Source organism: Astyanax mexicanus, chromosome 2, assembly GCF_023375975.1.
Source record: "Astyanax mexicanus isolate ESR-SI-001 chromosome 2, AstMex3_surface, whole genome shotgun sequence".
NCBI classification, from domain to species: Eukaryota; Metazoa; Chordata; class Actinopteri; order Characiformes; family Acestrorhamphidae; genus Astyanax; species Astyanax mexicanus.
In genome coordinates, this window is record NC_064409.1 from 13,572,886 (window position 1) to 13,644,974 (window position 72,089).

The following is a 72,089-nucleotide window of genomic DNA, read 5'->3' on the forward strand; positions in this document are numbered from 1 at the left end:
ATGAAAGAGTTTTTAAACACTGTGTCAACTCAGTGTTCATTCTAATAGATACTCCTTCCTTTCAGAAATAAAACTCTGAATCTGTTGCTGCACAGTTTGTGTCAACAGGTCATCCTTTAGTATGTCATCAGAAGTCACAAGACACTGTCCACAGAATGAGTCCACCATCCACATCCACCACCCAAATTATAGCTGCTTGTTGATGGTCTATCTTGTTGGGTCCTGACCACTGAAGAACAAGGTGAAACAGATACAGGACTACAGCCTTTAACTGTACAACTATGCGCCTTATTCACTCCATGCCCATGTTGAAACAATGGTGACGTTGGGGTACTAAGGTACTAACATCATATTAAAAAAATAATAATGCATGGCCACGCCTTATTAAGGAGTGGGAACAAGATTCTAAGGCTAAGGAACGAGATAATTAAGGTGTGGAAACGAGATCCTAATGCTTGGGAACGAGATAATTAAAGCATGGGAATGAGATGATTAAGGCATGGCCACAGCTTATTAAGGCATGGGAACGACTTAATTAAATCTAGCTGGAGAATAATAATAAAGCTTGCCCTTCTGTAAATGAATAGCCGTGAAGAAACTCTACAAATATTACATTAAAGCTCCTTTAATCCAAGGATAATCTTTAGTAAGAAAATGGAGAGTGAATTGATTTCTTTTTATTTTCATCTTGGAATGAATTTTGTCGATATTTTAAAGTCTCTTGCAGTGACAAAAGGTGTAAAAAACAACCCCTAAGAGCAACCCTTTTGTTAGCTGTAAATAGAGCTAAGATTGTCTGCCCAAACCCGACCTGACCCGAGGACCGACCCGAAATCTGGTCGGGCCGAGATTTCCCACCACATTCCTCGGGAATGAGATGTCTGAAATGTAGGCATCTGTTTTTTAATTATATTTTTATATTTAAATATAGCTCTGGTGTGATAATCACAATATTGTTAAGTAACCAATTATTATTTTTACGAAAACGAACGAAATAACGAAAACTGAAAGTGAAAAAAACATATTTGTTAACTGAATCAAATAAAAACGATAATTAAAAGAAAAAAACGTAACTAACTGGAACTGTATTGTGTGTTTATAAAACTAACTAAAACGAACTGAAATTACTGATAGAATACCCTTATTTTCGTGTTTAATTTATTTAAAAGCGCTGTTTTCACTCCTGGAGTTGTACAGCGGGCGGTGTTGTGCCGATTCTGTTCGCGAAGCGGAGTCGGATTCAGCAGGGAGTCGGATTCGGCACCACAGCGGCAGCGCACGGCACCTCGTGGTCGGTGGCGTTAATCTGGTTTAAAGCGCTCGCGCTAACCGCAAAATACGACAGAAAACACCACTGAGAAACTTCAGAATTATGTATGGGATTACAATATGAGCGAGAGGCAGATGAAAGAGAAGCAGGAGATACAGTAAGTGAGTACATTTACCTGTGAGTAGCTCATACACTAGAACACGCAAATCTATCTCTCTCTCTCTCTCTCTCTCTCGTTTCTTAGATTGATCTCACTGGTAAAATGTGTGAAAACTAATAAAAACTAGCAAGCCCACTCTAAAAACAAATTAAAACTTACTGAACTGTAGGAGAAAAAAAAACAAAATAAAATTAAACTATAATGAAAAATTTTATAATCACTAGTTCTGGGCGCACGTGAACGTCTCTGCGTTTGACTTGCAGAACTGTGTTTAGCTGTTCTTAAAAATCATTTTAATTAAATCATAGTTCTATGCTTCTATGTTACAGTGTTAATTAAAATAATTCTGATCATATTTCGCTCATTCAAACAGCCCAAAAACAGCCAGATTATGGGGCGGATCAGGTCGGGCTGGGGCTCATAATGACAGTTCATGGTTCAGGTTGGGTCGGCCTCGGGCAGAACGTGCACGGGCTCGGTTGGATTTTTTGGGCCTGATCTAAGCTCTAGCTGTAAAACATAAGGACCTTGTGGCCACGCCTTAATGGCTACGATTTAATTAACTAATTCCCATGCCTTAATTATCTTTTTCCCAAGCCTTAATTATCTAGTTCCCATGCATTAGGATCTCTTTCCCTTGCATTAGGATCTCATTGCTACACCTAAGCATCTCATTCACACAACTTAATAAGAATTGGCTACACATTTTTTTTTTTTACATGATTTCACCTAGGGGCGTAGATTTGGGAACATAACAGTGAGGCAGCATTGCTAATACCCAGCAGTGTACTGTTACTACCATCCCCCACAGCCTCGTTTTGGTAGATGATGTTGAAGCAGGTGAATAAAGCTTATAAAAAGTGTTCTATACAATGCTGAGTGAAGCCGAGAAGATAGATAGTGAGTTTAGAACCAATGAGATGGTCATGATACTGTGATTAGATTCATCGTAAACATTTCAAAACTTTTAGCCCACTTTCGGAATTCTGGTGAATTTTCTTCCTACCAACTCAGGCTCTGGTTACGACTGGGACTCCTACTAAACAGCTACAGAAGCAGATGATGGCGTCTCCTCACACCACCAGAGCCTTTCCATTCCAAATTCAGGACCTGATCCGAACTTGTTGGAACAGCTGTGAAATTCAGAGGTGTCACGACTTAGAGAGCCCATTATTCACAATAGGAGTGTCTGAGTCAAGTTGCCTGGCAGCGATGGCAGAATGCCACAGCACTCACAGTGGCACATGTTGAGAACAGCTGGTACGTGTGAGAAGCCCTTTCTTTAATTAAAGTGATTAAACCCAACTCCGCGTCTGTGCCGTTATCATTCCGTCTAATTTATAAATGCAGTGTCAGGGCACGCTAGACCTTCGTGGCCGCGCTCGCGTCTCTTCCGTCTTTGACACTCCAGAAATCCCAGAAAGTGCCTCTTCACAACTTTTTCCCTGATTAGAGTGGATTTTGTGCCATTTAGCTGGTGAGCGGGTTTGAGACGACTTTGCGGAGATCTTGCAGGGGTCAATCAGCCGGCGACTGAGAAGCTCTAATCATTCTCCTCCAATCAGATGAATAGGGGCTGATGGAAATGAGCACAGCTGAATTACTGCCTCTCAGTTGGGATTATGCATGTATGAATACAACTTTCCAAAAATATAACAATTATTAACACGCTGCATTTTCATACCCGGTCGTGACGTTAAGTAAACGTGTAAAAGTGCAACTCACGCCTGGCCTACTTTTACAGGATTTTTAAAATCCTAACCAATGTTTTAAACACCCTAACACCACCACCCCTCGCCCCAACCTACACACACTACTTGATCTGCACTGAATGAAACAGCACACATTTTAAAATGATACACACACTACTGTCCATACCATCCTCAAAGCCTCTGAATCTGTTTTTTTGTGAGTTTAGTATAACTGTATGTAAACAAACATGGCGGATAACACCGGAGCCATTGCTATGCTAGTTGTGCTGCTTTCCGCTCAGAACAAAAAACAAGTAAAATAAGAAAAGATATCAATGAAACCATGGCTGAAACACACGCTGAAGATAAATACACAGCATTTAAAAAAACAACAGCCCTTCTACAAAAGAGCCAATCAGCTTGCGGCTTGTGCTGGTGGGAAAGCCCCCAACACTTGCTGTGGAGATCTCAGCAGGCGCAGTAGCCATAACCATTAACAAACCAAAAAAAAAATCACATTTTTGAACCAAACGTTACAAAATGTAAATGAGGTTTTTTTAATCAGTTGTCAGATTTAATCTGTGACGAAAAATACTGTATGTGGTTCAAATGGAAATTAGACCTTTGGTTTAAGAGTATTTTGTTCAGCACAGGCGTCTGTTAGCTGATGGAGCTGGGTCGCTACACCTTCCTCTGCGCACTCTGGATAACTTGTGACTTTGCATCAGCTTCAGTTGGACAATAGGTGTTGGCTGACTTCACATTGGAATATTGGAGGAGGCATAGGCTAGTGTTCTCCCTCCTTGTGTTGGGGGTTGGATAATTGTCCTAATTGTGAAAATTGGAGATAAAATGGGATAAAATTAGAAATAAGAGGAAAAAAAAACACTTGTTTCAACTGTTTTACCTCTTAAGACGAAAAATGTAATATTTAATATCTGGCTGTATTTATGAATAATAATATGTTCAATATAGACACCCAATATGCTATTTTATAGCTTAGAATCTCTGTTTTTCATTTATCTAGCCGAATAGCTGTATCTCCTTTCAGAAAATAATTCAGAATATGAATTTTAATGCTTTATTAAACGCATATTATATTGGGCGCTCCATGACTTCCGTCATATCTGCTGACAGAGCAAAGCCTACTGGACACGAGGATATGTAAATGAGCCCTATCAGCCAATCAGGTGCCAAGTTCTGCTAGCTGAAATGGGGGGTGGGGCTTGTTACTCAAGACACAGAGAGATCAAGAGATATTCCTGAGGGCGGGGGAGCACTTTTAAAGAAATCAGGAGTAGAACATACAGAAACTACTTCTTTACTGCAAAATAAAGTATAAAATTAGTAGTTTTTATTCTTATGTCCTTTGGAGAAAGAAAAGACCATTAGAGGTTAAATTAAAGATCACAAATATATCTAACCAGTGAAAGGGAGCAGTTCATAATTTTATATGATGAATGTAAACACTCTTAATGGCAAAATGTAGAGCTGCCAAAACAATTCATCCATATAAATATTTTATTTTATAGATCTGAAAATAAAAAATGAAAATAGAAAATATGAAAAGCGCCTACAAATTTTCCTGGTTTTTACCATATTTTTGCCATTACATGTTCAATTGAATAAATAAAGTGTCTTAAATGAATTGTGTAAAGGCTTCTAAGTAATATTAATTCATAAAATTGCCTCTGAATTATTTAATAATAGAGTGAAAGGCCTTCAAATGTGAGTATGTAATTTCAGGCGGAAATTGGTAAAAATAGGCTTGGAGCTTAAGAGGTTAACACAGTTTAAATCCATGCTATGTATCTATATGTAGTTAAAGTCACATTTCCCACCTGAGTAAATATTAAACATGATTCATATTTACGATCCACATTTGATGTGGTCTCAACTGCTGTGTAAGATAATCAGAAGACTATAGGTTGGAACTCCACAAGATAATCTGGGAAGATCCTTGTGTACGATCACCTCAAAATCAGCTCGATTATCCTGTAGGGTGAGCCAGGCTTTAAAGATGAATGCCAACTTAAGGAAATGTAAACAGCAGGACTGCAGTACAGCAATATCAAGCTGAAGTTTAAACTGCAGGAGGAATAAAACAACATCACTGATATGACCTAATAGCACGAAACATAATAATCCACGCAGGAAAGTAAACAAAGTGCCTCCCGCAGCAAAATAACCATGCAGACAGCCTGCTGCATTATTATGCTGTATCATATAACTGTCTTAAGCAGGCCAGCTGATGCAAGGGCCTGCGAGAAGCATGAAAACTTTCATTATCGCTCCAATAAAAGGAGCGAGCGCTACGCAGAGTGCTCGGCGCGGAGACGGATTTGGCCGTGCTACAATGCTGTTGATTAGAGTGAAAAGCCTTGGATGCGAAATTTGCTTGAGCGCTTAATTCATCACAGCGGCACGACAATAAATTTTGCGCTTTTAACGGGGAGAAATGCAGCAATGCAGTCCATTCAGAGGGCCCTCCATCATCCTGTCCTAAACCTCTATTAAGGGGAGTGCACAGTGTTTCTGAACATATAAATCAATTCACTAATATCACTGTAGCACGCTCAGTGACCACGGCTCCAGGGTTGCTCTTTCAACCCTCGGGCGAGCATGCTCAGTCCCCGCTGGATGGCTTATTTTAGGACGCCACCAAACAGGGAGAGAGAGCGAGAGAGAGAGAGAGAGAGAGAGAGAGAGAGAGAGAGAGAGAGAGAGAGAGAGAGAAAGAAAAGCAATTTGAGCCAGAGCGTAAGTTTTATTACCAGGGCAGATGGAAATGGACAGTGTGGGGATTGACCAAAACTGCAGTGCCACCCTGTAATGATGTAATAACCTGCATATTTTGTAGCTACTGTATTTAGAAATTGGTGCAATGCTGGCCTTGCAGTTTTAAACTATGGGTCATTAAATTAGCTGAAACAAAAGGCCAGGGGGGACAGCAAATTCCAACAGTGAAAGAGCTAATGTCGACTCAAATGTGCTACTTTCTACATGTTACTTTTCTTTTTTGGGTGTTAGTTTTATCAAGTGTATTCATGATGTTTGGCTGTGCTAATGCATAAAGTTAGAAATATTATGCAGCAGTGTGCATTTGTCACTAATAGAAATAAAGAGCTCTTTATCAGGACAGTAAGTGATTATTTCCTGAGTGAGCACTAGTATTAGAATAAATAAAAATAGAAATAAATCTCCTTATGGAAATTTAGTTTTATTTATACAGTAGTTTTCATCATATCTACAGCTGGTTTTGTAAATCAGAGCTAAATGATGTTAAATCGGTAGTTAGGTGATTTTAGTAATCACGTTATCATTACAGAAGGTGAGATATACACATTATATCAAAAAGTGAAAAAAAGCATCTAATGCTTTATTTATATAAAAGTGAAAACAGCATTTACTGAGTGTTACCCTGCGTTCACACTAGAATGCGACGAGTCGCTCGTGTCGCCACACACTTGTCGCTTGTGGGCATGTCAATGCTCAACGTGCGTGTATCATGGTCCAGCTTCTGACTAGAAAAAAGGAACAAAAAATTATATTGCCCTAAAAAAAATATTAAATGTGAGTTTGTATTAAATATGTATTTGTTAACTAAATTAAGATCACTAACATGGTGAATGTTATGAATACTTGAATAAAGTGCATATATATATATATATATATATATATATATATATATATATATATATATATATATATATATATATATATATACTCCTGAGGTTGCTAAACTCTTGGCAGTTTTGAGGACCTCTGATGAGGACCTATTTGTGAAAGGTCCAAAGAAATGCTAGAAGCCAGTCAGGTTAGAATTTCGCTTCACTGCGTCATAGTTTATTTGCATAAAGTTGAGAAAATTTCAACTCCCTGTCGCTTGTCGCTCTGCCACTTTGTCGCTTGATGCTTCTCGCGTGTAGCTCCGACAAATCGCACCTGTCGCGTTGTCGCTTTCCAGTGTGAATGCAGGGTTACACAGAGAAATCCCACCCCTGTTTAAGTTGTGAGCTGTTATTTTGTGGAGTTAAACTTTGAGTGGGTTTAACCCTTTTACATTACTGTATGCATAAAAACTATTGTCCCCATCTTGCACTGTATTGGGCCTTATTCCAAAAAGCACTCAAATTTTTCATGTAACTGCTTTATTTAAAATGTTCCAAATTAATATCAAATAAATTTAAAATAGACAGTTTTCACAGCTTAGTTTTTATAAATGCACCACAGAGACTCATACTGAGGAGTGAATTGTATGCCTAGATTGTTAAACTGTAATAATATGTGCACATTAAATCAAACTATTATTTAAAACACTCTTAAACCTTATTTAAATACAGTAAGAGTTAAAATTATTATTTTCCATGTTATTGTTCCTTTAAACTGCAGCGATAAGAAGCACAGCTTATTGCTAAGGCATTATGAGGGACTTAGTCAACTCTCAGTTAAAGAAACAGATGATCACGTTCTCTTAAACATAATGACACTAATGACCCATAATGTTAAGGGTTGTGCTGTTATTGATTTCCTGGAATTAAATGGGATAAAATCCAATCGTCTCAAAATGAATATCTGAAGAGAATTATTCAAAAGCACATAAGGGATGTTAATATTGGGATAATGTGAATTAGGGCGAATGGATTGTTTATATAAAGAGGCCTCGGAAATGTTAATCTGGCAAACGGCTTGTCCAAAAAGCAGAGAACAGTCTCTCTAAATTTAATTAAAACATTTTATTGCTTTCCCATCAGTCTGAGAGGAGTGCTTTTAATTAGAGCGCCAAGCTTAAGTTACTCAGCCACTTAATTTTTAGTAATGCCATACTACTACACACTTATGAGTAATACTAATGTGACAGAGGGGGCACGTAGATAATGCACTCCCACCACAACCACCAACACACACTTCCCCCCCACACACACACACAGTCACTCATATGAGAAATTCTCGTCCTTTTCAGATCAGAGGCGGCGCTTGAAGGACGTTAAACTTACATCAACGGCTTTGGTTTGATTTCATGGGTAATAAATGAAGTGCGTGCAAGAAGAGATGTAAATATTAAGTGTTAGGGTGGGAGTAGAATATCTACAAAAGCGTTATATAACTAAATACTCGATAAATATATACACAAAATACTCGATAAACGTGTGAAATGTGCCTCATTTATGGTTTCTTCTGAAATCTGGGGTATTAAAATAAGTTTGTCCTGTTTTTGTTGGATTAACTGTGTCTACTGAGGCTTTTTTCTACTTTTTGGAGCATTCCTGTGAGGGTTTGATTGCATTCAGTGGCTAGAGTGTTAGAAAGATCAAGATGTTAGATGATCCCTAACTCTTTAACTAATCCTGAAAGTAATGGAAGGAGCACCATCATTCCAGAGACAACAGATGTTATTGAGAACTGATTTATACCCTTTAGAGCCCACACCTGGCAATGGGTACAATTTAAAGTAAGGGGTTTCCAACATATAGGGCCCTATCTTACACCCTGTGTGTCACAATCCTAATTTTCATGCCTTGTGTCTGAGATATTTAAATAGCAAAAACACTCAAGAATATACTGTATCTACTGTATCCAATTTGCGTGGCGGTCTGGAAGTGAGGTGTGTTTAGGTCAGTTTCTGGCATATTGCTATCTTGGCAATGGAAAACACAGGTGTGCCACTGGCTGAAAAAAAAAAGCTCAGACAACAGTCAACCATCAGGCGTACATTGCTATCTTGGCAACGCAGGCACGCTGTGTGTGCTCAATGTGCAGTTCCTTTTGCTGAGAAGTGCTGAGAAGCGCTGCACCATTAAAATAGCAATCCTCCGATGTCAAAGCGCACCTGGCTCTTAAAGGGAATGGCAAGTGACACGCTGATTGGTTTATTTCATGTTACATCTGAAACCCAACCATGATTACACAAAATGTAAACCTAGCAAAGACACACTGACATGCCCTAAATTAAGCTGTGTGGTGTGCTGTTGACTATAGATGCCTATAAATTGCTAAATAAGGCCCATAGTGTATGTAGCATGAATTTATTTTTAAGTGGTCATTTTTATACAACTACTTTATGTCCCAAGGATGTAAAAGAACGTTGCACTGACCTGTGGGATATGCGTATGGGATCAAATACATTTACTATTGCAGCCCTAACTAAAAGGTTTAAAACTATCTTCTTTAGAGAAAATGCTTCATAAATCTATAACCGCATCTTTTATTCACTTATTTCAGCTTATTACATTAGAGGAGGAATAGTATTGGGATTTTAATAGATTTCAGGCTAATGCACTGTACAGAACTGAGTTAGTCAGATCAGACTGCTGATTCTGAACACTGCAAATGACAGCCTGTAGCCCTCCTCTCCATTTTAAACCCAGGGCATGCATGCACATGAGCTCACCTGCAGCCCAGCAATAGATCAGCACAGCTGGCGCTGCCAGCACTGCAATTTCAAAGAAGTTACAGCTTATTGATTCCATATAGCTTTCTTTCTCCTGCACCTTTTGATGTAGACTTTTCTCTGAACTGGCACGCCGTCGGCTCTCCAAGCAGACTGTATAGAATTGCGTATAAAAGTTTAGGCAGCACGGGCCGAAACTTGTGTTACTGTCAATACCTAAGCATGTTAAGAATACTCAGTGATGTCCAGAAAGCATGAAGCTGAAGCTAAAACATTGATGTAGTTTTTTAAACAAGATTAATACATTTTAGTGCATCATATTTGGACTTAAACATCTTTTACATAAATGTAACTCAGGTTACACAGAGTTAAGCCATTCTTGTGATCAGGGTCCTGCCCACTTTGCAAGAGTTACGTAGTTTAGTGTTAGGGATCCTCCAGACTCTGCTCCCTTGATTTACAAATGAAATGTAAAATTTACTGATGATCAGTGATGGTTTGGAGAGACATGTCATCTGCTGCTGTTGGTCCACTGTGTTCTATCAGGTCTAAAGTCAGTGCAGATTTTCCCACAAAATCTTACAGCCCTTCATGCTTCCCTCTGCTGACAACTTTTATAAAGATGCAGATTTCATTTTCCAGCAGGACTTGGCACGCTGCCCACACTGCCAAAAGTACCAATTGGACTTAACTGGATATAATATTAAAATTTTCTGAGACATTGACTTTTGGGTTTTCATTGGCTGTAAGCCATAATTATTAACAAAAGAAATGCCTAAAATAGATCACTCTGTATGTAAAACATCTATATAATATTTTGAACTGAGTTGCACATTTTGAACTGAATTACAGTAACTCAAATACAATAACTTTTTGATGATATTCTATGTTTTGCTGTTGTCCAATTAATAACATGTGTCTCCAAAACAGCAACTTTACAGTAGAGAGATAAACCCTTCTTAACTTTCAATGGAAGTCAATAAAAAAAGAGTTTATTTCAAGTCTTTTTCGATAATTTCTAACGGTCCATTCATCTAGAAATTTTGACACAGTGTAAGGGACTGTTAAAAAATATATATTATGTATTTTGATATAGCTTTAAATCATAACCACGCAATATGCTTTCCGAAATAGATCTACCTTCCTGGTTATGAAATGAAGCAGAAAATAGGATCCATTTTTAGACACCAGATGAATCAAACCCAGGAAATTAGCAGTTGCTGCCTCTCTGAACATGGAGCACTTTTTTTTTCTCTCACACTTTCCGTAAAAAAACCACACCATCTAAATTAATTTTTTTTTCAGTACATTCTCTGCTGGAGGCGAGCGGTGGACACGTTAGAATTGCCTTCATTACATTATCAATGTTGGTAAAGAATATTCACAGCTCTCTTATGCAGCTCAATAGGGAGGTAAAACCCCTGAGAGGAACTTCCTTAATATAGCACAGAGATGCCCTGAAGTGCATCAGCATCTAAAAAGAAATTCCAGGAATATCTGTATACACAACAGCGCTGATGCAGCCAAAATAACGGCTCTTTAAATATTCAGCTGCCTTTGTTGGGAACATGCTGAAGCCATGCATAGTTAAGTGCGGCCGGCTCCCGCTCTTATATCCTGAAGGCCACGACGAGCGAAAGGTCATCACTTTTGATAGTCGCCACTGCCTCCCTCATGTAAATGTAATTAAATGAAGTTGGATGTAGAGCTGGTCATTAAAATAGCTCAACCTAAAGGAGCTGCTTAGCAACAGGGCCTGTGTGTGGTCAGTGCGAGATCATGCTGGAGAACAGGGGAGGTTCATGGAAGAAAAATGGCTCTGCCTGCTGAAATTAGGATACAAGGCCTCCTGCTATTTTAAAGCCTTTTCTCTTAAGCACACAGTGCTTTGTCTCTCTGATAGGGGGGGAGAAAATCCAATTAAAGTATTTGAGGAGACCTGTTTTATCTGCTAGTGTGTGCAGACTGAAATTGTCATGATAAATGATTATCTTCTATGTTCAAGGGTTGTAGAGTAGGGTGACCAAACGTCCGTATTTCCCGGGACATGTCCGTATTTCACGTCCTGTCCCAGGGATCCTGTTTTTTTTTTTTTTTTTTCAAAAAGTGAGGAAATGTCCTGTTTTTTTAAATTACCTTCATTGGACCATTACATTTACAGGCACTAGGGCACTGCGCACAGTGCTGCGTGTGACATAATCCCTCAGTCGTCAGTGAGAGCAGCTCTCTTCTTAAGGGGGGGTATGAAGCCTAAAGGGGGCGCCAAATCAAAACTTCACATAAATTTCCTCTCCGGAGAAACAGCTTGCTGTTTTACGGAGCGCACAAGCCCATTTGTATCATTTCTAACATATTTAGGGTGTTTTTTTACTCACTTTTTTACTCCCACAACTTTAATCCTTCACAGCTTCAAGAACATGTTTTATGCAAATTAGGTGTTGACATCATTTAGCCAGGTGTCCTGATTTACCCAAATAAAAATATGGTCACCCTTATGTTTTGGCCAAGAACCTCAAATGATCTTTCAATATTGGAATGTTTTTTTTTTATTTTTATTTTTTTTTATTTCATATATCTAAAAAATAAATGTGTATATAAATCATGTATGTATCAACGTATCTGTCTGTGGGCCACATTTGACCACAGTGCTGGACTGTACACTAGGGCAATATGGACCTAAAATAATACCATCATATTATATTCTAGTATATCTGCAATAAAAATATTCTTGGCAATATGAAAATACACTGACTTTTATTTTAGTATTTTAAGAATATACTCTCAAGATTATTTTTATTCAGGGTTCTTGCACCATTTTAAAAGTCCAATTTAATGATTTTTAAGACCTTTTTAGACCGCATTAAATATATTTAATACGCAAAAATGTAGTCACATTTTTTTTACTAGAAAATTATTCGTTGTATTGGAAATCAAAACTTAACATAGCTAACTCGTCCTCAGCGTTACTATGTTATCTAGGGTTAGCTAATGTTAGCTATCGCTTGGTTAACATTAGTTCTCTCACTGGTAACGTAGCTAACATACCGCTAATGATATTATGTTAGCTAGCTCTCTGCTAACCTCCCCAGCAAACATGCCCACACTGGGCCAATGAGGGCCCAATGTGGGCCAACACATCGGCCCCGTATGGGCAGCCCACATCGGGCCATTGGGGATTTGCACATCGGTGCGGTATCGGCCCCACGGCATCGGCCCCATATGGGCAGCCCACATCGGGCCATTGGGGATTTGCACATCGGTGCGGTATCGGCCCCACGCCATCGGCCCCATATGGGCAGCCCACATCGGGCCATTGGGGACTTGCACGTTGGTGCGGTATCGGCCCCACGCCATCGGCCCCATATGGGCAGCCCACATCGGGCCATTGGGGATTTGCACATCGGTGCGGTATCGGCCCCACGCCATCGGCCCCATATGGGCAGCCCAAATCGGACCATTGGGGATTTGCACGTCGGTGCAGTATCGCCCCCATATGGACAGCCCACTTAGGGCCAACGGAGATTTGCTCATCGGGACGGCACCAGCACCATGGCGTCGGCCCATTTCAGGCAGCCCACATTGGGCCAATGGAGATTTGCTCACCAGTATAGCGTCGGCCCCACGGCGTGGGCCCTTTTCAGGCAGCCCACATTTGGCCAGCGAAGATTTACTCCTCTATACAAAATCAACACCAAAGCATTGGCCCATTGGGCCAACAGAGATTTGCAGAGCTCTAACACACACACACACACACACACACACACACTGACTCATGCCCTCAGTGGAAAACCAATTGTGGCCCCAAATTTTTAGAACTGTGCAATATTGAACAGAGAACACTTTTCAAGGAAGAAAATTTAAAGCTGTGCTATTGGCACTTTGACATTTTTTGCAACTGGCTGTAAAACAATTAAATAAATAACACAATTTAAAGTGTATAGTAAATTAATTAATTTATTACAAAGTATCATGTATGAAATATAAACAACACACAACATTATTTAAGTAAATTACTTAATAATAAATCCCAAATTTATATTTTAGCATGTAGATAAACATGTACTGCATAAATATCTCCATTTGCAAAAACAGTATTTATAATAAACAGTATGATATAAATATCAAACATAATACAAAATAACAAAGAATTATACAACTTAAATTAATATATATATATATATATATATATATATATATATATATATATATATATATATATAAACATCAATAAAAACAGCAAATCATATTCTTGAATAAATACTGATACTATTATTGCTACTGGAACAAAGCCTCTGGGGTGGGTTTCCCGAAAACAGTCAACCTTAGCCAATAACAAATGACGTGAGTAAAGAACGAGCCAGTTCTGCGAGTGTTTCCCAAAGAGCTTCGCAACGTGAAAATTAACAAAGGAGGTTAAAGAACATCTTTGTTGACTCCTCCCCCGAAACAGCGCGCTCAATCGATTCACAAATATCGATTATTATGCAGTATTTATTCAGTATTACACCATAAAAATGTAAAAAAAGTGTTGTAATCATCAATATTATACATATTTTGAAATTTAAATTACAAAAGGATGTACTTTGGCATTAATAAAATACTCCTAAAGATACATATGACTAAATAAATAAGTCATATGTTTATATATAAATGTTTAATAAAAATTAAACTTTTTTTACTTTTTAAAACTATTATTGTTAATATATATATATATTATATTAATAGATATTGTACTAATATTATTAATAGTAATATTGATAATATTAATTTATTATTATTATAATTATAAATAATATAATAATACATATACGTATGTTCCGGTGTGTGTGTGTATATATATATATATATATATATATATATATATATATATATATACACACACACACACACACACACACACACACACACACACACACACACAGACACACACTCTGTAAAGCTCCAGCTCATCCTAAATCACCATCTCAGTTGGGTTTAGGTCAGGGGATTGTAAAGGCCATGCACCTTTTTGTTAACTTTTGTTAATTCCATATGCGTCAATTAATTATTTTCATAGTTTTAATATTAATCGACAATGTAAAAAAAAAAAAAACATTAAATGAGACGTGTCAACTGACTGGTATTTATATATTTGCGAGCTGACACACCCCAGAGTTTGCCCAGATGAACGGCCACAATGTTGGTTAGAAGCATCTAAATAAAGAATAATATTAAATATTACCTGCACATTCACCGATACCCTTTACAATACGTGTAGGTGTGATTAAAGACACCGCAGGCGTCCCCTGCACCGGACCTACAGTACCAGGGATTTTCCCAATAGCATGGAAATATATTGTATTGTGCTGTAATTCCCGGGCTGGTGGGAAGTGTATATAAGTGTGTATTCCACAGTAACAGCCTGATTACAGAATCCACGGACTTGGTGACTTTGCAGCTTTGCTTAGACCGTGAGCATCATCTACAGGAATCTGGATTTTAATAATTTATGGGTTTGATTGGTCAATTCCAGTATGCCCAGTCAGACTACAAGCCACAGACAAAGTTGGCATTATAATATAATATAATATAATATAATATAACTCATTCACTCACTGGCTGGAGTCTATACCAGCCGGGATCGGGCTGAATACACCCTGGACAGGCCGCCAATCCATCGCAGGGCAGACAGACACACAGACACATCCACTCACACCTAAGGGGCAATTTTTATCCGACATCCAATTAGCTTTGGACTGTGGGAGGAAACCGGAGCACCCGCAGACACGTCAAATAATATAATATAATATAATATAATATAATATAATATAATATAATATAATATAATATAATATATTAATTATTATAATAATTATATATATATATATATATATATATATATATATATATATATATATATATATATATATATAATTTGTTATAATTAATAGTAACAAAATATAATTGCTTCAACAAGGGAAATTATAATTTTTCTCCCTCAAAATTGGCGGTCCCTGGTGTTTAAGGTGCTGAACTGCAAGTAGAGATCCCTTAAAGAAGCTCTTAAGAATAACGACTGGGTGAGGGCACTCGAGCGAGTTTACGTAGTACTTTAGTTACGCACGGGTTTGGGAAACACTCTTTAATTAACGATCAATCTTAAGTACGAGTTAACAAAGTTCTTAGCGTTACGAAGCTTTCAGGAAACCCACCCCTGATCTCTATTATTAATTTTATTCCTCTTGCTTGTAGACTTGGAACCAAAATGTCATCCCAATCAAACCAGTAAAAAAAAATTCTAATTGAATATAACATTAGTTTTTGCATTAAGTTTTTTATCTCACAGCAATAATAATGAAGGAGAAAATAGACACATGTATTTTACATAAATAGAACAGATATAGTTAATCATAATATCAAAAATGAATATTGTTTATGCATTAATATAGCATAGATCATAAATTAACTATTTTTTTTAAGAGACTGCATGAGACGATGCTTCCGTCCACCTGAACGGTCCCGTGCATTCCAAAGCCAAACCTTTGCAACCTGCTCGATCTCTGCATCCTTTGGTGGTGGCATGATTGATCTTCTCACGGCCTCTTAAAATAATAATATAGAGATATGAGAATGCAGTCAGGTAAATACTACATCTGTTAGTGTCTTTTCATGTACAATGCTTAATTTTAGAGAAATTTGCAGACTGTATTTGATTACAGTGATTCTTATATAGTGATAGTTTGAATTTGAATTTGAATTTCTTCAGGCTATTCATGGTGAAACATAAATAGCCTTTACAGTCACTGTGTGTGACTGGTAGTTACATTCTATAAACATGTGAGGTGGCCGATATCAGGATATCAGGTTCACAAAAATACCAAAACTTTTTAAAATGATATCTTTCCCTTAGCTTAACTGGATATCTTTCCCTTAGCTTAACTGGCTATATTTCCGTTAGCTTAGCTGGATATCTTTCCCTTAGCTTAACTGGCTATATTTTCGTTAGCTTAGCTGGCTAGCTTTCCGTTAGCTTAACTGGCTATCTTTCCCTTAGCTTAACTGGCTATCTTTCCCTTAGCTTAAGTGGATATCTTTCCATTTTCCATTTCCCTTAATATTTCCCTTAGCAAGCCATTGTTCCCTTAGCTGGTTATTGTTGACATACTTGGATATAAAGTTAACTTACTTAACAGCAGTCTTTCTCCAAGAGCCGAGATAAGCTGCCAACTTGGGAGCCCCTTGTGTTATTTAAATGTGAGGTAAATTCTCATTCTAACTTAGCACAATGCTAACTTTTTTTAGCACAATGCTAACTTCGACATAGCTACCCTTATAATGCTACAATAACCTGAGAGTGGTAACTGCATTAGCACCACATTAGCATACATTAGCAAAAAATAGAAAAGCGGATAGTAGAACAGAAATTATAACTTACCTTTTAGTCACTTTGACAGACCAAAGTCACTCACTGACTTTGCCTTTAAGCTTGATCGTTGCTCTGTGGTAAAGGCACGTGCAGGGAGGGGGGGAGGGGGAGGGGGGTGGATTCGTCGGTCACATGATCCACATTGACATGCCCTCACTGCCCTGTCACGCCCACACGAATACACACAAATTAAATATCACATGCAAAAATAAAAAAATATGTAACTTTTATAACCTTGCTTGCTGGCTTACACAAAGTGTATAGTCAAGCACAAATACATTTATAATTTAATATTTTTATTTATTTATTATCAGCACTACCAATAATAAAGGTGAGATTATGAATCAGCACCATGGAGCAAATTCGTAGCTATCCAAAATATTAAATAAAAATATTTTTATAAATTTGACTTTGAGCACCTGCCCCTCCAAAGGTCTCTGCACAACTCTGCTGTGGTACCTTGATTTTTCTCCACTTTTGGTTTAGAAAATATTTCAGAGCTGATGCTACATTTCACACAGTGTTGCTCCTATCCACTAAGCTAGCTAATCTACCTAGCTCTCACAGACAAAAACAATAAAAAATATTCAGATACCCTTCATATGAACTTGTTATGACACAAACTTTCAGATTGTAAAATATTGAATGGTAAATTTGGGCTGACCCAGAGTAACCTAGCATAGGATTTGTGTGGGCATGCTCACATATGTGTGCGTGCTGCCCACATATAACCCACAATGCCTACAGTGTGTAAATGGTGCAGGCTGAATTTGGGCTGACCCACAGTGTCCCTGCATGACATTTGTGTGCACATGCCAAAGTGCAGGTTGCAGACATATAACCCATAACCGGCCCTTCAGGGTATGAAATGGTGCAGACTGAATTTGGGCTGACCACACTGGCTCTGCATGGGAATTGTATGGGCATGCTAAACTGTGCTTTGCCCACATATATCCTACACTGGCCCTTCAGGATGTAAAATGGTGCAGGCTGAATTTGGGCTGACCCACACTGGCTCTGCATGGGATTTGTGTAGGCATGCTAAAGTGTTTTGCCCACATATATCCTACACTGGCCCTTCAGGGTGTGAAATGGTGCAGTGCACTGGCTCTGCATGGGATTTGTGTGGGCATGCCAGAGTGTGGGTTGCCCACATTTAACCCACACTGGCCCTTCAGGGTGTAAAATGGTGCAGGCTGAATTTGGGCTGACCCACACTGGCTCTGCATGGGATTTGTGTGGGCATGCCAGAGTGCGGGTTGCCCACATATAACCCACACTGGCCCTTCAGGGTGTGAAATAGTGCAGGCTGAATTTGGGCTGACCCACACTGGCTCTGCATGGGATTTGTGTGGGCATGCCAGAGTGCGGGTTGCCCACATATAACCCACACTGGCCCTTCAGGGTGTGAAATAGTGCAGGCTGAATTTGGGCTGACCCACACTGGCTCTGCATGGGATTTGTGTGGGCATGCCAGAGTGCGGGTTGCCCACATATAACCCACACTGGCCCTTCAGGGTGTGAAATAGTGCAGGCTGAATTTGGGCTGACCCACACTGGCTCTGCATGGGATTTGTGTGGGCATGCCAGAGTGCGGGTTGCCCACATATAACCCACACTGGCCCTTCAGGGTGTGAAATGGTGCAGGCTGAATTTGGGCTGACCCACACTGGCTCTGCATGGGATTTGTGTGGGCATGCCAGAGTGCGGGTTGCCCACATATAACCCACACTGGCCCTTCAGGGTGTGAAATGGTGCAGGCTGAATGTGGGCTGACCCACACTGGCTCTGCATGGGATTTGTGTGGGCATGCCAGAGTGCGGGTTGCCCACATATAACCCACACTGGCCCTTCAGGGTGTGAAATGGTGCAGGCTGAATGTGGGCTGACCCACAGTGGGCCTGCCTGGGATTTGTGTGGGCATGCCAGAGTGCGGGTTGCCCACATATAACCCACACTGGCCCTTCAGGGTGTGAAATGGTGCAGGCTGAATGTGGGCTGACCCACAGTGGGCCTGCCTGGGATTTGTGTGGGCGCATCAAAGTGTTGGCTGTCCAAATAATTCCCACACTGGGCCTACAGGGGCATTAATGCACTGGACCAGTTCAGGCTAGCCCACAGCGGCCTTTTATAGGATTTGAGTGGGCCAGCCAATGAACAGGCTGCCCACAGAAAACCCATGTTGGGCCTGTTTGGAATTTTAATGGGCTAGCCCCTGCCCACAGTGCCCACACTTAGCCCACGAAGGGCCGATGTGTAGCTTTTTGCTGGGTCAGTTCTCTCCTCAGTAAGCTAGCTAACTCTCCGCCAATGTTATTATGTTAGCATTGCACTACGTCTGTGTGTGTGTGTGTGTGTGTATGTGATTGACAGGGCCTGACTCAGCAGTCGTCCCGGGACACAGAGGAGTGCTCTTTTATTACCTAATCCAGTTTGGGAGATGAAGCCAGCCCTATAATCTAATCTTCTCATAAATGATTTCTGCTGTATACATGAATCACTGACCTTAGCCAATAACGCTACACTTCCCAGCCTGGGCTAATGAAAGAGAAAACACTGGCTTTATTTCTTTATTTCTCACAGAGCTGGGCTGGGGTAGACTGGATGTGTGTGTGTGTGTGTGTTGGGGGGGGGGGGGGGAAGCTGCTTCTGGAGACTGAGCTCTGACTGCCGCTAATAAGAACGTGCAGTGACACTGCACTCAGCGTATGCATTCAGACTTACAGAATTTCTCTCAGTTGAGAAACAGAGCCTGGAGGCTGAGGAGCTTCGTTGACCAGTTGTCCTGAACTAATAAAATGCATCAAAGTGGCTCTTAAAAGCACTGGCTGGAAGACATGTTCAGATGGAAGCCTGAGCAGCAGCACGAGGCTTTAGTCTTAGTGCTAAAAGGAACAAAAAACTGAGGTTTGTTGCAGTACTGTTAAAAATAGGGACAGAATACTGGATTTGATAAGAATGTGTGTATCCTATTATCAGTTACAATTAACAAACAAACAAACAAGACTGGTGAAGGAGAACATGTTTTCTTTGCATTATTTGAGGTCTGAAAGCTCTGCATCTTTTTTGTTATTTCAGCCATTTCTCATTTTCTGCAAATACATGCTCTACAATGACAATATTTTTAATTGGAATCTGGGAGAAATGTTGTCCGTAGTTTATAGAATAAAACAACAATGTTCATTTTACTTATATAACAACATTTACCTATGAATAGCAAAATCAGAGAAACTGATTCAGAAACTGAAGTGAAGGGGTCTCTTAATTTTTTTCCAGGGCTGTAGTCTTCTATGCAAACCAGGCTTACACCAGTATCTGCTCAAACTCGACACACAATAAAGTGAAAGCCATGATCAGTAAACATGGATCTGGGCTAGGCTAAAAGCTAACACTGGCCAATGCTAGATTTTGCCTCGATTTTCCTCTTCATTGATCCTTCAAAAAACAAACAAATGGAACCAAACCAGTGCTAAAAATATAATGAAAAGGAACTGCCAGATTATTTTTTCACTAGTAAGATTCTAGAAAGCTAAATGAGAAGGAAGAAGAGGGGGACAAGCCTAAATGCTACTCACCCAAAATCTTCTTAGCTTGCTAACAGACTGGAATGCATGCTAACACTATAGGGTAAGACCATAGACTGTGTATAGCTGGACAGAGCATAGTCTCTCAAAAGTATAGCCACCACAGGTTGGGCGTTATTTAAATGAGTAGGCTGCTCTCCACAGTCTTTCTCCCTCCTCTGGTCTCTACTGCGCAGACTCGGGTATCAGGATCGCCAAAATGGTGGAAGACTTTGGCTTAATTTTCATTGAATGAATGGGAACGGCGACACGGCGTCCATCTTTTTTTTACAGTCTCTGGGTAAGACTAACAAAAAAATTACAGTACTTTTGGTACAGTGTTGCTACAAGAACTATGCTATAATATAGGGCTTCTGTGAGCTCTTTTGGTGCCATAAACCAGCCAACAAAAGCAGAGCTTTCTTTTTTATTTTTCACAAGCCCTCTATAAACTGAAAACCAGCACGTTTCTTTCTGAAGCAAAATAACAGGGTTGTAAAAAGGCTTGTAACGTCACACCTGAGCATAACTTGCTGAGAAATTGCTGCATTAATGCATTCTTTTGCACAATTAGCATGTCATTTTCAAAGGGCTAAAAAGGACAAGATTTTTAATAAATCAATCAATGAGTGTTAAAGACACAAAAGATATAAAATACATACACCATAGTATATATACACAGTTTAGTGTTAGAAATGAAGTACACATTGGACGACTTGAATAAAACATTTATTCAGGTCAAACAAGGATGAATAAGTTCGACAACGTGCCACAACCTGTACAAAGCTTGTCTATTTCTGTAAAATAAAAGAAAAAAAAGAAAAGAAAAACACTTCTTATGTAACGGCACTGTCCCAGAGAGATGGCCTGTACCCAGTGCTAAAGTGCACTCACTCATGCGGTATCCTCCAGAGGAACAGAGGGTCAGCCTGTGCTGGCCTCCTCTACTCACTGCACACCACGAACCAATCACATCTCTGTGGCAGCTACTGTTTTGCTAAATGTGTGTCATCCCCGAGGCAGAAATAGGCCTCATAAATGATCATTTTCAGTCACCTACCCTTCATACGAAACAAGGCACTTGGAACTCAATAAATTGCCACTTTACCTCTTTATACAGTCAAATGAACACACATATAGCCTCGGGCACTTAAAGCCAGGCGCTGAGGAGACTGACTACCTTTTGACATAGATATGATGATATTGGCATCACTAGGACTGATGGTTAACATTAGACTCAATGAACATGTTTTATTTGTAGATCCAAATTTCAATAAAAGGTTTAATATAAACATAACAAATTCCACCAACATACCATTAGTCATGGGACAGGAACTTGTACCATTTAAATAACGCTGCAATGTTGATTGTCTTTTCACATGGACTGTAATTCTAGCCAGACACTGCTGGTCACAATCATTACCACCCACTGCACTGTCCACAATTTCTAAAAATCAGCCCTCACTCAAAAACTACTACTACTACTATTGATAATAATATAATAACTTGTATTGCATTGCATTTTAAGAAAGCCATGCTAGCCAGTGTTTAACCTCACTCACAAGAGAGCACCTCACAACTCATACAGGTGTGGGCGCTCCAAAGCTGTCTCCAGCGGTAACACTCCATGAACCAATTTACATACTTCTATCCCATGACTTTTGGCATGTCAGTGTATTTTGTTCCCAAGAAGTGGAAACATTTAATGCCATGCATGTGTAATGACTAATGCAAATGAACTAAACTAAACTGCTTGAATTTTTGCACCAGTAAAGGCAAAAAAAACACACTCCAAAAGCAGTGTGTAAGACTGGTGGAGGAGAACATGCCAAGATGCATGAAAACTGTGATTAAAAACCAGGGTTATTCCACCAAATATTGATTTCTGAACTCTTTATAATGTAAACTTGTTTTCTTTGCATTATTTGAGGTCTGAAATCTTTTGAAATCTGCATCTTTTTTGTTATTGTTCATAGTTTGAAGAATAAAACAACATATACCTATTATTAACATATATAATTTAACATATACCTATAAATAGCAAAATCAGACAAGCTGATTCAGAAAGTGACCACTAAAGTGGTCTCTTTCATTTTTTCCAAGGCTGTATATAAACATATATTGCATAGAGGACATAATGTTTACTTTTCACAGTAATCGGTTGCTAAACTCGAGCATAAGATCTATGATCTTTAGTATATCGTTGTCTTAATGCAAACACATCGAATTATAACTTTACAGAAAAAAAGGGAAATAAAAAGTCAATGTAAATATTTTATTCCAAGTAATTTTGGTGCATTTCTATTGAACTATTAATTATTAAATTTATGATATGATTTAAAGAAGATCTGTCAGTTTCAAATTATGTCAAAAAAAGTAAAAAAAAAATTGGGATACAAGATGACAATGCATGACAAAAACAATTAGTACCTAAAAATCCCAAATATTGCAAAATATTGGCCATGGCAACAGTGAACATAGGCAGCCATTAGCAAAGGCCCAGAATTTGTCTAATAAGTTGACTTACTGTGTAAAAAAGCCACAGTGGATTACTTGGCTATGCAGAGACGGCAGAATTTGGCCATGAAGATCACAGTGACCTTCAGAATTCATGGCTCTCCACTGAGGCTCCAACTTCTAAGAACCCAAAGGCACAGCTAAATGATGAGCACTTAAACCACCAAAAAATAGGAGAAGGCACAGAAAGTAAGGCATATACCGTATTTTTCGCACAATAGGGCGCACCTCAAATCCTTTGATTTTCCTAAAAATCGTCAGTGCGTCTTATAATCTGGTGTGCTTTATGTATTCATTTTACCAGTCAGGTTGTAGGGAGCAGTAAAGCCACTCCGCTAAAGTGCAGCATTATAGTTTTAGTTCTATAGTTTAGTTCTCCAGCACAGAGACCCGAGACTGGAGCAGTATTAGAGAAGTATTAGCATTAGCTGCTAACCGCGCTAGCTCTTTTGCTGCTTAGAAAAGAGTATTATTGGCCTGTAGCCTGCTTCTAACCTCGGCTAGCACTGCTGGAGCATCATTAGCATTATCTGCTAACCGTGCTAAGTGCTAGTTAGCTCTTTCGTCATTCGGAGGTGAGTATATCGGACTGTAGCCTTCCCGTTTACTGTGTTAAAACAAGCTACGTCGGACGATCCGCTAGCTAATATTGCCATGGGGTTACCAGAGCACTCAGGGTTCCTCAGTGTAGGTCTGTCTGGCTAGCCTAAGTGGAAATCTGGAAATCTAAGCTTACTGTAGATAAACAGAAGCGCTTCACTCTCCCAAATGAAAAATCTGAAAAATCTGTGTAGATTAACATCAAACACTTGGTTGACTTAAAAAATAATGTGCCCTATAATCTGGTGCATGTTGTGTATGAAAATAGACAAGAAAATAAACATTTAAATAAACATAGTGTGCCTTATAGTGCGAAAAATACGGTATGCTAATAAAAAAATACAGCATATTACAGCATTTAAGTCTTTGCTTGTGTCTACGATCGCACCAGTTTGATTCCCTGTCCTGTGTCCAGGATGGTGGGAGGAAACCAGGCCAGTTTGAATCTCCTGAAGCAGCGTAGGCAGGCTCCGCACAGCCACAGCAAGTTCAGCCCACAGCACCAGTTGGCAACAGCCACCAGCGGGAAGGTGGCCCTGGGGAAATGGGTTTTCCAGTGCTTTTCTACGTCGTTGCCAGTGGGCAGGTGGAGCCTGTAGTCACTCCAGCACTTAGACACGCCGTACGTAGCAGCGATAAGCCGACCTCTCTCTGACCACTGCACGCTGCTGTCGGGATCGCAGTTATACTCCACCCACTCGGAGGTGAAATCTCCTAGACGAGGCCCGTCTTGGCTCTCGGCATCTCCCACTGGACTCATCTCTGCTCCCTGAACTGCTACATACAGGCCCTCCACCCTCCTCGCTGCCTTTACCCAAGGCACTGAGTGGTTCGTATCCAGAATCAAGATGAGTCGAGAGGAGAAGCCAACGTTCCGTTCTCTCCACAAATCAATGAGCTGCTCCAGACGCAGACAATCCCCACCTGAAAAAATTCAATGGTCAGACATCAGATTATAAAGCATTATAATCCTCCAGATAATATGATGCCTGTATGTGTATGTTTGTGTGGGAACTGGGAACCAGAAGGTTTTGTACACATGTTTTAAGTTGGTCCCACATATGGAGGGAGGTCAGTGATGGGCAAAAGTATTTGGGACCCATGTGAGATTAAGGCTGGCTGTAATGATGGGGCCCATTTGAGAAGCGCAACTGGGTCCAAGTAAAATTACATGTACAAAAATACATGTCCATGCCCACTTGAAACTCACTTAGCCCATGTTCCACCCATGTAAGACTATTTAATAAGTTACAGTCTACTTCAGCTCAGGAAGGGCTTGCTGATTAGCTGATAAGAGGGAACCAGGTTTGTTAAAAAAAATATTCAGGATATGATTTAGAACTACTGCATAAACCCAACTGTCCACCAAGGCTAGATGTTGTCTAAAATGTAAGTTGTGATGTTGTGACCAAAAAAAAAAAACAATACAAAAATAACAATGTTGTGATATAAAAGGCCCAAAAACATGCACATAAAATAACAACATTTAGTTGCTGTGAGTTACAATGAGTTTGTGCCCTAAATACCATATTGGACTAAACTAACACTGAGATATTTCATTCTTCTGCAATATATATTGCAATATTAAAATATATCTTCACCAGAGTTCTACAGATGTCAGTGATTTAACATCATGACATTAAATCATGCACTCAATGTATCAAAGACTGTTGTATTTAAATATAATTTCACTTTGGTAGATGAGTCGTCATAAAATTAAATCGTGCTAAATTACCTTTTGGGTTAAGTTGTGACATGATATATTTGGTTTAATTAGCCTTGTATGACCTTGGTAGGGCACTAAAAAATCTATCTATCTATCTATCTATCTATCTATCTATCTATCTATCTATCTATCTATCTATCTATCTATCTATCTATCTATCTATCTATCTATCTATCTATCTATCTATCTATCTATAACCTGTTGTGTGTCATGTCTTGCGATGTGATTACTGAGCTTGGGTAAATTGCAGTGATGATGCTCAAACAATATACTATACAGCACTAATCTATTACCCAATGTTAATGTAACATTGTGAAATCCTAACACTGTTAGAGGGTATGTTGTTTGTACTAAGTCATGGTCTTAAACAACGAAAAAAGACCAGCTGACTAACACTGGAGTTTGATGTTATCTTAATGTTGGTTTTTTTATATATATATATATGTGCTCAGATATTTCTTATATCATAATTATATTAGAACTGTGTAATGTACAGGGGTTGGACAATAAAACTGAAACACCTGGTTTTAGACCACAATAATTTATTGTGGTGACGGACAGTTCTGGTGGAAACAGGAGAGTTGAGGTGCACATTGAATTCTGCCGTGAATTGGGCAGCCGTGGTTTTATGTTTTTTGGATACAATCCAGGTTAGCAATCCATCCGTTTCAGACAGCTTCCTCTTACAGCATCCACAGTTAATCCTGTTGGATGTGGTCGGTCCTTCATGGTGGTATGCTGACATTACCCTGGATACCGTGGCTCTTGATACATCACACAAAGACTTGCTGATTTGGTCACAGATGCGCCAGCAAGACGTGCACCAACAATTTGCTCTCTTTTAATGTGTGCATTGCAATATTTTGAGTAAAACTGTGCTCTTACCCTGCTAATTGAACCTTCACACTCTGCTCTTACTGGTGCAATAATGTGTAATTAATGAAGATTGGCCACCAGGCTGGTCCAATTTAGCCATGAAACCTCCTACACTAAAATGACAGGTGTTTCAGTTTCATTGTCCAACCCCTGTATATTCTATAGGTTTGAAGTAATAAATCCTACAGTGTGTGCCTATCAACAGTGTGTATATCAGAGCTCCATATTTTTTAATCTGTTGTGTAGTGTATACCAGGCAGAGGCAGACGAGAACCAAAAAACAGGAAAAAAAAAAAATAATAATAATAATAAATAAGAAAAAGATTTTTTTTTCCCCTGATGTGTTCCCTTTAAAGTTCACTAAGTGTTCAGTCATATGCAATAATGACAATTAGTATGAATGGGGGAAAAAACAAAACACTGAATAGTCAAAAAGGAGGCGTCATTTACAGACACATCTGATGGTGGTAAATTTGGAGGAAACTGAGAGAAATTCTGAAGCAAAAAAAAAGAAAAGTGTAAGAAGTGTAAGTGAGAGACATGAAAGGAAACCCTGTGAAGAGCACACCTCCCCACTGTGAGTTTGCGAGTTTGTGTGTGCGTATGTGTGTGTGTCTGTGTGTCAGTGTCAGAGACAGACCCGGTTCCGCCTTCATGCCCCGGTCAGAACCAAGAAGCGGCGCGGCGCCGTTTCTCGTCTGGCCTGGTCTGATCAAACAGCGTGACACAGGCTGTGACACTGTGTATCCCTCATAAGGATTAATAGCACAGTGAGGTGCAGCACGCACACACAGGCAAGAAGATAAAGCGGACCGCCGCAGACACCCAGCCAAGATAAGGTATTTCTTCCACAGTTTGGAGAGCTTTCAGAACAATGAATAGTAAAAGGCCAGCCAAAACATAACAGGTCCTGCTAGAGCTTTCTGGTGAGGAAAGCACACAGCTATTAACAGAGTGGAATAGTACAGTAAGGTCTGATAAGACTGTACATTGTTTTTACAACAAGATATACAAGATTCTCTACAAGAACTGAGAACAGTGCAGTGTGAATTACTTTATCAAAAATCAGATGTGATCGTGAAACTTTTGATAAAGCATTTAATGTTTAGGTAGTCGTTTAAGAGAATCAGGTCAGAACGTGTTGCCCAGAGGGGAATACTGCAGCTGATGAGCTGAATTAAGACTAACACTAAGAAGCCTGGAATCCCCTGTAATATTTATGCTTCTTTCGGAATCACTCTTTATATTAAAGAATGCATCCACGCTCAATATCAGCAGATAATAAATAATAACAACCATTTGGAGGCGGGGATTGGAAAGGAGCATAATGCAAATCTGCTAAGCTTGAAAAAAGTTTATAAATGAGTACATCACCCCCCCCCCCCACCCATCTCCATACTTTCTGTAATTTTAGCGATAGTGATAAGCAATATTTATATTTTTCTTAAAAATGTTTTTTTTTTTGTAAGTCATATTGTATTACCCTGTTCTTTTTAAAGAATAATAATTGGTTACTATTTTTTTTTTAAATAGAAACTATATATTTAAATTCATTTTTTTTACTTTAAATTGGTATTTAAATGTAAATAATAGAATCGGTATTAGATTGGCAAATTTAAATCCTATTTATATTAGTGGTATCAATTACTTAAAATGTATTGTATTAAATCACCACAATATTCTGTAATTAGAGGGGACAGTAATAATAGTGTAGTGTGGTTTAAGTCTAGACTGGATCTTATTTTCATATATTTTATGTTTTATAACATCTTGAGGCAGTTTTGATTTTAATACTCTGAGAGTTTTAGTAGAAAAAAAAAACGCTTGGGTGAAATTGAAGCGCTCTGATTGGCTGAAAGCACTCATAAAAAAAAAGATTATATTGATCTCTGTGAAAACCAACTTGGTGATAACTTGACTAACCCCGGACTTGACTTGACACTGGCAAAATCTATAGAACATGAAATTTCAAAAGTGTACTAGGTTGTCAAAATACGTGCAAAATGTGTACATGTTGGAAGGTCTGAGATACGTAAAAAAAAAAACAAAAAAAAAAAAAACAGCCAATCAGAGGTTTTCTACTTCATACGACACCATGGCAACCAATATCTCACTATTTTTATTATCAATTGAGGCAGAGAACTAAGGCAACAAAAGTATTTTTTAATCAAATAGGGGGTGCAGTAGCCAGGTTTGGAGGAGCAAAAGCAATTTATCAAGTTTTTTTTTTTTTTTTTTGAGAAATCACCAAAGAACAGCAGCTAATTATTCTCTGGATTAATTTCCACGCATCAATCAGAACACAGGTAATATTTGCTTTAGGCTTTCTATGAAACTATTTTACATTTGTGAAGATCTTGCATATAAGCATCATATTACAATAAAGTCATCAAGGTAAAGCATTGTTTTCTAATATTATAAACATTGATGCCAAACATTGACAACGTATATGTTTTTTTTTTTGGAGACTCACCTATGAGGGCCCAGTCTCCAGTGGGCAGTGTGTGTCCACTGTAGTAGATGAGGTAGGTGTCATGGCGTGGGCCGTCGGCGGTGCGCAGTTCGAGGAAGGAGCGCAGCTTGGCCTGCAATGCTTCCAGACTCAGGCCGCTGGTGGAGTAGTCGCAGCCGAATGTCTGGATGAGGTGGTGCGAGAAGAGTCTCTGCACGGCGTTCAGTGTGGCTGTCGAGCGCAAGTTCATCTCCTGGACCTGCTCTGGGGGAAGCAGCACTGGCTGCCCATCAGCACTGCCCACAGAAAGAGAGGGGGAGAATGTGAATAGTGTGTTTTGGTCAATCTCAGCATCATGTTCTAACTTGGCATAAAAGTTCAACATCTAACTGTGGATATCCAAAATGTACATCAACATATCTGTTTAGTATTTGGCGTACAGTACAGGTACAGTACTGTGCAAATGTTTTAGGCACCTAAGCAATTTAGAAAAAAACACCACATAGGGGTGGGCGATATGGCCCTAAAATAATATCATGATATTTCATGGTATTATTGCGATAACGATCCTCTTGGCGATATGACAAAAAAAAAAAAAATACACCACTGCAACAAAACAAAACTTACATTTCATTATTGTATACGATATGATACAGCACACCCCTAACTGAGATATAAAAAAATACAAGAATTTTAGCAGATTTCTAACAGAAGTCGATGATCCAGAATGTCATGATACTAATAATGCACTCCAAATATCTTCATATATCCAGGATTAAAGTTAAATAAATGATACTGGACAGATATAATCTGTCTCTAGTAGATATTTAATTGTAAATGAGAAATGTGTGAATTTTTCTTTTGCTTAAACAGCAAAAAAGTAGGACCCTGCTGTGATAATTAGGGGTGAGTGTTATGGCACGATATTTCAGAGTATAATATCGTTCACGATATTCAAAAATGTTGGCAATATTATCGCGTACGATATGAAATGGCACACCCCTAGCACTGCATATGATTCAAACAGATGCAAATAAACATAAATACAGTAAAAAGCAACAAGATTTTATCATTTTTAGGTAAGTAGGTTGTATCCTGAGCCAAGATGTAGAACTGTTGAGTTTAGTTCCACATTTCTCCTGGATGCCCTCAGCCAGCATGTGTATATATGTTCAGTTCCATCAGCAGCTCACCTGATTTAACATCAGTAAGATTTGATTTGAGAAACCAAAAAGGTGTTGATATGATAAGAACTATAACTAACTCTACTAAACTTGGATAAGTAGAGATTAGGAGATGTGTTAAGGAAAACATTGATGTTAAAGCAATGCATTTTGTAAAATTGCTGTTTGTACTTATTGTAATGCGAGAGTTTAACTGAGCTAATAAACAAATACTGCCCATAGAAGAAGCTTTTATTCCCTTTTCCCCATTTTCTCCCAATTTGGTTATCCAATTGTCCCACTCTTTTGTGCGTCCCCATCACCAGTGGCACCTGCGACCCTAGGAGGATGCGGACAAGCACACGCCTCCTCCGACACGCGTGGATTCAGTCACCCCTTCTTTCTAAGTCTAAGTCTAAGTCTAAAGAAAGCACAGCGGCTAGGTTCTGATACATCCGCTCACAGATGCCTCCTTTAATCATGATGGGGAGAGAGCGCCATCTACCCACCCGGAGGGAGCAAGGCCAATTGTGCTCCCTCTGAGTGCTGGCAGCTGATGGCAAGAAGCTTTTTCTTTACTTAAAATTCCCACGGGGGCCTAAAATATTTGCAAAATTTTAACACTGGCTTTAATGGGTTTCTGCTGCTGTGAGTAATGTGCATATTGCCATCTAATAAAGAAATTAGAATCTACCTGGTCTTGTGAAAGCACATACGATCTGCCCAGCTAACAGGACCTACTAAATTATCTATCAATGATCGATTGAATATTTGATCTAAAAATCGTCCGATAGAAATACTGCCAATTGCTTCTGACATCTCTTCTATTTATACATCAAAGCACAAGTTAAAATAGTGAGAGAATGCATTCTGTGGCACCTTTAAAAGAGAGTCTGCTCAAACGGCATATCTTTAAAATGCCCATCCCCATTCCTGAACCGGGCTGGAAGTAGCAGACGAGAAAGGTAGGAGGATGAAAGGAGATGAGAGGGGACGAAGAGGTGAATGATGATGCACGAGCAGACGGGCAGAGAGTGAGTGAGGTGTGAGAAATGCAGCAAAGCATGAATAGATCAGGAAAGGGTAGGAGGGGTAGTCATACAGTAAATGTTGAAAGGAAGGTACATGTAAAGAGAGTGGGGTAGTAGTGCAATAATGCGACATGAAAGAGTTTAACGTGGCCACAGTAAAAGGAAGTAACAGACTGACTGTGACCTTTCGATATTTGTAATTGTAATTGTAATTTACTGGAAGAACTGATTCTGAAGGTCAAGGTTGTTTAGTCATTATTTCCAAGAAGGATAAAAAAAAAAAAGCTCTTGTAAAGAACATTCTGCGTATAGCCCACCGAACACACACCCACTTAGGGTCAAGACTACCGTGACCTTCTGGCTCTTGTTTGCTTGGATGTATCATCATTAAAATGCCCATTACGTCAGGAATGCTTTGAGTGAGAACAGTGGAAGTGGAAGTGAAGAAGACCAGGGCTCTGCACATGCTTGCTGAAGACTGAAATGGCAGATCTAAAACCCACTGACCTGTGAAAACTACCTGGCAAGGTGTTCAGCTAGTCAAGCGGAAATGACGCCTTCCCCTTCTATTCTCTCCTGTCTGTTTCCCTCAAGTAGGCACATTCTGCATTTCTCCATCCAATTTTACTTCTGCTTGGCCTTTTAACCCATTAAATGTTCCTCACGCTCTGCTATCTAACATAATTGAAGGTCAATCATGAAAATACAGGAGAACTAGCTATATCGCCGGAAGCTGTGGAGCTGGGGAAACGTAGGTTCCTTCAATGACATCAACAATACTGATTATAAAATCAATTCTTTCATAGGATAAGAGGGACTATTTAACCAAGTGGCAGTCTGCACTATATTAGTATTACCTGATTTTATATGTGCGCTTTGTTTCATAATAGGTACATACCGCTGAAATCCTCACTAGTGAGATTTCCATTCACCAAGATTAAGCAAATGTTAAAAACGTAATGTGTTTGAGAGCAGCATTTTTGTTGTGATGAAGTAGAGCTGGTATACAGTTTATAGCCCTATTTGAGAAATGGTCTTGAAACAAATTTCAAGAACAAAAGACCATCAAAAACGTTATGCTGAAACTGGCTCTCACCAGAAAACAAAAACAGAATGACCTCTGTAGTACAGGATAAGTTCATCAGAGGTACCAGTCTCAAATACCCCAAGTTAACCGGCCCCCAGATAAGCGCACCTAAATGCTTCAGAATAATGTACGTTTTTTTTTTTTTTTTTTTTTTTTTTTTTTTTTTACATTTTGCTGCAATATTCCTCATGTGTTTTTTCATGGTCTGGATGACTTCTGTATAAAATAACAAGGAAAGTAAAAAATAAAATAAAAATATAAATAAATAATAACACTGAATAACTTTTGACGTCTTTAAATGTGTGTTTAACTGTGTCTGAGTTGAGCCAGTAAAGGGAATTAATATCAAAGCAGGTGATAAATGTATGTGCATTCTCTAATTTCAGCATCCTGATTGATAACTTATTCTTGTCCCCATCATAAAAGTTACTTCTCTGTACCATGTTATTTCTGTTCTTTCCACGAACCTTCTTTTTTTCTTCTTCAATGTATTCTGAGATGGAGGACTCTGAAATATCCACACAACTTTGGAAACAGAATGTCCCGTTCATCTGGCACTCACTATCAGGTCACTGTGATAATTCATGTCATGCCTATCCCTTAGTACACTGGCCAGTGTTCAGCCTCTCTCACAAGACAGCATCACATCACAACTGCCCAATCCATCCCCTCATAGTTGCATACTGCTGTCCCATGACTTCTGGCATGCCAGGAGTTATACCCTCCAACCAATGCTTGGAATTGGCGATCGTGACCTTAGGCTCATGTGTAGCTGCTTCAGAGAGTCCCATGTTTTCTATAGCGATTACGATATTGTTAATATCATATCATGTGTGTATGTGTTTGCACAACTGAATGGCTGTCTCAGCAGTAAGCACCCCTTTACGGCAGCTGGATTTACTTACCCTATTTTTCGCACTATAAGGCGCACTGTATTATAAAGGCACACTATCAATGAACATACATTTTCTGCTCTATTTTCACACTTAAGGCACACTGGATTATAAGGTACATTTTAAGAGACATTATAAGGATCTTCTAATTCAGCAGGTCTCGCCACATGATAGCTAACTAAGTTAAGTAAAGTGAAACTAAACAAATAAAAAGACTTTCTTTTAAAGTCAAATGAGTGCTGGGTGTAAATCTACACAGATTTCTCTCCTGAAAACGATTTATTTCGTTTATTTACAGTAAGCTTAGATTCCCGAATTTCTCCAGCACTAGGTTGGGACATTAACATTAGCGGCTAACTGCTCCAGCAGTGCTAGCCGGGGTCAGGAGCAGGCTACAGGTCCATAATACTCCCCTCTGAATAGGGAAATAGCGAGTGCGGTTAGCTGGTAATGCTAATGCTACTCCAGCAGTGCTAGCCGGGGTTAGGGGTAGGCCTACTCGCCTTTGAATGGGAAAATATTGAGCGCGGTTAGCGGCTAAAGGTAATTCTACTCCAGCCTTGGTGCTGGAGAACTAAACTAAAACTCCTGTATAATGCTGTACTTCAGCGGAGTGGCTTTACTATTCCTTACAATCTGACTGGTAAAATTCATACATAAGATTTGGATTGAATTGGATTAAAAGGCGCACTAATAATTTTTGTGAAATTTAAGGATTTGAAGTGTGCCTTATAGTGCGAAATGTACTGTACTATAAAGGGAGAGTGCATATCTATGGATATACAATGTATATGATTTAATGTAATATCCAAATATCTATGCAGGCATGCTACTGTGGCACCTGCCTGAGACAAACGCGGCTAAAAGGAGCATATGCCGACCTAGTCCTTTTTCCTTCATGCCCTTTTTCTGTCCCTCTCTCTTTCTCTGCACTCCTTTCTAGTCTCTCCCTGTCTGCCTCATCTCCCCGAGAAGCCCTCATCATTGTAAAAACATGATCTGCGCCCATCAGACAGGAGATTACACCCTGCTATATTCCCCTCATGTGCTGGCTCCCTGCTGGGGCCTGGCTCTTGGTGTGCTGGAATACTGAGCACAACGGGCCGTGGGGCTGCATCCTAATCATCCTAACAGCAGCCTTCCTGCCTGGAGCGCTCCCTCTGCTACCCCCGCCTCCACTTGCCCGGCGTGGATGAGACATGGCCCTCCCTGCAGGGCCGCCATTAGTCCATGTTTATTAATGCCTATTAGTTTATTTCGCACTCCGTTTACCGTTGCACCTTCGGGGAGTTCCAATCATCAACCTTCTCCTATGCATTAACATCCTGAGTGGACCGCTCAACAGGGTTTCCGGCGCCGTGCGACGGGCAGGCGGCAGGAGGCTGACGAGACTGGATGAATATTAGTGATAAATTAGGGCACGTGTTGCCACGTCAAGAAATACTCCTCGAGAACACACAGTCATCCCAGCAGTGCACACAGAAGTAGTACAACAGCTGATGTGGAGAACAAGTCCCAACAAGAAGCATGATTTTATGCATATATGATATTAGAAATGAATATCTGGCAACTAGTGGTGGGCGATATGACCCTAAAATAATATTACAATATTCTATGGTATTTGTGCGACAACGATACTCTTGGCGATGTGATAAAACACTAAATTTTTTTACGATTACACTACTGCACAATACTAATATTGCACTCCATATATCTCCATATATCCAGTGCTGCAGTAAAATTAATGATACTAGACCGATATAATCTGTCTTTAGTAGATATTTAATAGGAAATGAGAACAGTGTGAATTTTTCTTTTGCTAAAAACAACAAAAAAGTCGTATGCTGATGGGTGGGCACGATATTTCACGGTTTAATATCATTCATGATATTCAAAAATGTTGGCGATATTATCGCAGACGATATGATATGACACACCCAAAAATAGTTGTACACAAGTGGAAAAATAGCTAATTATTATTAATTATTATTAATGAAGTCATATTACAGTGTTTCCTCTAACTTAAGAGTTTGTTTAGCAGCTGCTCAGAGCACTGCAATACAGCTACAAGGCAGGGAGTGTAGGAGTGAGTTGACAGGAAGAGCCATAAAACGGCAAATTCAAGTACATTTTTACAACCTACGCGCATAAATAAAATGAAATTAAGCATCCCACATCACTTACAAAGCTTACTATCAGTTTACTACATTTTCTACATCTTTTTTCCAGCTGAAAGATACAAGCTGTAACAATGCTAGGATAGTAAAATAAGTTGAGCCAACTTATGTGTCAGGCAAATACAATGAAAAAATTTAGCCAGACAATTCATTTTAGTGCATCCCTACATGATATGACATATGATATGATATGTACGCACGTTTAACTTCAAAAAAGAATAAATAAGTAAAATAAATGAACAAATAATCTAGAATAGAAAATCTGGTTTTCTTCTTTTGCCATCTTAGCAATACCTTTTATACTGATTATTAATATTCACTTATCTCAAAGTGGTTACATTTCAATAAAAAAAGAAAAAGAAAAATGGGGTGTTCTAAGTGCAAAGAGAAAACCTGCATATGAGGTAAGAGGTGTACAGGTATGAAAGAGAACACTGATATAATGTAACTTCATTAAACAGATAAACATTTCTAACAGATGTATTATGCTGAATTATTCAGCTACACTGTATTAGATAAAGGTAGAAACTTAAACAGCTTTTTTTCTTTACATTGCACCATAATATGATAATACACTAGATAATAATTTATATTATACACCTACTCTCTAGATAAGTACAAAGTGCACTGATGCATTTGTTAAGCTTACCTGCAGTAAGTGGTAGGAATGACCACTGCGTAGCCCACACAGGTCCCTCCCAGGCAGTTCCCGAGCTCATGAAAGAGTCCGTGTGCCAGAGACTCCAAAGGTAACACCACCAGGAACAAGCTCATGAAGAGAGCATTAAATGTCTGCAAGCCAGAAAACACAATCGATTTTCACATCTACAGACTTTGGAGTTTATGACAGCGGGTTTAACAATCATTTACCAGTGTTTTCTGGCAAAAACAACGTAAATATTTTCCACTTTTTAGGTCTCAGATTTCCACTGTTATCACATCTCAGGTTCAATTAAAAGGCAACATTAAACCACTCACAGTATTTAGAAAGTAAGGAGGATGAAATGTTATTGTAATCCATTTCTTTAATACTGAAGAAAATGTGTGTGTGTGTATATATATTATTTATTTATTTATTTGTTTTTTTATTTTTTTCACTTTTCGCAAGAAAATAAACCTGGTATTGATAAACTGTCCCATTTGACCTTATGTCCCAATTACCCTTAAGTCACAGTACATTTTCAAACAGTTAATAGAACTGCATGATGATATCAGAATTATATCGGTATCGGGAGATGACTGTTTTTTTTTTTTTTTTTTTTTAAACCATCAACATTGGACAAATACCTATATTTTGCCGATATTTTAAACAGACACTTGCTGACAGTTTTGCCAGAAAAGGACCAAGGATCCTGGCCACAATACTACAATTGGCAAACACTGGCTATGCTACATTTTAGTATACTTTTTACTATTTTACTACTTTTTCATTTCATTCCGGCAACTCTGGCCACACCCTCAGCTATGGTCACACTCTCAGTCTTGCTGATGCCTATAACAATATTTTTATAGTTCTACTAGTTTTATAGTTATATTTTGCACTAGTAGTTCATTCATCTACTGTTTACGTATCTTTCGCACTGCTTTTAAATTAAATTATTATATAACTGTGTATTTGCACTTTCTGTATGGCTGACATCAGTTATCCTCACTTTATGCACATCAACTGGTGTTCACTGTCTATTGTGTTCAACAGCACTACCTCCATTCTTCATTACACACACACTAAAGACTGTACTAATACACTGTACATTTTATTTTTTATTTTATTGTATTTATATGTATGTTATATTGTATACTTTTGTAACTTTGTATATTGTACCTGCTGCTGGATGTCTAGAATTTCCCCTTTGGGATCAATAAAGTATCTATCTATCTATCTATCTATCTATCTATCTATCTATCTATCTATCTATCTATCTATCTATTTAGTTGTATTAATTTCATTAGATCTATTGTATTATGTAACAAAATAAATTACTCTTAAAGGCTGGGTATCGAAATCCGATGCCAAAAAGGCATCGACCGAAATGTCTCGGTACTACAGAGTACCGAAAGATAAAAAAAAAAGTTCGGTACCTGCTCTCGATACTTTGCATAACCCACGCATAAACATGACAAACGCAGAGAGTGTGTACAGCAATTGATGATCATTCTGATTGTCGACACACCACCGCTGTGCTAAAATCTCAGGCGCTTGCTTGCTCTCTCGCTGCCTCTCGCTAACTCAGGGAACTAGCAGCATTAAAAAAAAAAAGAATCATATTCTAATATTAAGATTATAATACATTTTTAAGAAGCTGACACAACTAATATAATTGAATTTAAGTTTGTCAATGTAATGCTGATATTTTTTAAAAAGAACTCTTAAAATAAAATGCATAAAGCAATATGCATAGGAACAATATTTGAAGTTTAATCACAAGCAATGATTTTTGTTCCTATTAAAGTTCCACAAACATGCTTACTGTTTGTTCCAACAAAATTTAAAAAGATTCATCTCTCCTGGTGATAGTATGAGAATGAGGTTACTCTTGTTGGCTGTTCAATAAATATGTTGTATCAAAAAAAAAAGGTATCGAAAAAAAGTAGCATGGGGTATAGACTTTGAGTCAGTATAGAACTCAAAATATTGTATCAGTACAGATATCAAAAACTTTAAAACGATATCCAGCCCTACCCACGTGTAATATCAGAATTCGGCATCAGCCCAGAAGTATCAAACAACAATGTCTGATTTTCTGTTTCTCCAGGTTCATAAACACAATCAACACAACTCCAAGACCTGTCAAATCCACTTACTCCACTTTGCAGAGACACTAATCAATCTACTCCTAATCCACCCGCACTGATTTCAAACAAACAAATGATAATGCTGGTACTCCCTCAGACACTGCGCTGCCCACACCAGCGCCCAGAATGACTCATTTGACAGTTCATTATCTTGCCGCTTAGTGGTTCACTGCTTTTGTCAGAAAAGGTACTTCTGCCTAAGGTCCAACAGCCGGTACGGCATGCTGTCCTCATTTCACATGAGAGTAGCAGCAGGAAGAAGTGTAATATTCTGTCACTTAGCAATCAACAACAGCAAGGCTTAGTCATTATTCTTCTCTTTATCTATTATTTTCATTTTCCTCACATCAAATGAAGGGTTTGCGAGGATGGAAGATAATGCATATGCTTAAGGACACACTTAAAGGCATCCTAGCAATTTTAAACTCTCCTTAAATCAAGTGAAATGGTTTCTGAAGATACAGTGCAAATTGGGTATTTCAACAAGTACATGATGGTTCTACTGGGTTGTTTTGTTTTTCTGGGGGCTGATTTACAATTTAAAAAGGCAAAGGTTTTTTTTTTCCAAGTTTACAGTTTTGGTTTGGAAAATGTAAGAAAGCTCTGGACAATTTTAGACCTGTGTCCCCCACACAAAGTAGCACTTAGCTGCACAGCTTAGGCAGGAATAATTACTTGTAAACACTTCTGGTAACCACCAATTAGCTTTCTCCACTTTTCTACTGAAAAGTTTTACTTTTCCCAAGTAATTTACATTCCTGCAGGATTTAAAAAGCAACTTTGTAATTTAAGGCTACATCTTCTGCTACAGTAACACGAAATACTAAAAGTGAAAGTGGTAATTAATAAAACAAAACTATCAAATGCATATATTAAAAACATAAGCACATGTAGACCAAAAATGAATGGGTAAACTACTTAAATGATTTAAAATAACACGATAATTATAAGAACATGTATATTAATACTGGAATAATTAGTACTTTTTAAAATAGCATTATTATACAGCGTATAATACTGTTTTAATGTCTATATAAATACTGCTTATATCACATTTTAATATATTGTAAATAATGGTATCCATTTTTATATGATGTACTGTCAACTGTATACTGTAAAACTTGACATCGTTTTCGTGTATTCGACATGTCAAATGTCACTAAACACACACTAATTTCATCTCCCCAGACTTTTGCCATATCCTATAAAAAGATGCAGTTGTTTGTTTGCATGGACACCTCTAGCCAGATTCCATCAGTCACAATCATTACCACCCACTGAGCTGTCCACTGTGGGTGGTAATGGCTATTCTCTATAAAAATAAGACACTGTAGACCGAGGAATATTAAAAGCCTGCACCCACTATTAGGCCTCACCCTAACTCCAATAATTCACACTGCAGTGCAATCAGCATGATGACCAGTGTTTAACCTCACTCACAAGATAACATCTCACAACTTACACAGGTGTGGGTGTTCCCAGGCCTTGAGGTATCACTTCACTTCATGAGTATGTCCCATGACTTTTGTTCCCACTGTGTTTAATTGTGTGCTTGTTTATGTAAAAATAATACTAAAGGGCTTTTTAAAAGATGCAATTGCATCATTATTTTATTATATTATCAGTATATAAGTGAAATAATATTGTAATATTGCATAATTATAGTGACAGATAGGATTGGTGATTTTGTTAATAAAATCTTGATATTCTTCTAAATATATGAGCAATTCTCGACTATGATTTAGATTTTTTGTTTGTTCTATTAAAAGGGATGCGGAAGATATTGTTTCCTTTACATTTAATTTTTTTTATGAATAGTAATCTTCCCCCTTTAATGTTAAATGCTTTTATATGAAAACAATGCAAACATAACATAACTTCCTTGTATTTCAGTAAAGGATAAGTGTTAAATAGGAAAATCACTGCCACATAAAACATTCTTTAAAGTTTTCTGACAAAAGCAAATGTTTATCCACTGAGATTTCCTCTGTCAGCTTCTTTATATATATAAAAATTAATCTCAATCATCCCTTTTTTGGAAATCACATTACAACATTACTTTAATTAATCAAAATAATTTGATTAACCTCCCAGCCCTAGTGACAGGCCTAATACTGACTATGATTTATGCGCGTATCAAATTATGTCCTACAGAAATATAACACCACTACAGAAACCTGACCCATCTTACCTGCCAGGAGACAGCCCCTAGTATAGCAGTTGAGACCAGACTGAAGAACACCAGCCGTTCAGAGATGAGGCAGAAATGGCGCATCCCCCTGGAGGCCATGACCCTGTCCAGGCTGCGTGTGTCTGAGCGCTGGGTAGCTCGAACCTTCTGACACTCGCTCAGCTTGGTGTGGAAGCTCCACAGCGTGACTAGAAACACCACGTGACACAGCATCCAAAAGAGGCCAAACACACAGAAGCCGGGGATGACCAGGTACCAGAACTTGAGGTCACTCAGCTTCTGGGCACTAAGCACAAAAAACATCAGCTCCAGAGCACTCAGCGGGAGGAGAGTGAGTTTCCTCCACAGTCGACCAGTCGACATAAAAGGCATCCAGCGCTCAGTCACAGACAACCCGCTGAAGTAGACGTCCAGGAGGGGCTCACAAATGAGGCGTCCCAGGTAGCAGCCCAAGGCGAAGGGGTTAGTCTGGACATCTAGAGCCTGGAAGAAGGTGATGGAGGCCACCACGGAAAAGCCGATCAAGTTGGGAAGGGCTAGGAGGGACTTCATGCGTAGGTCTACGATGATGGCCGCTAAGGCCACCAGCAGGGCGATGACTGCTACTGCCTTGTGGAGATCCATAGCGGTGCAGGCAATGCCAAATCCCAGCAGCTCAAGCTGCTCAGCTGAGGTGAGCACAACTCTCCGGTAGCTGGCACTGCCACACAGGCGCTCCGCCAGGGCCCACAATGACCGCACTGCCACGCTAGCGATCAATAGGTAGTTTGTGACCTGTTCCTTCACGTTCATCTCCAGAGAGTGGTTGGTGACGAAGCACAAGAGGCCCTGCAGGAATCCAAACCACAGGTGAAATAGGCTGAGACTGGCCCATTCCATGGAGAAGTAGTAATACAGGATGCTGGAAATGCCCAAAACAAACAGACCCAAGATGAAGATGACCAAGATGGTGGGCTCAGATGTCTGTTCCCACCTCACATACATCCCCAGACATACTGCCACCAGCAAGTTTAGACTGGACAGGTAGCCCAGGCAGCGGAGGGAGGACCACATGTCCACCTCCTTCTCTGGCTCCTCTGGATTCATTACGGCTGGATGGAGGCTCTTCTGCTCAGGTGTAATGTAGTGTTAAAGGCAGCAATTCATGGAAGTTGAGGTAAAGTCTGTGCCATGCGCCATGTCTCTGAAACAGGAAAAAAGGGATATATCAGAATTAATGTCACAGTGATAAAAAAAAAGATCAGTCACACACTCATACCACACACCTGCCCCCAATCTCCCACGGTTATACAGAGTTGGACAAAATATTCGGCAACCAAAACTGTTTGGGCAAATAAGTGAAAAGACTGAATAATTTCAACCAAACAATATCATACTTATGTCTGCTGGGATATTAAATAAGCTCACTGTTCAATAAGATATGTTAAAAATACATTTAGGCTGTGTAATTTATTCAATGGGGGGGAAAAGTGGCAAAATCAATAAAAAAAAATCTGAAAAAACACTTCTGACTTCTGACAAATATTGTATTTCGTAAGGATATGGCTTTGTACATTTTGGTGTATCTCTACTTTTCAAGCAGCCCTGCTATTTCTCAAACATTTTTACATTTAGATTATTCCCTTCCAAATCAACTTTTAAAAGCCTTTGAATACTTTGAATAAAAATGCTGCTCTAGATTTCACTTACTACCCTGCTAAAAAAGTTTCACAAGCTATGCTGGTCAACCAGCTAATTCACCAGTACAGGGTAGGTTTTGCCTGATAAACAGCTTTTTATCTACCCTGCCCATACAAATTAACGGTAAATTAATGTGATAAACAAAACTATGCAAATTACTTTGAAAAGAGCAATAAACTTGTAACAACTAACATTTATCAAACACTGAAATTCTAATAAAAAAACATGTTATCACCAAAGAAAAAAAACCCTACAGAACTAGTCAAAATCACACAACTTCTATATATATACATAGAAACAATTTAAGGGACACATAAGGAATCACGCAGAAAACGAAGAAGGTATTTTGCTTCCATAATCCCCTGACCTACCTGATCTAAACCCCTGAACTGAGATGGGTGATTTGGGATGAGACACTGAAAAAACTATTCCAGGTGACTCTACCTCATAAGTGTGCCAAGAGTGTGCAGATCTGTCCTGTAAGCTAAATGTGGCTACTTAGAAGAATCTTAAGTATAAAACATTTTCTGGTTTGTCTAACACTGTAAAACAAATCATATAAAACATAAAACACATTGAATGAGAGGAGGCATTTCTACTTCCAACTTTGACTGGTACTGTAAACTAAATAATACCATAAAACAGGTTTAAACAAAATCTGAATGAGAAGAAGCATTTCTTTCCTTTTTACTGGTACTGTAAACTAAATAATACCATAAAACAAGTTTAAACTAAATCTGAATGAGAAGAGGCATTTCTTTACTTTTTACTGGTACTGTAAACTAAATAATACCAAAAAAACAGAGGTTATATCTGTATATTGTGCAAATATATATAGCTCTAATGTGAATATCGTGACAAGCCTAGCCACCAGGAAAAGCTGGTCTTGAACTCTGGATTTTTCAGCCTGATAAACTGGCCAGTCAGGACCTTGTAAAGAAGCTTCACGTTCTGAACTTACCCTCACAGTCACTCCAAAGTCACCTCAATGCTTGATAGCTAGACATACAATAATATCTAGCTGGCTCACCTACTACCTTTGCCCCCATTCTCATTCCATGCTCAGCCTATTTTGGGGCTGGGCTAACCTAAATCTGTGTCACCCCACAAAGTTGACAGAACTAACCTAGCTGTAGGTTAAAGTAGTAACTAGTAAGCTAACTTAACAGTTTTCAGGGTCTATAAACTGGTGGCTAAGCTACTACAGTGGCTTAAATTAGCTCATACCTCAACACTTACTCAGCAAATACCTTAAGACTTACTGAGTACTAAGCTAGCGTCTGAATAAATAAAAATATACAACTATAACTTATATGCAGTTTGACAGGACTTGGCTAATAGTATTTGCCGAACTGCAGGTTATTTATGGCTCTTATACACACAGAAAACGTTTGTAATTATTTTTTAATGATATAATAATGGTGGGGTGGGATAAGCTTCTATTTTAGCCAGTTCAGCAGTTTCACAAACTCCTCCTGACTGCCACATCAACTGCGCTAGCTACGCTAAGCTAAGCTAGGCTAGCTGGCTAACGTTATCTAGCCTAAATTCAGTGCTGTTGTTAGGAGGCGAAGCTAACCCAGCAGCTAACGCTAAGACCAGCAACATCTCGAGCCTGACAGCAGCCGGATTTTAAACAGCTTCTGCTTAAGTAAAGACCCACATTTACCTCAGAAATACGAGTTTAACCTATTAGGTAGTTATATCACTTACATTTATTCACGAAACGCCTTTCATTTTCTCCTGCTCGCTGTGTTTCCGGACTACAAGTACGGTGTCTGAGGAGGGCCAAATCTGGTGAGTACAGAGGCGGAGAAATTATCATTTTAAAAGTCTGTACCATAAAATAAATTATTAAAAGCTGGAAAATTCTAATTCTCGAAAATAAGAGAAGTATTTATTTAATATTCTAACCAGAATATTCAGACCACAGTTGTTTTTAAGCAAAATAAAGCAAATATACAGCACTAAACAGTTTAATCCCTTATATTTGGAGTTGCCTTCTAAACTTTCTTAAAACCTAAAAACCTGGTGCATAAAGTGGAGGTAATAGGAGGATGATAGAATAATAATTTATAATCATATAGTATTATCATAAATATTCCATTAAAAATGGAAAATACTAATTCTGGTTGTTGTTTGGATATTCTGAGTAAGTAATAGAAATAAAAATAATTGAATAAAACTTTGCATATATAATTTTAACTTTATATCATAGATAATATATATCAGAATATTTTGGCCCACAGCTGTTTTTTTCAATCCTCTTAATAAGTCAATTAAACTGAAATGATTTGCATATAGTGAACTTATATTCTAACCAAGTATCAAATGATACTAATAATTAAATAAAACTTTGCATATATGATTTTTATGTTATATCATAGGTAATATATTAATATCAGAAACAATAATCAAAGCTATCTCTATGCATATACAGTTTTTTTGTTAATTTTCTATGCATAATTTGAACACAGAGACTGTCCCTTACACTGTTTAAACATTTTCTCGATGAATGAACCAATAGAAACTCTCCAAAATTACCCCAAAAAAACTCTTTTTTGAAAGTTAAGAAGGGATTATCTTTCTCCTGTAAAGTAGCTGTTTTGAAGATACATGCTTTTCATTGGACAGTGATGATACACAAAACAGTTTAACCCTTTATACTATGAGTTGCCTTCTAAAATTTTCTCAAACTTATAAATATGGTGCATATAGTGAGGTTAATGAGGTATAATAAAATTATACATAGGCCTATACAGTATATATATCTTTTTTTATTTAAAATAGTTTAAAATAACTATGATATTGAGAGGATTAGTGCCTTTAGCACCGAGCTTATGCTATGGAGGTGACTGTGTCGGATCAGTGAGCTCGGAGATGTTGGAGCTGTAGGCCTTTCTCTCTCCCTCTCTTATTAGCAGCCCAGGAAATGGCACCTCAGAGCAGTGTGGCATTTTCTCTGCAGGGGTTCTGCGTAGGTAGAAACTCACCAACTGGGTAAACACAAGGCAGGCAACCTCCTACACAAGTCCCAGAGAGAGAGAGAGAGAGAGAGAGAGAGAGAGAGAGAGAGAGAGAGAGAGAGATTTGAGTTGGTATTTTATAACATGGGGTGGCTCTTCATCAGAATAATGTCAGTCGAGCTGCTCTGAAACATCAGGAACACTGTGCTTCCTCAAATCTGTAACTGATTTTATTTTATCCCTAAATTAGCTCTCTGACATAAAGGAGGAGAAAAGGAGAAAAGTAAACCCCGGCCCATTCAGGATCACTGCTATTCCTGCAACATGCCCTCTATTCTCCAGCCCAAAGCGCTGGCAGCATTTGGCTTTTAAGCAGGAGATAAACTAGCCCTCCAGATCAAAAGCACATTTAGCGCGTGACTAAAAGAAGCCTTTAAAAGGTTTATTTAGGATTTGCCGCTGATACAACACGATAAATGTAAGGAGAGGATGAACATCAAGGAGCTGTCTAATTCACTCAATACCTCCAGGGCATTTCACCACCACAGATCTATATATGTCCTACATATGTGTGTGTGTGTGTGTGTGTGTGCAGGAGAGACACAAACTTCAATACTGTCTCAGTATATGAATACAGCATCAATATTAAGCGCCTGATTATGTGCCTCGTGTTTATATGTAAATACTGTGCCTTGTGTTCAGATGTAAATGTTAATGGTATGTTAATGTCTGCACCATATGAACAGCTTACATGCATGTGCTCCAGGAGCGAAACAATGCACATACTGTATTTCCATGCTTAATTCAATTAGACTTATTATTTTGTTTTGTGTATGTTATGTTTTGCCTTGAGCCAAAAATCACAATCCTCAGGATAAATAATCATTACATAATTAATTACTTTTATGTAATATAATTTATAACAAACATAGGACATTTGATGCTGATCATGGGTACATACACACCATAAGCCTTCCACATGCGGTGCACTCAACTGAATGTGAGACTACTAACACCAACTGCCTGAACTTGTGTTGAATTAGCAAGTCGCTTAAGAACATGAATACTTATGTAATGGATGGTAAAATGGGTAGTCTCTTTTTGGCTGAAAACTGTGTTTGCAAACTGGGGTATTCATATATTCAGCTCAGTTTTACTATTTATAGCTATATGTTTGAGTAAAATGAGCATTGTTGTTTTATTCTTTAAAATACTGACAACATTTCTGCCAAATTTCAAATATAAATGTTTAATAATTGTAATTTAGAGCATTTGATTGCAGAAAATGAAAAATAGTCAAAATAACGAAAAAAATGTGCTTTTAGACCTTAAATAATATACAGTTACAAGTTCTAATCATTTAGAAACAACAATACTAATGTTTTAACCCAGGAAGGGTTCAGAAACCAATATTTGGTGGAATAACCTTTTTTTTTTTTATTACATCTTTAATGCTTCTTGCCATGCTCTCAACTAGTCTTTCACACTGCTTTTGGGCGTCCATCTTCTTTTTGATTATATTTCAGAGGTTTTCCATGGGGTTGATTGATTGATTTCTGAACTTTTAAAACATTAGTGTTGGTGTTTCTAAAGCTTTGCCTTATTCTTCACATGATGTGTATATGTGTGTGTGTGTGTGTGTTGGGGGGTCTGAGTTTATCATTAAATCAGAGGGCACAAATATACTAAGTTTGTGACAACAGGAGATTAATCTGTCTACATGACTTTTCTATACTGAAGGTAGTTCAGTACACTGTGCTCTGTTAAACACATGTAAGTGTGTGTGTGTGTGTAGCACATGTACTTACTGAAGGGTACTGAAGTCACAGTGTCCCCTGCTCTGGAGGAAGGCATGTACAGAGGGAGATAAAGAGAGAGAAGGAGAGTTAGATGGATGAGTGGAGAAAGAACTACTGGAGAACGAGTGCTACGCAGTGTTTCAGAGTGCATTAAGAGGTCATCGCCTTTTATAAATACACCCAATTAGTCCACTTCCACCCCCCCTTTTGAATGAAACATTGAGGTCATTCATCCTAAAATAGGCCACACATTTCTGCTGGAAGGAGACAAGCATGACAAAGGGAATGTGATCAGTTTTCTTTAATTAGCTTTGAGTTTTTTTGAGCAAAAAATCCCATTCAAAATGTGAAAGCTCACAAATTGTCCAAATACATTTAAGTGGGCAACAAAACAAATTCAGTTCTGTCCACAAAACAAACGGGAAGTGTCTGTTAATTGAGCAGTTTTACTTTAGTCAAGGTCAAACACAAACACACACACCTTTCCTCCTCCTGTAGAGGCAAGACAGAGAGAGAGAGAGACAGAGAGAGAATGGAGATGTGTGAATTATGCAGTATGTTCACATTCCAATATGACGTTACACCTCCACACCACCTGGCCACCTGCATGTGCAGCACTTACTTACAGTCAGACGGAGGATATGAAATATACACAGCACGTTAGCAGCCCTTTTAATACACAGCAGCACTGAGATACAGCCTGTCCCTGAAGCGGTATGAATACTATTGGAATGTTTTAACCAGCAGCCCAAAACTGATCTAATCTGCTTTTGTCAGAGTAACTTATCTCTACTGTCTAGGAAACATTAAAACATTTAAACATAACAATATGATTATCTCCTTGTTAATACACCCATTATCCATTTTTCAGCTACAGAGATAATATTATACTCTTTGCACTGTAAAAAAAACAAAATCTAAAATTCTCCTTAATGTGATTTTTAATTAACTGAACAAAAATTGATGAATTAATTGCTCCATAAACTATAGAAAACAAATTGCCTCAACTAACATTATTAAGTTACAGACAAACCAAGTCTCCCTGAAGCTGCGGGAGTCTCCCGCATTTCGGTAGTGGCTCCCTGATGCCCGCAAGTCACATATAATCTCCCGGAATTCAGAACGAGTGCCCCAAACGCACACACAGGCCACAGACTTTTTTTCTCTAATCGCGTGTGGGAAGGAGAGAGAGAAAACAGAAAGGGTTCTGATTGGCCTGTTCTCTGCAAATAGTCTGTGAGACAGCCAATCAGTTTTTAGTGTGGGCAGGCAGTGTTTTTCCCCCCTTCCGGACGGGATTTTTTCAGTGAGTGAGAGAAAGCAGATCATGGTGGAGGCAATATTAATAATAATTGTAATATGATATGAAAAGTTTTTGATGTTGTGCAATTTTTTGTGATATTGTAACTGTCAATTTTTGTCAAATAAAGGCTTTTTTTTTAAAAAAAAAAAGGAAGGCAGGGCCTTTCAAAAAGAAAAAAGATAAAATACTGTAAATGTAATAAAAAAACGTTAAATTAATTAATATAAAAGTAAAGTTTTATTATCCTTTGGTGTGTGTGCAAGTTTTTTTTGTTTTTTGTTTGTTTTTTTTTGGGGCGGGGGGGGGGGGGGGGTAACCTCCTTGAAATCAACTTTTGCAACTTGGGATGTCTGAAGTTATCAAAGTTGATATAACTAAATAAGATGTGCTGGCAAATTTTACAAACTGTAGTTGAACCCTCAGTTTGACTTTTTCGTTGAATGGGGTCTACTGAGTGATTCTGCAGGGGTAAATATTATGATATTTTATCAACAAATGGGGGGTGCCGAGTAATTCAGCATGCAGCAGCCACTATTATCAGGAGATCGCTGGTTTGAATCCTGGTCAAGCAGCTCACCATCAGCTGCTGGAGCTCTGAGAGAGCACAAATTGCTTTGGTGCTCTCTCCCCACAGTGACATCTCCACACTTCACTCCAAAGGGTGATGTCAATCAGCACAAGGCGTCTGTGAGCTGATGTATCGAAACCGAGTCGCTGCGCTTTCCTCCGAGCGCGCTGTGATGCTACTCGACAATGCTGCATCAGCAGCAGATGGAAAAGAGGTGGTGGCTGATTTCACATGTATCAGAGGACGCATGTGCTAGTTCTCATCCTTCTTTCGTTGTGGCATCACCAGTCATGGGGGATATACAGCTGAGTAGTAGCTGAATGGGTGGGACAATTGGCCTAGCTAAACTGATGGGGAAGATGGGGAATTTTTTTTTTTAAATAAATTGTTAAAAAAAACAATTTGAGGCTTTGTGAATATCTATTTACCATGACTCATAGTAGCATTATTGATGTTGCAGTAATTTAGTTATCTGTGAATCATCTAAAGCTCTATAAGTTTTTAAATCCTCAAAAATGCACGGGGCAAACATATTAATAGGGTAAGCAACAATTTTCCACATATACATATAGCTCTGGAAAAAAAATAAGAGACCACATAAAAATGATGAGTTTCTATGGAAAACCTAACCTATCAAAACCTATGGAATATTATCAAGAGGAAGATGGATGATCACAAGCCATCAAACCAAGCTGAACTGCTTGAATGTTTGCACCAGGAGTGATATAAAGTTATCCAAAAGCAGTGTGTAAGACTGGTGAAGGAGAACATGCCAAGATGCATTAAAACTGTGATTAAAAAACAGGGTTTTTCTACCAAATATTAATTTCTGAACTCTTAAAACTTAATGAATATGAACTTGTTTTCTTTGCATTGTTTAAGGTCTGAAAGCTCTGCATCTTTTTTCAGCCATTTCTTATTTCCTGCAAATAAATGCTTTAAATGACAATATTTTTTATTTGGAATTTGGGAGAAATGTTGTCCGTAGGTCATAGAATAAAACATAAATATTAATTTTACTTAAATAACAAAATTAGAGAAACTGTTTCAGAAACTGAAGTGGCTTATTGTTTTTTTTCCAGAGCTGTATATATTTGAAACCAAAATGGGTTTTATTCTATTGTGAGCACAGTTTTTGATCATTTATAAATGGCAGCATATATGACCCATGAATGATCCTACAGTAGTTACACAGCCAGGGCTTGAGATCAGAGACCCCCTAGAGAGTGACCCAGATTACTAGTGCTTATGTTTCTCTCTGCTGGGTATGCAGATGGCTGCATCCTCCCTCCATCTGAGCGCTAACTGTCCACGTCAACGCCTCCAATAATGCACGGCTACAACCCCTCACTGCTCCTACAACCTCTGCTGCAACAGCGGCATGAGCCCCTCTCCTCGCTCCGACTCCTCGCTCAGCGCGAATCAATATGATGCACTTCGCCTCATAAAGAGACTGTTTGGAGAGGCAGCCACATCACAGCCTAAATCAAGAGCTGTCAGCTCCGCTGAAGCTTTCGGGCCTCAGATGAATTTCGGAAGGAGACGAATGGAGAGAGGAGAAAAATTCACAATCCAGGCTATAAAAAGTATTCATATTCATCACAAAGCATTGAGGGGTTTTAGAAGGATATTGTGTTGTGGCGTGGAGTCCTCTGTAGCATAGCGAAGGAGTAAATCCTCTGCTGATTAATGCTTATGGGGAATAAAATCCACATCTCACAGTCGCCCTGTGCTGAAAGTCATCCATCTCAGTGGGACAATGCGCATGCTTCATCTGCCTGACATCTTGTCAGCTGCTGAGGATCAATTCTTTCAGCTCAAACATTTTTTATCTTTTTCAAAGTACGAGCGCTACGCCAGTGTTTACTGTAAACCTACCGCAGGCCTATCTCAGACTCCAGCGCTAGCATAGCTGCAAACTCTGCGGCATTGTGGGAAACGTGCTTTTCAGTTATGCAGAGGCCTCTCCGGAGCATTACATTAAGAAGTACTCCAAGCAGAACATCCCATTAAACATTCATGGAATATTGAATTTATTTCAGAAAACAAATAGTACCCGGTTGTTTCTCATATGGAATTTTCAAGGATAAAATAGAACAGGTCCAGGAGCTAGGATTAGTCTACCTGATGGGGCTTTGGTTTCACTACAATTAGCCTGTAAGCCGATTGAATTTTATATCACCACTGTCAAAATAAAGGCTTTAGTGAAAGAGTTAGAAGTAGGATAGTTTGTGAGAATTGGGAAACTTTGAAAACATTGAATTGGGAAGTTTTCACCTCACTCAGTGGTGTCCGTTCAGATTTAAAAATCTACTTCTTAGACCTTTTAAAATATCACTAACCATTAACTCTGTTAAACTGGTGGAACTGATTAGCAGAATTAATTAATTAAACATTAAACACTGTTAGTCTGCTAAGCAAATACAGTTACCTTCATTAAGTAAAACTGGGAAAAAAAATATGAAATTTTAATATTGAAATATATGAAATGCATACAGGAGTCCAACACTGGAGACATTGGTTTTCTGCCCCACCCACACTCAGCGTCAAGCGACGACAAGTCTTACTCTGTACCTGACCAGTAAATATATATACATTTCAGTTTTCAAAATGGTTGTCTCTACTACTATACTTCTTGTGGTGGTGTTAAATTACTCAGCTATGGCTAGTAACCTTACTGAAGCCCAGTGATTACCTGTTCAGCACTGTTTGCATGCTGTTGTCTATACCTGGCAACCCTAAGTGTGGAAATGGTACTGGAGGAATGGCAGTGGGCTACATCTCATATACATCACACTTTACTGTGACATATCACACAGTTGTAAAAAAAAATACTGGCTGAAGCTCTGCTGACAAAAGCTACAAAGTGCGTAAACCTAGTATGTTTCCTTTTTATCTGACTTTTTTATCTGTAGTACTACAGAGTTACTACAGAAAATATCATCCTTAATGGTCTTTTAAATTCATATGAGAATGTTTTTTTTGCAGTTGTTTTGGTCCACATCTGAGTGTGGTTATTGCATTCACACCTGCCTAAATGAACCAGTTTAGAATCCAGTTTAATGGGACTGAAAAGTTGAAGGTGTGAAAATTATAAAGAAACCCAGATAACATGCCAATGTGGGGCCCAGAATTGTTTTGTTTATGGGTATTATATTATTCCCAATATGGGCCCTATCAGGATCTATGATGGGACCAGAAGGAATGAGCATGAGCAGAGATGTATAGCAATGGAGTAGAACTACTTTACTGCTGTACTTAAGTACTAAAATGCTTTAACTGTACTCTACTATACTTTTTTTATGTGTGGAATTGTTACTCGTTATAATTATAAAAAATGTTTCCAAACATCATTCCAAATCCCAATTATCAGAAAAGCCAGAGCGGTAGATGCTCTGCACTGTCACTAGGTTTGATAAAGCTTCTCATCATTAAGTAAATCAAGAGATCAAGCTGATCTTTAAATAAGGCCAGGTTGCTCCCGTTCTGCCTTTAGCACTGCTAACTTTACACTGCTTTCTGTAATAACTACACTAAGAACACAGTACTTTACTTTTACTTTCAATACTTCAGTGCTACATTTTACTTTAAACTACTTGCAATACTTAAGTACAAAAAGAGCAACTAAACTTTTACTCAAATCAGTTTTGGAACCCACCTAGCCCATACTCCACCCAATGAATCCCTATCTACTGTATAAGGATGTTGGCAGGAAAGCTCAGAGAATTATTGTGCAAGAATTAATTATGACTCTTTTTACTTCATTAAACCCACAACTACTATAAATAACTACTATAAAAAAACAGTAGAACACAAGAAAAATGCAGAAGAAGAAGGCCTTTAATATAACACCCTCCCCATTAACACAGGATGTTTGTTCCAAATAACCTAAAGGATTAAGGAATATTTAAAGTATCATTCATCTAAAAGACAGAGGTTTCTCCTTGCAGTGATTTGGCTCTGGTGTCAGTGGTGATTGTGAAGATTCCCACATTACCAATGTAATTTAGAGCTCTCTCAGAGGCAGCCACATAGAGGCACATTGACTTTTTAATAATCTGACCGGTTGAGGGCCGCTGAGCTGCGACAATGAAACCAGCATTCATTGATTGAACTGACTGGGAGGAAATTGCAGTTCAACATTAATCTGTTTGTTGAAGCTAACGTTACATGACTAGCCTCCAGGCTGTTAAACAAGCTAAATGTTGCCCGCACCGCATAGGGGAGAGTGTAGTATTTATGTTACTTATGCCTTTATTGATCATAGTTGCAAAAAATAAACTGCTTCTGTAAACGTAAATAAGATATCCATCTTTTGGAGGTTTGTTTGCACAGTGCGCTGTGGCTTCTGTATAATGAATCCTGGAATGAAACCGCAGTCTTGGGCTTGATTAGCTTTTTAAAAATACATACACACACAGCAGCATTATTTTCATCAGCCGCTGTATTGAAATAAATGACACTAATTTCTTAAGGGGGGAAATAGGCTAACTAGCCTGTTTTGCCTTTTGGTGCCTAATGTAGGGCATCACATCAATTAAGCTGAGTAAGCAGTCAGCTGAAAGGCCTAATTGCCTGTGCCCATACTGGACAGATGGAGATGGGGAGGGTTAGCAAGTCACCAGTTCTCTTGATTGCAGTTGACTTGACTTTTGGTGAGCATAACATCTGGATGTGTAAATGGATTTAACTTTATTTATATCCAAATCTACTACTTCTAGATCTACTAAAGCTATTCATATGTGATTAAAGTCCACAGTGTCAGGTTTTACCAAAACTATATTTACACATTGTACCAACTGCCAGTTCTGCTTTAAATTGTCTGACGTCTTGAGTGCTAACAAAGCCTATTCCTCTTTTTTTTTTTACATGTGCATGGCCAAAATAGGCTAAGAATCTTAATACACACATGCCTCACAACACAAGAGTGCCATGTACTTGAAGAAGAATTAAGAAAAGTAGCTATTCTCCATATTGAACAGGTCCTCAGTAGGACTGTCTTATGAAGACTCCTTTTGTAGCCTAGTGGGCACACTAATGGACACTAACACTAACGTGGCATCAGTTTGATGAATCTCCTGAACATCATGTGGTGATGCTGTGGTGCGAAATTCATGTTTTTTTTTCACGTGTTCCCATAAATAAATGAGAATTATAAAAACTAGAATTTCAAAACAAACTAGGCTTTTGTAAAACAGCTACAATTACTACAATGGCATTTGTACTATTGTTTTATATGTTGTTGAGTATCTAAAAAAAAGGAATAAATGAATGTAAACATATGCTAAATCTTTACTATCTACTGTGGTTATGTTTAAAGTTGGGATTGGGGTACATTTAAGGTGCTAGGGTTAGGGTTATTATGTTAAGGATTAGGATAAATAAACTACTTGCTATGTAAATCCATATTTTTTTTTTGCATTTTCCAAATTAAGCTAGGCCAACTGTTCCACCCATTCAGCTGCTAGTCAGCTATATATCCTCACAACACAAGGGGGTGAAGACTAGCATATGCCTTTTCTGATCGTGTGAAGTCAGACTCTGCCTTTTTCAAACTGCTGCTGATCCAGCATTACCGAGTAGCATCACAGCACAGCGCGCTCGGAGGAAAGCGCAGTGACTCGGTTCCGATACATCAGCTCACACTTGTGCTGATCGACATCACCTTAAAAGTGATTAGGGGAGAAGAGTGCCATCTACCCGCCCAGAGAGAGAGCAAGGCCAATAGTCCTCTCTAAGGGATCCAGCAGCTGATGGCAAGCTGCATAATCAGGACTTGAAACAGCAATCTCCCGTTCAAAGTGGCAGCACTTCAGACCACTCGCTTCAGTTCCATTCGTACTCATGTACTTATATCAGTAGAACTACAGTAATACAAATACGTTTTACAAATTATGAAATGGTCTTTTTGGAGAAATAATTAAGATTAGCTTCCATATTGGTTTTAAAAACAAAAAGATGATGTTGTGGCAATTCTCATTCTACCACTTTAACATCTACTTTTGTTGCCAAAGCCCTGAAACAGAAAGAGAGCAACCTCTAATCCAGGATCCTCCTTAGAAAAGCGCACCACCAAATGTACATCTAATAATAGAACTGATTGCTTTGTTAAATGGCTATGAATAGAGCGGAAAAGGTTTGCATGCTGCCACTCAGAGTGTTGAGGACAAACAATGGGCTGTGATCTGCTATATTTGGCAGCTCTAAATTAGCATCTCTTGGGTGTGAGCTCTGCAGGTGGACTGGAGATGTCCGTTAGTTATTTTTGGACGAGAGCTGCTGATATGCAGAGAGTCTGGAGATTCATGAGAGGGAGGAAAGCTCAGTAAAATTAGTGTGTCCAGCGTGGGTTCTTTCAGTTAGTGCTCCTGCTGTGCACCCCTCGTCAAAAAGAGGCGTCTGACTGGAGCCAGGAACACTTACGGAGGCAGCAGCAGCAGCACCTGTGCCGCACTTCCCCGACTCCGCAGCCGTGAGTGATAGTGTTTTTCCGCTGAAACAGTTCAGGAGGGAGCTCCTCTCCACCAGATGTGCGAGCATTACCATTCATCACCTCCCAACAAAGTCCTCCTCTCTCTCCCCGCCTTCATGCAGCTCACAGGCGCAGGGAAAATCTAGAACACAGGGCCTGGAGGAGAAGCTCTGCGGCCGCACCAGGAGCCAAACGGCACTTACCCTCCTCCTGTGTCCCAGAGTTAGAGTTCCCTCTACCCCCGACGAGCCTGACAGAACACAGCGCTCTGTGGAGGAAGTCCTAGCCAGGCTTGATTGATGGAGACATTCACGCAGAGAGTGGGATGCAACTGTAGTGATTAAAAATGGAGATTGCAGAGAAAATCAGAGGATCTGATTCTTACTCCCAGACTTTGAGTTTTGCTTTAAACATGATGTAACACAGCTGCTGAGAAGATTTACAGAAGAAATTGGGGAAATGGTGAAATGATAAAAAAAAAAACATGGAAACAAGAAAGACTGTCACCATAGTTATTATACTATTTGACTACTTTTAAACTTAACATTTTAATTATTCATTGACATGTACAAGGGATAGTAGCATTTAAAAAAACTCACTGCACTATGTGACTTTGGTGAAGTGAATTTACAGTAAGTCACATTTGTGAAAAATACTGTAATATTACTCTACCACATCCAGTCCAATGCTTCTTTCAGTGATGATTCTGTAGCAAACGCAAAGTACAATTGTAAACAAAGTACAGTGCATCTCGAGCACACATTTTTACTCAACAAACAACATTCCGAGTTGGTCAGAGACACATATGACCATATTGTGGCTGTAGTGTGAATGCTAATGCATCTTGGCGCATCACCAACTGTCATATATTGTCACTCTTCAATGAAAAACAAGTATCTGCAGTTTTGTAAGGCTAAACGCTGACACTATGATCAGGAGATCGCTGGTTCGAATCCTGATCATGTAGCTTGCCATCGGCTACCGGAGCCCTGAGAGAGCACAATTGGCCTTGCTCTCTCTCTGGGGGGGGGGTAGATGACACTCTCTCTCTCTCATCACTCCTATAGGGTGATGTGGATCAGCACAAGTTATCTGTGAGCTGTTGTATCGAAACCGAGTCGCTGCGTTTTCCTCCGAGTGCGCTGGCTAATGCCCAATGTTGCATCAGCAGCAGTTTGAAAAAAGGCGGAGTCTTACTTCAAATGTGTCAGAGAAGGCATGTGCTAGTCTTCAGCCTCACGGTGTTGAGGCATCACTAGTCCAAGGGGAGTAATTGTTTGTGTAAATTTGGGGAGAACATGGGGAAACAAATTTAAATCAAATGATATCAAAAAATAGATAGGATTTTTAATGTAGTGAAACCTTCACAACAACTTTTCTGTGTTTTGTAAATAGGGCTAAACACCATAGCTCTCATAAATCTCCATTCTTTCAGTTTATCTGTCTGCTATATGCTCCTTTTATCTGTTATTTAATTTCCTCCTCCATGCGAGCAATCATCAGCGAGACAGAAGTTAGTCCACGAATATTTGTGAGGCATGGGAAACTTTATAAACAGCTAGATAAAGGGTCATGTTAAATACGTCATTCACCAGCTGTTCACCTTTGCTCTGGAATATATTTATTTTAACTCCACAGTTTTATAGTCAGTGCGTTAATTAGAGTATAAATCCTCACCATGACAATGGAGCTCTGCTGCTCAGCTTAGATCAGCTATGGTCAGCATGCTTTTAACGCATTTAAAACAAGAGAATTCGGTCTGGCTTTAATTAATCCAATTAACAACATGTTCCAATCCAAAAATGTTGGTGTCTTCGTTAATATACAGAATGTATACATGTGTTTTCATTTTTTAAATTTGATGTCCATTTTTTTTATGTGTCAAAAGGCTGTTAGCTTAGCACACTACAAAGACAAGCTAGCAGATTAAGGTGATACCTGTGACTGGTGCACAAGCATAACTTGGTGCTTCGTCTTGATTTGGGCTGAAAACTCTTACTTACCCCTGATCACAAGTAGTCACATTTGTCACAGGAGTTGCATTTAAAATGCCAAGTGGGAACAGAAATCATTTTAGATCCTATTACACAGAGCAGATGTTAATGCCAGGTGTAAATAGGGCCTCAGCTTGTTCAGAAATGCATGTGTAAAGCATCCCCATTAGGGCTGAGCCCAGGAGCAAGGCAGATAAATGCTTTTACTACAATATTATGGATAGGGGAATCATTACAAAGTTCCCAGGGCCCTTTATTCCCTCACTGAAATGTCTAGGAAATAGACTCATGTTTCCAACACCTAGTTCCAGTTTTTAATTTTGAATACAGCCCAATATTCTCATAGCCATACAATCTTTTATTAAAAAATATTAAAACATTTATAGGAAACAACCCTGTGTTCCCATTGATAACAATATAGCCAGATGTCTCCTTGCTCATGTTTCCTCAATATTAACAAATCTACATATTCTGATATAGAAGGTTCACTAAATGATCTAAATCCATATAAATTCCCTCATTAAATAGTTTTTTTCTTTAGTTATTAGTGTTTTTACACTGTTTTACACTGTTAACTTCACAGTTGGACCAACAGCAACACTGCAAAATATTGCTAAAGCTAGTATTTGTGCCAACAATCTTTTAGCACATTCTCAATGACAACGACTACCCTTCATTTCAATGCTGCTTATAATATGCTGTCTATAATGTGCTGCTGTCAGCTGTTACAAAGTTTGCTTAGCTAGCTAATTAGCTCGCTGAGGCAAGTGTTTTTCTGTAAGCTGCCCTTCACCCCTTTTTTCGTCTCCTGTATATTTTTGCGACCAGGACTGCACCTGTATAAACATTTCAAATGTTTTATTCCTATACCATGCTAAAGTATCATATATTATATCAGATATTAAACCATCGAATAGAAGATTAGGAACCACCTGGATCTTAAAATATGGCTCTTGGAAAAAAAGTACGCTCCATATTTTACAATAACCTTAGCAGAGCACTTTCTCTGAGGGGATAAATAAGGCAAGCTAACAGTAGTTCCAAGAGATGCTCTAAAGTATTCATTGTCTGTATGCACAGAAGTACAATTACACCTTGAAACTCACTGCAGCGCTGCATTGAGGTGCATTGAGGTGCGCTACATCCTCTGAGCTCAAACCAGACTCTGTAAGTTTTCCAAGGCGGCCGCGACCAACGCTCGCGAGAACTGCGACCTGCTTTCCGACCTTTAGTTCTAACAGTTCTACAAGGACTACTGGTTCATTCTTTACAAACTAACATACAGACACTCTGGCAGAAGCTGGAAAGAGACCGAATATGTCTGTGAAAGCCAGAAAACGAGAAAGAGAAACTAATCCGCCTGAACTGTAGGGGGAGCCCACGAGCACAAAATCCCAATCCTACTTAGTGGAGCTTTAAAGTGGACCAGTGATTTCTCAAGTTAACATCTACAGATATTATTTATTTTAAATTATATTTAATTTGTTTTAATTTTTCCCCAATTTACACAGCCAATTAGTAAAAGTTTGTAGATAATCTACTGTTCAAATGCCGCTACATCATTGATATGTTGTTAAGAAGTTACTGCGAGTCTGATCTGAGTCTGAGACCACTCAAAATAAAGTGTTCCCAAAAAACTAGTATACTGATTCTTCTGGCCACAATTTGTACTGTGCGATGGTCCATCCCAGAGGTCTCTGAGCCCAGAAAAGTAGAAACTGTGCATCTGGACATCTGTGATTCTGTATGGTGGCAGGGAAAACCTGAAGGTAGGTTTAGAAGATCAAGTTTAAAAGAGCCAGTCTTTTCCAAAATCAGAACAAAGGGCCTATATAGCGAGGAAGGCCAAGTGATGCTGAATTTGCTTGGAATATCTCTCTCTCTCTCTCTCTCTCGTTCTGTCATACACACTCCAGCCCTTAATAGCTGAAGCACAGCTGAACTGAGCAGCCTGCATGGATGCAGGAACACAGATGAGCAGAGAAGAGTTCTGAGAATCCACCCACAGCTCCTGCAATGAGCTAATCCGCCTCCTCCCTTGATCCGTGAGTCAGTTTGACACCATGCGACGAGCGCTCACTGTGGCCCCCCTTCACCTCACATGGACACACAGACACACTCACACACGCACGCGCACACACACACACAAGCTCGTACTCAAGGTGAACGCTCAAGACTCTTTCACGCTTCATTAAAACAGTAATAACAGAGTAGAGAGTACGTGGGAGATGCTTGATTGCTCTGAAGATAACCCATAAAAAAGGCACACTGATGACCACACTACATCATATATAGACGACACACTCATCCACACACACTTCTCTGGGACCATAAAGAATGTGATCGACCATTTAGATAAATTGACCTGTTCATGCTCCTCCCACAAATGCGTTTATTCATATTAACTGTTGCCAGGTTGAACACTTCTTTTACAGATCGTTGGTGGAAATCCTATTGCACCTAATGAAGTTAGAGATTTGCTACATAACATTAACCCTTGTGTGGTGTTCATATTTTTGTTACTCGTTTACTTTGTTATTTTTATTTAATTCAGCAAAATTAAGCAATTCTAGATTAAAATGCTTTATACATGCTTTCTTCACCTAAATTGCAAGCAATATAAACAGTTTACATGGTTAATATTTGCCCTTTACCTTTCTTATGTTACATTTCTTTCAAAAAGTGCTACTCTTTTTTTTTTATTAGTTTTTTAATAAAATGTAAAAGAAAAGGAATTAAACTCAAGATATGAGTAGAAAATTTGTTTCGTTTTAAATTTACAAATGAAGCAATGTTTATTAGCCCTTGGCCAAACATACTGTATGTAATATAAATGATTCAGTGTGTGTTTATCGAAAATGTGTTTTGTTATATGTTTTTCACAAAAAATGAGCCAATGCCATTGAGTTTGAGTTAGAAAAAATATTTTTTTAGTATCATTTGATGAAAAATGAAAACGGGTCCCACAGACCTGAACACCACACAAGGGTTAAGTTATCTTTAAAATGCTACTCTAATTGGTGTGTAATGGTACACAAATGTCATAGTTTGGTTCACAAGGTGGTTTTACTTTAATCATTTTGAAAATACATATTTTGTACAGGACATATATACAATAATAAGGAAGAGACTGATCGAAAATGGTATCCATAGGAGAGTTCCAAAGCAAAAAACTCTGCTGACCATAAAGAACACAATTTGCCAAAAAAAAACATCCTAATAGATCCCCAGGACTTTGGGTAAATATTTTTTGGACTGACGTGACAAAAGTGACAATTTTACATCTGGTGTAAAACTAACACATATATTTTTTTTTTATAATTTTATTTCTGATTTTTCCCCATTTTCTCCCATTTTAGATATCCAATTGTCCCACCCCTTTGGAGGATGCGGACGAGCACACGCCTCCTCCGACACGAGTGAAGTCAATCACCCCTTTTTTCGAGCTGCTGCTGATGAATCATTGCCTGAGCAGAATCATAGCGCGCTCGGAGGAAAGCACAACGGCTAGGTTCCGATTCATCCGCTCACAGACGCCTCGTGCCGCCCAGCGCCACCTTAAGTGTGATGGGGAGAGAGCGCCATCTACCCACCCCAGAGGGAGCAGAGCCCAGCCCGGTACCAGCAGCTGATGGCAAAGCTGCATGAGCGGGGGTTCGAACCTGCGACCTCCCGCTCATAGTGGCAGCGCATTAGACCACTGGACCACTCGGCACCCCAACTAACACATAATTACAGAAAGAGAACATCATACTAAACCTAAAACATGGTGGTGGTAGTGTGATGGTCTGGGGCTGCTTTGTTTCAGGATCTGGGCAATTTGCTGTAATAGATGGAACCAGGAATTCTTCTGTTTACTAGACGATCCTGAAGGAGAATGTCTGACAACCAGTTCATGACCTCAAGCTCAGGCGTACTTGGGTTCTGCAGCCGGACAATGATTCAAAGCAGACAAACAAGTCCACCTTTGAAGTTAAGGTTTTGAAGTGGCCTAGTCAAAGTATGATTATGATGCTGTGGGCATGACAGTTATACTCAAAAACTCTCCAATGTTGGTGAATTAAGACAATTCTGCAAAGAACACTGACTCATTGCCAGTTATCGGTAAAGCATGAGAGTGGAACAACTAAGTATTTAGGTTTAATATTTAGAAAATCATCATTTATCATTATTGTATAAAAATCTTTATTTAATATTTAAGTATTTATTTGATATTAAAAATAACAGTATGACAAAAAAGCAAAAACTAAAGAAATATGTAGAAAATATGGACAAATACTTTTTCACGCCACAGTAGCATCCCTGAGATTAATTATGAGTTAAGTGTAAATACACAAACACACATACCTTGATTTCAGTTTAATAAAATGTTGAAATCAGAATATTGATTTAATAATTGTATATTGTCCATTCCATAAGAACAGCGAGGGATAATCAAAATGATTGAATTAGTCCCTCTCTCTCTACATGTAGCAGCAAAAGAAAGAGGCTAGAGACAGGAATCAACACTAGGCTACATGCTAATGCTAGCTGACACTAGCTTCTAACATCTCCAACCTCAGAAACAAACTGGACTCAGCTGATCCAAATTTGGGTAAGTAGTGGCTTATTTTTTCATGGTAACTCAAGAAATCCAAACCCAACAAAGAAAGTAGGAGCAAATCTTAAAAAGCTAACCTGATTACAATGTTTTCAAATTGTTATCAGGCGCATTTGCATTTGCATCATTAGCTTTTTCTATGCATTTAACAATGCAATTTATCATTCAGTTTTTTATAGAAAAAGAGAAATACACTATATATATATTTCTTATCCGTTTGAACAGTCTTTTCTCTGGAGAACCTTGCTATATTTACTATAATGGAGTACATTTGTGGGCGGAGCATGGATTGGCCATTTCTCTGCTTTTTCGCAGTGTGATATCAAGGTCGATACACGGGGAATACTGGAGATAAAAATACACAAAATGACAACCCCTCACTTAGTTCATTAACTAGCTTGATTTGTTGCTATTCACAAGGGATAAACCCGGTGTATGTGTGTGTATAAATGTGTGTGTGAATGTGTGCAAGTGTATATATGTGTGTGCTTGTGTTCCAGTTGCACTGGCAAGGCATTCACCTAAGAAAGAGTAGGCCTGATTCTGTTCCACATCGGTATACATGCTGTTCTCCAGAGACGTTTTGGCAGTCGCTGACTGTTTTTTTTTTTTTTTCTTCTTTTCTTTCACCTATTCTTCTGCTCTTCAAATTGGAGCAGCACACAGCGGGTTGTGCTACACACCGAGTCCAGTGTTCAACACGTCTAAAACAGGCCTTATGTCCTAAACACACACACACTCATACACACACATACGCAAACGCCCACGCAGCACACACTCAAACACACGCTACACACACGCTACACAGCACAAGCACGTACACCATCAAATGAGTCACAAAGCCTCAGTCTTTTAGCAGAACATCCAGTTCTTTGCAGCCTCATCACATCTGCTTCATCGCTGTCTTCTCGTCTTGTCTTCTACCCCGCAATTCCTCATATAAACTGCCTGTCCAAAAAAATAAGGTGCCACCAAAAAAAAGGTCACACACTTTAATATTTCGTTGGATCGCCTTCAGCTTAAGCTTCTGCAAGATCTTGCAGCAGCATTGATGATGGTAGAGTCTGAACGCTGCACAAAGCAGCTCGTCTCCATCCAGCACATCCCAAAGATTCTTAATGAGATTAAGATCTGGACTTTGTGGTGAACTCTCTCAATCTCAATTCAAATGGTCATTGCATGCTCCCTGAACCACTCTTTCACAATTCCAGCCCCATGAATCCTGACATTGTCATCTTGGAAAGCCTGATGTCCGTTGCAATCATGGAAGAAAAAGTTCATTGATGATATAATAACTTGGTCTATATTCAGTATATTCAGGTAGTCAGCTGACCTCATTCTTTCAGCACATACTGTTGCTGAACCTAAACCTGCAGACCAACTGCAGCATCAACCCCACATCATTTACTTAGTTAAATCCAGGTGGCAGCTTTTGTTTTGTGAAGTATTGGGATATTTTGTTTTGCAATACTCAAAGTATCAGAGCATCAGCATTTTCCTAGCTAGGCTCTGCCCCTCACCTGAGGCACATTACAAAGACACAGCTGCAGCTCTTCAGAGGACTGATGAGGACTAGAGGTGGGCGGATCGATCCAAATATCAACAATATCGATACCAGTGCTGGTATTGATATTAAGCAATACTCGTGTAAAAAGATCGACACTCAAGCTTTTTCCTCGCCCACACTGGCCCCGCCCACTCAGCGCTCTTTTCAAGTCGACACGTCACAGTACGGAGAGAGACGCCAGTTTTTCTTTTTTTTTATATTTTTAAAATGTTATTTAGGAAAAAACAGACTTGCACTGAAAGGAAAAAGAAAAAAAAACTTATTTTTTATTGTTTTTCCTAAGAACAATTCCATTTATAAAAAAAAGAAACAAAGAAACAAAGAACTAGAAAAGATGTCTCAGGAGGGGAGTATTTTAATGTTATTTTTGTATTGTGGTTTCTCCATTTCTACCTCAAAAAAGGTTTATTTTCCTAATGTTAAGGCAAACTTTGTTTTTTTATTGTTATATAGTTTCTAAACAAAAACACGTACAATGTTTTGCAAAATTCTGTTCTAGGTCTTTTGGATACTTTGCATCTATAAAGCTTAAATATTAAAAAGTATCAGTATTGATATCGGCAATACTGGCCCTGCATTTACTTGGTATCATATCGATACCAAAATTCCCGGTATCGCCCACCTCTAATGAGGACTCTTTTTAAACAGCTCTGGTATGCTTTGTATTTACTATAGACTGGATTTTGGAATTGTCTATGTTCTTGATTTTTGCTTTTCTTGACTACGAGTATGGAAAACGCCTTAATAAAATCTCCCCTGTACATGCAACCTGCCTTAACCCCTTCTTTACATAATACTCTGACTGTCAATGTTGTTTTTTTGTTAATTTTCATTTCCCCTGTTTTTCTTTCAATTTATCTGGCCAATTGTCCTACCCAATCAGCTTCTACTCAGCTGTATATCCCCCATCACTACTGATGCCTCAACACAAGGAGGGTAAACACTAGCAAATGCCTCCTCCGACACATGTGAAGCCAATCACCACCTTTTTTCGAACTGCTGCTGATGCAGCATTGCTGAGCAGTATCACAGTGCACTCGGAGGAAAGTGCAGCGACTCGGATCCGATACATCAGCTCACAGATGCCTTGTGCTGATTGACATTTGACTCTATGAAGTGATGAGGATTGAGTGCGCCATCTACCCACCCAGAGAGAGCACTGGCAGCTGATGGCAAGCTGCATGACTGGGATTCAAACAAGCACTCTCCAGTTCATCGTGGCAGCACTTTAGACTGCTAAAAGTGCTGCTACTTTTTGTGTGGTCAAGTTCTTGCCAAAGCACAGCCCTAATTCAAAGCCCTGAATGTCCAGTCCTATCATCAGCCTAATCGGGTTCACTTCGGAACTTAATCCTTTGTTTCATTATTGATAACCCCTCATTCCTACTCACACCGTAGCCTGATATAACAGACAAGTGAGCCTCATAAGCCTAAGGGCAACTGCTTCACTTTTGAGTCGAAAGCTTTGCTCTGGGAATGTAACGTCTCACGTAAATAAAAGGGTTATAAAGAAACCAGAGAGGGGGTGGAGAGGGGGGTTTTGTTGTCGTTTATTGCCATCTTCCCTCCGTGCTCGGCTGCTGGCACGTGACTGCGCTGATAGGAGCATCTTTTGCAGACGGTGGTATGAGAGAGAGCGAGCGAGAGAGAGATGATTTAAAAATAAATTGGCTGCCAAAGGGCATGTGCTCTCTCTCCCTTCCCTGCAATATCACAGGCAGCAGGGCAGTGCTTTCCTTTCCAACGTTACATGTTTATAGTTGTTTATGGCATGCAATGGTCCTGCACCAGATCTGAACCTTATTTTATGCATTGTTGTTGTTGTAAGAAAATATCATATCTCAAGAAGGGTAGCATTGTAGGAGAAGAATAAAAACTGTGGGCCTTATTTACCTGTATCTTGTCAATTCTCACAAATTTTCTTAAAGCTTTACTAGGTAGGATTGAGATTTTGTGCTCGTGGGCTCCCACTACAGTTGTAGAGTGTAATAAATGTTTCAGATTAGTTTCTCTTTCTCGTTTTCTGGCTTTCACAGACATATTCGGTCTCTTTCCAGCTTCTGCCAGAGTGTCTGTATGTTAGTTTGTAAAGAATGAACTAGTATTCCTTGTAGAACTGTTAGAACTAAAGGTCGGAAAGCAGGTCACAGTTCTCGTGAGCGTTGGTCGCGACAGAAAGCTCAGAGGAGCTCCAGCACAGACATGAGAGCACCGCTTTTCCTCCTATTACACCTCAATGCAGCGCTGCAGTGAGTTTCAAGCTGTAATTTTACTTCTTTAAAAAGATCAAAAATCAAGGAAATCCCACTATTGGGGCTTTAAGTTTGATATTATATTGTACCAATAACTAAGGTCCAATCTCACTTGCCCTCACTCCTTGGCCCTACTATTAAGCCCTACCTCTTCGTTTTGTGTGTGCATCCCTAGGGGCAGGGTGTACCGATTCTTGTTAGACTGGAGGGTGAGGGGGGGGGAGTTTTGAGGCTACATGGCCCTTCAAACCTAATTTTTAGAGGCACACATTTAAAAAAAGAAGGGCTATGAGAATCACTGGCAAGATGGCGGCACAAGCAACCAAAAAAATCCACAAATTTGAATACGTACCATGGTAAAATTATGATAAACATTATTTTACAATAGTGTAATGTGTAGTTTCAATGTTTTTATGGCCATTTTCTTCATAACAAGCTCAAAAAAATGCTAGTAGTTCATAGTAGTTCAAGAGGACTACTAGTTCAAGAACACATGAAGGTAGAGATTACATTTATAGATCCTTAGATTGGAGGAAGGGCTTCAGGCATGTTTATCCTGATTCTTTTATCCCTTTTTGTGTGATGTTTTGGTTATGAAGTATGTCAAATTTAAGTACTCAAATTTAGTAAAATATCACAGTCAGAGTGTTATTCTGTCCACTTCACCAAAGTTGCATAGTGCAGTTAGTGTCAAAATCAGTGTATTAATAATTTATGGACACAAATTGATTTATAACAAGTCATTAGGGCATCAGCATGATTTTGAGTCTGTTGTCAATAAAGTAAAAATGCTACATTATGCTGCTCATTTAATGATAAATTTCATAGTAAATTAAACAAACAGTAAGCGTTTAATAAAACGATTGGTCAACAACACCCAATGTTATTGACTTGTTCATTATTAATTATAGATTATAATGCAGGCAATGTTTGACTTTTTTATATTGAAGACCTTTAATGAGTTTTTTTTCTGTATATGCATGTCCACAATATTTACAAAAAGCAGAAAAAGTGATGATTTATGTGCACTAGATTGCAGTTATGAGAGACTGATTGTTGTGTGGACAGTTTCTGACACTGACTGTATTAATCAGATAGTAATGCAATATGCACTGCAGCGTGTATCATGAATAATGGTTTAGGGTGAGCTAGCATCATAGGGTCCGCAGAATTGCTTATATTTACAGCGCTCAAACTAGCTGCGAAATAATGACAGAAAACTCTGAGGAAACTGCAGAATTCTGTACGGTATTAGAATATGAGCGTGAGTGACATAAAAAAACTGTTTTGTAGAGAAATAGGAGATGAGGAATATTTAAGGAAACAGCTGTAACTTTGAGTAACTCACACTGAACACCCCATGCTGCAGGATAAACTAATAAATCTGATCATTTCGGTGGTTGGTTAGTTAGTTGTTAGGGATTTATTGTCACTTCAGCACAAATGTGGCTATTTGTGGCGATAATTTTGGTGAAAATTAGTGAAACCTGTAGAGTTTATTGAGTTTTTGCTGTATGATCTCCTCAGTGAGAAGCCCCACCCCATAACCAATCAGGGAGCTCCGACTGCTTACCCCTCCTACTGCTCTTTCATTGTGGATGCGCAGAATGTCTTAAACGTCCGTTTTTCAAAGTTCAGGTTTGGCACGTCACGTGGTTAATATACCGTCACTATTTTACAATACCGTCACCATATTTAAATACCTTGGTATACTGAAATACCGTCATACCGCCCAACCCTACATGACACACTTAAAAGGTGCATATCCTACATTTTTTTTGTTTTTTTCCCCCTTGAGGTCCACTTATTTGTGTGCAGTTGTGTCCCAAAACAGTCATAATTTATTTTTACATGAGAATCTTCCAATTTCTCCTCATCTTTCTCAACAGAGGTTACTAACTCTGGTTCTGGAACACACCATGTCCTTCTTGTATTAGTGTGTCATTTACTGTAACACACCCACTTTAACCTTCAATTCAGGAAGGGCTTGTTAATTAACTGATTAGTTGGATCAGGTGTTGGAAGCAAGGGAATTACTGCAACATCCAGGGCAGTGGGAGGGTACCTCAGGGCCTTTGCTGGGATATGTTACCTTATAATTGAACAGGCAATTCATTAATGTGCCTTTAATGCCAACCATACCCTAAAAGATTCCTTTTTAAATTCTATTAAAAAAATGATGATATGATAATGTCTTGCTGTTTGCAAGCCTGAACACATCTCATGAAGTTCTTTGCACAAAATCACTCTAAAATAATAAAGACATATTACCAGCTCTATTCTTGCCAGTTTCATTCCTTTCAAAATGAGCCATTTAAGGGCTCTGTCACTTTCATGAAAATAAACTGTTGCAGGCCATGCTATGATTATGCTGGGCGATTACCACATGTTCGTGTAAGCTTGTGCTAGAACAAGCTAATTAATGTGTGATATACTGTGATAGAAGCACAAAACTCATTATTTAAAAAAAGTCCTCGCTTGACAGTAGGTATAGATCCCTCCCTCAGATGAAGTCTGCTGGCTAATTCTGCTATGTACTGTTTGAGGTTTCTTAATCAGCAGACCGATATGATGTTTCTTTAAATGATCTAGTGCAGGGGTCTGCAATAGGCGGCCCACGGGTCAGATGTGGCCTGCAAGCATGAAACCTCTGGCCCGTGAGGTTGTTTGATCTATAGTGAATAATAATGAAATAAATAAATAAATAAATAAATAAAATGCTTCACTGACGAGCTTTTGTTTACATTTCTACCCTGTCTCTCTGTCTGGTTTCCCAACTGTTCTTGTTTTTCTGCCTATTCTCATTTTCATCTCCTTATTAGGGCATTTTTTTCCCTTTTTTTTGTGGCCCGCCACATAATGACTTGGAAAATATCTTTAACTTAATTGCTGACCCCTGATCTAGTGGGTGGGGCTCTGGTGGGGGTTGATGGACAAGGAGTGGTGCCTGGAAGTTTAGATGCAGGCTTCCTTATTGTGATATCACAATAAGGGAGCCATCCAAACACACGGCTTATAGAAGCATATGATTCCTGACCCCAAACTCTTTCAACTGATTCACAGAAAATGTATGGATTGTTTATTTTGTTCATGCTTGGAGTGTTTATAGATGCAGTTGAGACCCAAGTGTAAATACAAAAGTATGCAAAAAATGAGTTTTGCATAGTATGTCCCCTTTAAATATGGTTGATTTCAGTGACAATGCACAGAACATTACAGAAGCCCTGCACGATGATGCATCACCAAGTTTGCCTAGAAGGGTTAATGGCATCCAACCCAACCCTCAATTGACTTTGTTGACTGACAATCAGTATCGCCTCCAAAAAACTGATTGATTTACATTTACTCTAGAAAAGTCTGTTTTATAAAATATGCGCCCTTTCAGAGAAATAATAGTGTGTCTGCTGGTTGAAAATGTTGGTTGAAATGCTGGTTAGAAAACACACTGTGGATGATGCAGCCTTTATGATACTCTTTGGTGGTTTTATGACTATGAAGAGAAAAATACCACATTAAAATTCAGCCTTGACCGCTGTAACAGCAGACAAACAAACAAACAGAACCGAATAAATAGCCTTGATACCTTTATACCTAGGATGATATGAATAGAACATCACCTACTCCCCTTTAATACTGTATGTGCCCAAAAGCAAACAATATACCTACAACAACACAAGAAATATATTGAGAAAAAAAAATCAGCCCTGAAAGAGATCACAGATGATAAACAACTGGAACATCATGCGTATTGTCATCAAAACAGCTCTGAGAGAGACGTGCTCTCCTGAACAGTGACCGAGCCGGCCTCAGATGTGTGGATGATGGTCTAATAAGATGTCCTCAGGTCTTCTGCTATGAACTTGTCCTGCGCAGCGGAGCTGAGGGCGAAACTGGGCCCGCACTGTCAAGCGCATTCGCTCGCCGGCGCCCGAAACGTCCTGAGTCATTTCAAAGTACGGAGTGTAATTAGAGGGGACTGTGAAAACAACGAGGACAACATGGAGGACTGTCACCATGGCAACTGCTCAAGGAAAAAAAAAAGTGCAGTTGCAACAGCTGTTGAGAAGCTGTGTGATTAAGCATGGGGTTTATTTGTGTTCTGTCCCCCGTCTCCGGGGAGGATGTCAGTAGGAACAACACTGGGAAAGCACCGAGTCAATTTCTGCAAAGCGAGCGCCATGAAAGTGAGACCGAAAAGGAACATGGTCAGCCAGTCACTGGAACGGTCATTCTCACTCGAGAGCCCACCTCAATTGACTTGGACCCTCTGAGGCACCTTCTGCTTACTGAATTTTGCAACCGTAAATATAGGAATGTGCTTCAGTGAGCTGTGCTGGCTGCATCCACAGCACCACCTTCTTCGATAAAACAACCCAGCTTAAAAAAACACAGTCTGGTCGAACCAGTTTTTGTTTGATTTTGATGGTTTTATTGGGCTACAAGCATGATCAACCTGACCAAGCTTAACACATGTATGGTTCAAGTTGATAGGAAGACCAACAAGCAAGTAAACCAGCATGCCCATTGACTGACAAGATCATCATGACCAAGCTGGTAATACAACACCAGACAGACCAGACACACCAAGTTCATTGTCCAGCATGACCTTTAAGACCAGGCTAAATGACAAGGATGACCACCAAGACCAAGCTCATTGACCAACATGACCATCAGGACTGTGCTCATTGGCCAGAATGACCTTGAAGACCATGGTCATTGACCAGCATGACCATTAAGACCACGCTCATTGACCAGCATGACCATTAAGACCAAGCTGGTCAACCAACACGACCAGATACACCAAGTTCATTATCCAGCATGACCTTTACGACCAGGTTAAATGACAAGGATGACCACCAAGATCAAGCTCATTGACCAACATGACTATCAAGACTGTGCGGCTTGGCCAGAATGACCTTAAAGACCATGGTTATTGAACAGCATGAGCATCAAGACCATGGTTATTGAACAGCATGAGAGTCAAGACGAAGTTCATTGACCAGCATGACCATCAAGACTGTGCGGCTTGGCCAGAATGACCTTAAAGACCATGGTTATTGAACAGCATGAACATCAAGACCAAGTTCATTGACCAGCATGACCATCAAGACCAAGTTCACTGACCAGCATGATCATTAAGACCAAGTTTATTGACCAGCATGAACATCAAGTCCAAACTCAACCACCAGAATGCCCAGTATTATCAAGCTAATTGACCAGCATGATCTTTAAGACCAAGCTGGTCAACCAACATGATTGATCATGATCAAAATTAAATGCAACATACAATATGATGGTCGAGAGTTGGTTACCAAGTTAGTTTCCAAGTATATGGCATGTTTTCTTGGAGACCAACTTTTTAACCACCTTGGCAATTAAAGACCAACGTAGATCATCTAAAACCAGTTACCAGAATAAGCTGATAATGAGCTGGATTTTTCAGCAGGGTGGTACCATCATGATTAAAAACAAAGGCTATGACTGAGGAAGAGCATAATTTAGTTACATTGGTGAAGAAATTACTGTCCTTAGGGCTTAGTCTTAAGTAAGCTGTACCAGAGCGATGTGGCTTGCTGACATCAGCTGCACAGCCAGCTGAAATCTAATGTTTAAAAACCTCAATTCAGATTTTACTGAATTTGTTAGGAGACTGGTCTTGAAGGACAACTCTGTTCCTTCAATTCTTCATTTCTAAGAAAGAAAGCTGAAGGTTTAAGGGAACCAACAAAACATGACAGCCTTCAGTGCCGTAACAGTTGTCTGCATCCTTGGTTTTGAGACACAGCTCAAGACTACTGCTGCCGGCTGAAGGCTGAAGGACGAGACCCTGAACTGACACCCTGTAACCTTAAGAGTCAAAGACAAAGACAAATACATCCACATTCACCATGCACAGATGAAAGTTAGCCTCCGTCTGTGAACACAAACATAGACATACAGATTAGTAAGCAAACACAATGATGCAGCACCTTGGGAGGAGAGGCTCTAACCACTGAGCTACAACAGTCCATGGTTTTTATAAATCTTAGCTGAAAAAGATTTAGAGCACTGGATCTGGCAAGGAGGGTTAAAGGCCAAAGGGCTATGGGCATCACCCATAGGACCAATAGTGTCAGCTTATAGCAGATCTGGGTATCGAGCCCACAACCAGTATCCCAGAGGCCCCCAGTGGCTTATAAAGTAGCTTTATAAAGATTTTACATTTGTTGAAAATAATAATAACCAGAACAATTTGTTTCCAGAAAATGAATGAAAGTGGATGTGAGAAATAGGAAAAACAAGGGACAACAAACAGATGAATGCAGGTCAGTATGGTCATTGGGATCTGCCCAAAGGGACACCAGCAAAGTGGGCAAAGTGAATCTCTAGGTCTTGTTTGTGAACGAAAATGAATGAAAGAATAAAGGAAAATGAAAATAAGGCAAATATAGTAGTGTGGCTCTGTATATAGCTAAGAACCACAGCTACTGTATATAGTTAACTGCTCTGATTTAGTACATTACGTGTGTTGACTACACACACAAAAAAAAATAATAGAATTGAATTTAAGGAATGAGGGATGATAAATTAGTGCACGTCAAATCAACAGCAGATTTGTTCTCAGTTGAGCAGGAAAACAGTAGATGATTGTGTATTTTTGACAAAATGTATATATGAAAGCGCCCAATCAAAAAAATTGTGAATAAGCCCACGTCACACATTTAGACCTAGTAATCTGGAGTTGGAATCATGTCATATTTCTTAAAAATAGCAAAATCCAGCAGAAAAAGGTGAAGAAAAGGCAAAAAGTGGATCAATCAGTTAGGAGTTCAATCATAAGTTTGACTATTTTTTTTTAAGCATTTGAGTGCTGGGGCTACCTGGGATATTAAGTACTGTTTGTAAAAAATTGGAATATGCCA

General features: G+C 39.0%; 1 protein-coding gene across 1 annotated transcript; it reads right to left on the reverse strand.

Annotated features, from left to right (window-relative positions):
- Positions 1-21,191: 21,191 nt before the first annotated feature.
- tmem168a (transmembrane protein 168a) lies at positions 21,192-43,479 on the reverse strand. The gene is made up of 5 exons (XM_007252710.4): positions 43,380-43,479; positions 39,987-41,169; positions 35,652-35,794; positions 28,673-28,947; positions 21,192-24,521 (listed from the first exon to the last, which is right to left on the reverse strand). The coding sequence occupies exons 2-5, from the start codon at positions 41,070-41,072 to the stop codon at positions 23,974-23,976; spliced, it is 2,052 nt and encodes a 683-aa protein (XP_007252772.2). The 5' UTR covers positions 41,073-41,169; positions 43,380-43,479; the 3' UTR covers positions 21,192-23,973.
- Positions 43,480-72,089: the final 28,610 nt, after the last annotated feature.

Bases quoted from the DNA above. Each gene is read 5' to 3' on its own strand.
- tmem168a (XM_007252710.4), bottom strand. From the start codon at position 41,072: ATGAATCCAGAGGAGCCAGAGAAGGAGGTGGACATGTGGTCCTCCCTC. The intron at 28,948-35,651 runs GTAAGCTTAACA...TTCTGTGGGCAG, and splicing joins ATTCCTACCACTTACTGCAG to TGCTGATGGGCAGCCAGTGC. The intron at 24,522-28,672 runs GTGAGTCTCCAA...GAATTTTTTCAG, and splicing joins TGGAGACTGGGCCCTCATAG to GTGGGGATTGTCTGCGTCTG.